Here is a 72,089-nt window from a genome sequence, read left to right on the forward strand (position 1 = left end):
TTCTCCACTTTCCAGGAAGTCCCACCTTCCAATTCCTGTCCTTCTGCCCTGCTGATTGGCTAACCAGTGCTTTGTTGACAGTTGTTACATCCACTAAAGACAGTGATTCACAAAAAATTCTAATTTTTTACTTTACCTCCCTCTCCCTTCTACCACCCCCTCATGATCTAGATGTCTATTATATAATTAAGAAGCTTGCTTTCATGGTAATGATTGGCAGCCAGAGAGAAGGTATCTTATTGGCTAGGCAGAGAGGAAAGATCTAGGCAGTCTGTGAAAGCTATGGCACCATGATAGAAGTTTCTCCAAACCTTGTGTCCTAGTTAGTATTAGCTGTCAAATTGACACAGCCTAGAATTAACTGAAAAAGAATCTCAGTGGAGTAATTGTGTTTTTATAAAGTTGTTCTATGCACATATCTGTGATATGGACATGTCTTTTTAAATTATTTATTCATATTACATCTCAATTGTTAGCCTTTCCCTTCTATCCTCCTATTCCTCCCCCCTCCCGCTTCCACCTTCTCCTCTCCCCTATGTCTGTGACTGAGGGAGACCTCCTCCCCCTGTATATGTTCTTAGGGTATCGAGTCTCTTCTTGGTAACTTGCTATCCTTCCTCTGAGTGCCACCAGGCTTCTCCATCCATGGGATATGGTCAGAAAAGGGGCACCAGAGTTCGTGTGAGAGTCAGATCTCACTCTCCACTCAACGGTGGGAATATCCTGTTGATTGGCTAGGTCTGGGTAGGGGTTCGAAGTTTACTGCCTATATTCTCCTTGGTTGGTGCCTTAGTTTGAGGAGGACCCCAGGACCCAGATCTGCCTGTCTTAAAGTTCTTCTTGTAGATCTCCAGGACCCTGTGGATCCTTCTATTTTCCCATTCTTCCAGGCTACTCTCACCTAAAGTCTCAATAGGATGGATATGGACATGTCTTTATTGATAATTTGGTAGGGCATTCCTGCCCACTATGGGCAGTACCATTCCCTAGGCAAGTGGTCATCAGTTGAATGAAGAAGCTAGCTTATCATCAGGCTGGCAAGAAAGTCAGCCTGAAGCATTCCTCCATATTTCTTGCTCTACTTTTAGCTGTGATTAATAATCCTGCCTTACCTTCTCCCAACAACAGGCCTCTGACCTAAAAGTGTAAATAGAAATATACTTTTTATTCCCCTAAATTGTTTTAGTCGTGATATTTTCCACTGCAACAGAAAAAACTAGGATACCTTGTTACATCACAAAATTCTAGGCCATTTGAAGAGAGAAGTATCTTCAAATAGCTGTCTCTACAATTATTTGAACCTATGTTGGGGTATAGAAAACTTAAGAAGTTCATAAAGATTTTAAATCTAGCCCAGAAAACACATTCATAATAATGTTGAGATTGTTTCACAATGACAGTGATTTTTTAAATTTACTCAAGAATCCACAGCTGAGAACTCTGGTATGATACTCTTTCCATTACATTTTTTTTCCTGAGGAGAACCCAAATGAGCAAAAGTAATTGGTTTTCATCAACTTTTAACATCATTCTGGGACACTAAGCAACCTAAATGCAATGTTTGGTACTTGTAGTCACTGTACAGAGGTTGTTTTCTGTAAACAAAATTTGCTTCTGTCAAAGAGTAGAACAGTAGGATGTTTGAGGAAAGACTACTAACTACTAAGTACACTATTCTGTAGTTGGAGCACAGAATAAAAACTAATCTGAACAAAGTCCAGGTTGAGACATAAAACCTGCCCAGATACAAAACAGCTTCTAAGCGCTGGTTCTTTATGAACTTATTTTGCATCAATATGAACTTAAAATAACCTTGTTTGTGAGTAACAGTTAAGGCCTTAAGTTGAGGAGTAGGTACAATAATCTACTTTCTTTTCTGTCATCCCTATCTATTTCTACATTCCCCCTTCTTTCTTTTCCACCCTTATTTCTAGATCTAAGAAAGAAGAATAAAGGAAAAAAATGAGAAATCCCTGAGTCCAACCTTGTTTTCTGTGCGAACAAGAGCAATAATAACATAAAGCGAACTCCCAATGAAGATAAACATCCATAACCCAAGAAAACTACCATTTATTATTATAGAGTTTTAATGTTTCATTTGAGTTTTGTTCACTCTATTCTCCATCCTTTCTAAGGGAGTCAATTTATTTTGGAGGAGGGGTACCTATTCATTACCATATCAAAATATATAGTGCATTCACTGCCCTAAACTGCTGGTGGATAGAAATAGAGCTCTGCTCAAGATAGCTTCCCTCGTTACGTCACGTTAAAGGACACATTGTGATGCATTCAAGTTATTATACTTGTGACAGAACTGAGAAGAACTTCTCACACAGTGATGTTTTCAGAGCAGGGTAAATGGTGGATGAGGTCTACATGCAGGGGTGGCTCATAAGTACACCTGTACCTAGTGATTGATAAAGGAAGTAGTAAGTAGATAATTTGGAAGTGATGAAAGCAGCAGGACTATTGGTCTTTTCCAAAGTGAGTAATAAAAAATTGTATTAGGTATAGACATCTTAGTGATCTCCAGACACAGATGTATCATAGAATAATATTCGGGGACACTTATAGCCAGGAAGAAGAGGTCCCCTCTTCTGGTTGTTTTTTGTTTGGAAAAGCATGGCCCACTGATTTTGTCTGTGTGTGTCTGCCATGGGCATTTTCTGACCTTCTCCCAATTCACCTCCCATGGCAACCTCTGATGCTGTTTTCATCAGCCAAAGTTGTTGTCACATGAAAAGTTTCCTGCCTCAAGTTTGTCCAAAACAGCCTAATAGGGAAATTGATCCCTGAGCTCTGATGTTTGTCTTCTTGGCTGAAATCATGATGCCTGTGGCTAAAGAAGAAAATACAAAATAGAGCTTCCCACTTATTCTTAAGCAGAAAACAGGGACGCAGATGTAGAGAGAGTCTAAGGGAAAAAAGTCTTTCAGAACTCACAATGGCAGTGGAAGAAGTATCAGGAAAAACTGTGTGCTGATTAGTGTGACAGCTGCACCCATCAACAAAGTTAGAAGCGCACATGCTCACAAACACTTGAGATCAATATATACCTGCTGGACGTCATTAGGTATGTATCTATCAGTCTTGTGCCTGAGCAGATGCACATGTTAATAGGATGTTCTGGATTTTCATCTTTGGGCTTCTGTATATTCCCAATTTTGTGTGTGATTCAACTAGCAGTCACTGCTATGCAAACATTGGTGAATATCTTTTCCATGAAGGAGATATGCAGATTTATGCATTTATTCCTCTTGCTGACATCCATGAAGAAAAATATATTAAACATGAATATGTGCCACATCACTTTCAGAACCTTAATGTATGGTAAGTACAATTATTCATCCTCAGAGTTGAAGATTCCTGAGACTAAAAGAATGTATGGATTAAAACTTTCTTGAATTTTTCACAATTTTTCTTTTCCATTCTCAAAGCACTTCAAACATATTTTCATGTGTACTTCTTTTCCTCTTTCAAGGAGAAGTAACAATTTTGATGCCTGGAGTGCCTAGAAAGTCTTGACTATGTTACATGTAGCTGAATTCAGAACAGGACTGTCACTATTAACATTAGGATGCACTTCACTTCTCTACACATGTCTTTGTGTATATCCTTTTGTAATATTTCAATGTTTCTTTGTTAAATGTGTTTATTCTCAAACAGACTTTATATATTTTTATTAATTTTTTACACATGTATTCATATTATTACATTTATATACAATAAATTAACTATAGTAAGAAGAACCATGACACAGTCAGGAATTATATAAATGTTACATTCTTAGTGTTTTGGTTATTTTATTTGGCACCCTTATAACTCAATTACAATACAAGGTTTACTTCCAATATTTTTAAAGTTCTATTGCAGGCTGTTTAAGATAAATGAGTTATACATATTTTAATGTATACCTGTTGGCCGTATATGTTTCCAGTGCTTCCCTCGTTTGTATGGATGTGATCACCAAAAAGATACTCTTGATGTGAGGGTGGCCACATAAGGCCTTTATTTTTAGATTTTCATAAATATGCAAGGTTAAGGAATAGTGTCAAGAGAAGTCTGATTTCCTTTAACAAATGACAAATATTCAAGTGTGTCTCTTTATAAGGGAAATATATTGTGGCTATCTTATATAGACATCCCAAATCTCAATGGATAAATATAAAAAAAAACATGAAATAGAGCAATTGAGCTTGTAAGATGTTTGAACACATGAGATAATTGTTATGAGGACAATAGGCAGAAATTTACAAGAAAAACTATCCTTCTTAAGGTAAATTGTTCTCAGTGTGACAGTGCTGTGTAATTCGTAACACCATGGTGGGGTGTTAAGTAAAACTACAGGAATGGTGGACGAAGGAATGTGTTCATATATAAAATTCATGGGATGTTTGGGGGTCTTGACACATTTCATTGGAAACTAACATAACAAAGATGGTCACGGTACCAAAATTTTCTGTGTAGATGAAAACATTTATATCTCAATGCAGTGATTAAAGTTAGATCCAAATTCTTAAGGATCATATCTCAAATAAGATCATAAATTTGTCTGATAAACTTAGCAGACTGAGGACTTTGGATGCTGGTTGGAGCCCCTTCTACTACATAATAATTAATGCCTCTTGTTACTCTCTTTTTTTCTGCTCTCTTTGTTTTCAGTAGCTCAGGCACGAATGTACATCTGTATGAATTTTTCTTTTGTCACCCTGCAATAAGCATATATATATATATATATATATATATATATATATATATATATATATATATATGAAAGGAATATACTTTCAGTTATGTGAGCCCCGAGTGTCTGGCTTGTTTCATTTGTTTTTTCAAGTCAAGTACACTTTACTTTCTAAATGTACTACTGTAATTACAGCCTTCCCTTGTGTGGGGTTGATCCCTAGTAGTGACAACAGTAAAGAAACTGAACATCTCTCCTCCAGTAACTATCGAATCTCATGAGCATGGCTGTTAGGGGTTAGACTTCATGTCCATTTCCTTTTCCATACTGGCATTTTGTCATGTTTAAGCATACATAATCTTGCTCATACTTTCATAATCATTCTGTGTTAAATGTGCAACTATGTGCACAGAACATATTCCTACCTTGAAGTTATTCTCAAAGCCTCTGGCTCTGACAATCTTCCCACTTCCCTTTAAGCATGATCCATCAGCCTTGTTTGTATGGGTGTGATATGTAAGCCACAATTATGGCTGAGAACATGATAGTCTTCTATTATCTGTACCATGATCAGTCCTCAGTTTCTGTATTATTTGCCGTGTACTGCAAAAGGAAGCTGCTCTGGTGAGGGCTGAGGGATGCACTAACTAATGGTAAAGCAATAAGACATTAGGAGTTGATTTCCAGGGTGTCCATTTAGAAGACTAACAGTCCTAAGTTCTCCCCTTGGGTCTATGACCTACTTAGTCACAGACTCTGGCCATTTCTATAGTGCCATGCATTGGTTCCATGTCATCTGGGGACTTTAACCAAATCAGACAAAGGTATTTCAACATACAGCATGTGTACCCAATTTAACTTCAGAGGGACTATCATATAAGGCCTGTTGTTCCTGGATCCCTCATGGTTTTATGATGGGTGACAGTGATGGTTACCTTTATTTTCTTTGGTGGCATGCATAGAACCTTTCAGCCAGGAAAGATAGGCATTCAGGTCAGTACCAGTTTTATTTCATCATGTTACCTAATTCAAATACCTAGTATTCTCTACAGGATCCAATCTGGTACCTTCCTAATATTCTACTTTCTTTTTAATGTTTTACTTTTATTTTATTTTTAATTTGTTCACTTTACATCTCAATTGTAGCCCCTTCTCCCTTTGATTCCCAGTCTCACACTCCCTCCCTCATGCTGCTCCCTCTTCCTCTCTCCTAGTCATCAAAAGGGGAAGCCCCCTCTCCTCTCATGTGACCTCAGCCTATCAAGTCTCATCTGGACTGCTTGTGATTACTTCCTCAGTATCTGGCATGGCTGCCTGCCACTGGGAGGTGTTCAATGAGTGGTCACCAGAGTCCATGTTGAAGTAACCCCTACTCCACCTTGGTAGAACCACAAGGTGACTCTGCTGCCTATGAACTACATCTGAGCAGAAGTCCTCAGCATGCATGGTCCTTGCTTGATGCATCACTCTCTGCAGCAGCCCCTACAACCCGCCCAAATTTGTTGGCTTCTTTGGACTCCTTATGGAGCACCTGTCTACTCCAGGTCCTTCTATCTCCCAAGTCTTCCCTAAGACTCCCTCCTCTCAACTCCAAAGTGTGGCTGTGAGTCACAGCATCTTCCTTGATCCCTTCCTGGGTGGAGTACTATATTAATGAGATATGGAGGGAGTGGGAATTGTTGCCTAGTTCTGATTTTACTGGAACTTGTTTGCATTTGTCTCCATTTAATTTGATGTTGGCTATCTGCTTGCAGTGTTTGGCCTTTATGATGCTTATGTATGTGCCTTGATCTCTCTGAAACATGAATGGGTATTGGATTTTGTCAAATGCGTTCTTGTCATCTAAGGAGATGATCATGTTTTTTCTTTCAGTTTGTTTATGTGGTAGATTACATTGATTGACTACTGTATATTGAATGATCCCTGCATGCCTGGTACAAAGATTACTTGGTCATGGTGCATGATATTTTTAACATGTTCTTGGATTAAGTTTGTTAATATTTTATTAAATGTACTTGAATTAACTTTCATAATAGAAATTTGCCTGGAATTCTCTTTCTTTCTTGGGCCTTTGTGTGGTTCAGGTATCAAGGTGACTGTGGCCTCATACACCGAGTTTGTTAATGTTCCTTCCATTTCTATTTTTTGAAATAGTTTGAAGAGAATTTGTATTAGCTCTTCTTTTCAGGTATGGGAGAATTCTGTGCTGAAGCCATCTGACTCTGGGAGTTTTATGGATTGGGGGCATTGGATGATTGCTTCTATTTCAACAGGAGATATAGGACTATTTATATTTGTTCACATGATCTTGATTCAACTTCAGGAAGTGGACTCTATCAAAATTATCACTTACATGTAGATTTCCAAATTTTGTGTCATGTAGCCTTTTGAAGTATGACTAAATGATTCTTTGGATTTTCATGGTGTCTGTTGTCATATCTTTCTTTTCAGTTCTGATTTTGTTGATTTGGGTAGTGTCTCTCTGCCTTTTAGTTTGGCTAAGAGTTTGTTTATCTTGTTGATTTTCTTAAAGAACCAGCTATTGGTTCCATTCATTCTCTGAATTGTTCACTTTGTTTCTAATTTTTAGATGTCCGCCCTGAATTTGATTTTTTTCAGCTTTCTAGCCCTTTCTGCTTCTTTTGCTAGATCTTCCAAATGTACCAAGGAGCCATTAAGTTGCTTGTATGAAAAGTTTCTCTTTATAAAGGCAATTAGTGCTATGAACTCTCCTCTTAACACTGCTTTCCTTGTGTCTTCATAAGGTGTATATGTTGTATAATCATTTTCATGGACTTGTAGGAAGTCCCTAATTTCTTATTTTATTCCTTCCCTGACCCAGTTGTCATTGAGTGAACAGTTGTTCCGTTTCCATGTATGTGTGGGCTTTTTTGTTATTTCTGTTGTTATTGAGGTCCAGCTTTAGGCTATGGAGGCCAAAGGTATAAGGTGTTATGTAAATCTTCTTGTTTCTGTTGAGGCTTGTTTTATGACCTACAATATGCTCAATATTGGAGAAGGTTCTTTGAAGTACTGAGAAGAAGTTACAACCTTTTGTGTTTGTGTAAAAAGTTCCGTAAATATCTATTAGGTCCATTTGATTTTTGACATCTATTATTATCATTATTTCTCAGTTTATCTTCTGTTCTGTTGACCTTTCCTTTGTTGAGAGGGGGTGGTGGAAGTCTCCCATTATTAATGTGTGGAAATCAACGTGTGGTTTAAACTTTATTAATTTTTCTATAGCAAATATGTGCACTTGTATTTGGGGCATAGATGTTCAGAATTGTGATGTCACCTAGGTTGACTTATCCTATGTGAGTATGTCCTTCCTCGTCTCTTTTGATTAAGTTTGGATAAAAGTCTATTTATTAGATATTAAACTGGTTCCTCTAGCTTGTTTTTGTCAGTTTGCTTGGAAGACATTCTAGCCCATGACTCTCAGGTAATGTCTATCTTTGTTGCTGAGGTGTTTTTCCTGTATGAACCAAAATGTTGGGTCCTCTTTATGCATCCATTCTGTTATTCTCTGTCTTTATTGGAGAGTAGAGACAGGTGATGTTGAGAAAGATTAATGACCAGTGACTGCTAAGTTCTTTTATTATTATATTGGTTGTAGTACTGTATATATGTGCTTATCTAATTTCTGTTTGCTAAAGTGAAGTTACCTATGTCCAGTGTTTTACTAGTTGTAGTTAACCTCCTTAGGCTGGAGTTTCCCTCATAGTATCTCCTGTAGGGCTGAGTTTGTGGATAGGTACTGTTTAAATTTGTTTTTGCTGTGGAATATCTTGCTTTTTCCATCTATGGTTATTGAATATTTGCTTCATATACTAGTCTGGACTCTCATATGTGTTCTCTTAGAGTTTGTAAGACATCTGGCCAGGCCCTTCGGATTTTACAGTTTCTGCTGAAAAATATTTAACCTTCTTAATGTGACTCAGAATGTTTACTCTAGTTATGTACAATTCACCAAGATTACAGACCTCTAGTTTGTTTAAATTGGTACCTTGTATTTTAATTTTGAGAGTTATTCTAATAGATTTTAATTAAAATATTTTAATTTTTATGGTTTTCATTTCATCTTGGTAAATACAATTGAATCCTTTGGATTCTTTTGTTTGTTTTGAGACAGTGTTTCTCTGCATAGCCTTGGATATCCTAGGCTTAAATTCTAGACTGGGCTAGCCTTGAACTCACAGTGATCCACCTGCCTCTGCATCCCAAGAGCTAGGATTGAAGGCATGTGACTCCATGTCTGGCTACAGTTCAATCTTTTATTATTCATTTTTAATTATAATATATACTAAGTGTTTTGTTGCATTTCATTTTGTGTGAAACTTCTAGAGAAATCTATTAATTTCAAAAGAAACATACCTCATTGCATGCAATCTGTAAATTTCAGCAACATCCCTGAAAAAAACTCTACAGATGGAAATAAAATGTATAATTTCTTTTTTTTAAATGAAACGTATAATTTCTAGAGCCAGCATGTGTGTCAGATATGTAGCAGACCAGTAACAATCAAAAGGGGGAAGCGGTTGAAAAAGAAGAAGGGAAACACAAGAATCAGAGATGCAATAATTTGTTGAAGCAAGTAAGCAAACAAGCAAAGGAACACGAACTTAAAACAAGAACAATGCAAAACCCAAAAGAAATAAAAACAAATATATGTGACTAAAAGGACAGGATTTTGCAGAATTAAAAAATTATATCTAGAGGTACTCTGTCACTTTCTTTTTCAGGTATGTTTAATGAAGGTTTAACATCTTATTCTATATATCTTTCCAAAATACAAAGATAAATTGCTTTTCTGTGAAACCCTACAATATTTTAATATTGAGTATTTCTACCTCCAACTGAAGAAGAATTAACAAAATATAACCTTAAAGACACTATTTTGTGAACAGAACATTTTGACAGCAATGAAATTGCCATTCCTTTGTGTGTGGGGTTTTGGCATCATAAAATGTGTAAAGTTTTTCCCTCACCATGTTATTATTGAACAGATCAAAACTTGAGTAATAACATAAAATGCTCTAGGTGCATGTGTGAGGACCTGTATATATATCTCCCTGAAAGCATGCATGTCCTCTTGTAATCTAATTATTATATGGAGGAGAGAGACAGGGAGAGATGACTCACTACAAGTTTGCTGGCCAGAGTGCCAGGCTTATGCACTGAAAGCAATAAAGAAAATGTGGTGTCAGTTGATGCGCTATTCTCTCTTTATCACAGCACTGAAGAAGGGGAAGCAGAAATAATCTTAGTAACTTCAAGTCCAGATTGGTTACAGAGTGTTGACTACATGGTCAAACTCTGTCTAAATCAATCAAATGAGTCAGTCAGTCAGGCAGTCAATATTTAATACAACTGGTCAAGAGACACTTTGTGAAATAGTGTGGACAGCTTGGACTGACACTAAAGGTCCTCTGTCTTGCACTCTTAGTTGTTGATGTTTATGTAGTTTTCTATGTACATAGTCACAGAATCAATTCACACAACTCACAAATATATGCAAAAGAAAATAAATTTGGATGGGTGTTTACCTGAATTAATTAAGCCAAAGAAGAATCAGAGGCAGGAATGTCTCCATGAATTCAAGACCAGAACTCTCTACATATTATATTCTAGGACACACTACTAAAAAACAAATCATAGAGATGAAAACTATGGACATAAATTATTTGAATTAACTTTGTGTTATTTTTAAATAGGAGATTGTCACAGAAAACAAGATGATTAGATGAAGATAAACTGAATTTTTTTTAATTGTAGAAGCTGAAGGTCTTAGATCCAGACATCAAAGTTCTGATATTTTGTCAGACTCTTATTTCTTATTCATGGACAGGTTTTTATCCATAAAAGACTAAGAAAGCCATATAATAATAAATTAAAATCCCAGAGCTCATAATTAATGAGTGCTAATACTGTAGAATTTTACTTAATCCTATTTAATTATGCATTCTTCTAATTTTAGCCATTCATGAAAAGATATTAAAAACTGGATTTTAAAAAGATATTGGGATTTGAATTAGAAAAGCAATTGCACTAAATAGGAAAGTTCGATGATCTATGCCTTTATACTGTGTATTTTATGGAATTTGTGCAGGTATAATTTTAAGAACTACCAGGTGTTTCTGGCCCTGATATTTGCCATTGAGGAGGTCAACAGGAACCCCTATCTTCTACCCAACACAACTCTGGGCTTTGACCTTTATTCTACTTTACATTCTGAAAGGGATAGTTTTGGTTTTGTCATGTTCTGGTTAACACGGCTCATCAGTCCCATTGTTAATTACAACTGTGGAGAGAAGAAAACATCACTTGCTGCATTCACAGGAACACCAATGTCAACATCTTCCTATATTGTTTCACTGCTACAACTCTACAACATACCTCAGGTGGGTGAGGCGCCAATGTCTGTCTTTGCTCTGGCAAGTCCAGGGTTGGATTTCTGGTACTGGATGCAGAATCTCCATTGACTTTATCTCAGGCAACTAATTAGGATTTAAAGAAGAATGATAGGAGGGAGCCCAGAGTTCCTTCTCTAGTCACTGTCTGTACTGTAGCTTAGGAGGAGAACTCAAATTGACCACAAGTTTCCTATATCCGGGGGTGCAAATGCAGATTCTAGCAAAAAACAAAAACAAAAAAAAAGCAAAAACAAAAACACGAAAAAAATCAAAAAGACCCCACAAACCTGAGAGGGTCATTAAAGGAGGCTCCTTGTTCTATAGATAGGCTCTTTTGTGGAGATCTCTGGAAAGCTAAAGTATGCCTGTTTGTATGTGAGGGCTGTTGGGGAACCGTGAGCCTATTCTCTTATTTCTGAATCCATGGTGAAATAATAAGAAAGAAATAGAAAATAGACAACACACACACACAAATAAACACATAAACACACACACAAACACACACATTCAAGAGAAAATGTGGATAAAGTTAAACATCTTAATTTCAATTCCATTTATTGTTGGTCACCATATTTATACTTCTATGAAAAAGAATTGCCTCATAGTAAAAAGATACAATTACTGACAAAAACAGATTAATGCTAAAATACAACAGGTTACATGTCTTAAAATTAAATTTTTCTTCTCTATGTGTCCATTAAATAAGCTCTTGGTGAGTGCAGAATGACAATGTTTGACAAAGAATAAAGCTTAACAGGGTCTAAGTTACAAGATTATATGTCTTTTCCATTAGGACCAACCCGGTTACACAGTGTCCACCTTTCTCTTAGTTTATAGTAAATTCGGGACAATAATTTTATCTTTCTTTCATTTCAAGAAAGAAAGTAAATTTAAAATGACAGCATGTAATACCATAAGGTGACAGGATGTAAGGGATTATAACTGAACAGTTTGTACATTCAGACATTAGAGTTTATACTTAATTTAGACATATTTAGGTAGCTCCATCATATGGGTTCATGAGAAGGTTAAGCCAACTAGTGAATATTTATGGTGTATACCAAGATACATGGTGTCATCTGGAGTGAAAGCTTATCTGAGGCCACAATTCTGCTTCAAGGCTGTTCCCTAGTGTGGTGTATAGAGGTCCTCAAAGGTGTTTATTGATGTTATAGTTTTGGAAGATCTAAAACAATTTAGCTTTTAAAATTGTTTGAATTAAACCAGAAATTCTATTATCTGGAATTAGTTCGTCTGAACAGCAGTAAATCTTTCAGTAAGATAGTGTACTCAGTTTGGTCAAGCATAGTTTATCAATACCCAGGAAAGGAAGATGCAGCAGTGCACAACTGACAGAAGTGTCAGACATTGGAAGCAATTCTGGGGTGCATAAAGGTACAGACTTGCAGAATACCAGATCCCTTCCAGAGAGTTCTCATGTCTACTGGACATCAACGAATGGCTGTTGACATCACATCTGAGGCTGGAAGGATTTTTGAGGTGCATCATGGTACTGAGCTTGCAAATTGATAGATCCTTTCCAGAAAGCTCATATGCCCATTTAACTCATTTAACAGATTGGCTCAGAGGCTGGAAGCAATTCTTTGGGTGCATCACAGTACAGACCTTGTAAAAGACCAGATTGCCTCCTAGAAAACTCACATGCCTAACTATCTCCTTTAAGAGGATGGCTCTTGCAAGTGACCCGTGGGACTAGGAGTCAAGGATCCTATGTTGACGTTATAAATATCTTGAAATGTAAAATAGGTACATTTGAATTAATCACGTTGTTGCAGGCTCTTTGCTTACAATGTGAAACCCAAGATTTTGTACTGGAAAAATCTGCTCTTAGTGTAGTGTCGCTCACCCCTTTCACACATTCTTTAATCCAAGAGTTTTCTGGAAACAAGATTAAATAATGTCAACAACAGGTCAGGAGGCAGAGCTAGCAACCAGTTGACAGAGAGTGAACATAGGAAAAAATGTATAGAGAATGGGTCAGGTTTAAATATGCTCAATTCTTCCAAGGAAAAGAGGACTTGAGGAATCAGGGCACAGAGAGATGGGGGAGCAGATTGATCTGGATATTTTACAGAGACACATTGAGAAGAGGACAAGATAGACACAGGTGAAGATAAATAGAGCCAGAGAATGAGCATGAAGACTACAAGAGATTGCTAGAGTCAGTTTGAGGAAAAGCAGAGCAATTCAGTGAGAGGACAAGACAGAAGCTAGACTGAATCAGTCATCATGGAAAGGAGTTTGAGCCAGAACACCTGATAGAATTCAGAAAGAGCCAGAGAGAATTCAGAATGAAGAATAAAAGTGAGCGTATTCAGCGGGAAGACTCAGAGGTTGAAATCATTCTAGGCCTAACTAAGATAGTGTGAAGTCTAGAGGTTTTAAGGACTAGGACTAGGTTACTAGAACTACAATTACTTCAGATGAACAACAAAATACTTTGATGTCATGTACCAAAGAAAGTGTAAGGGTACTTGATATATCCACATGTCCAGGAATGAGAGGTGGATGAGTCCTGCTAGAGTATTTAACCTGAACACTTGTCTGCAATTTTTGTGGAAAACACTGTATTGGATTTGTATTTTAAAAATTACAATTCCATTCTCATTATGACTGTTTCCATGTGTTGATTCATGACTGAGCTTGTATTTGATGCCAGTGTTCTTTCTCTGGTTTCCCATGTGTTTCTCTTCAGCTCACTTTTGGGCCTTTCGATTCTACCTTGAATGACCAAGGTCAGTTTCCTTCTCTCTATCAGATGGCTCCCAAGGACACCTATCTCTCACTTGCCATAGTCTCTTTGCTGCTTCATTTCAGCTGGTCCTGGGTTGGTCTGATCCTCCAAGATGACAGCAAAGGGACTCAGTTTCTGTCAGAATTGAGAGAAAATATGGACAATGGTAACATCTGTATTGAGTTTGTGAATATTATCCCTGCCACTTCATCTATAGGCTCCAATAACTTGGGTGAAAATCTGGAGAGCATTCTGAAATCATCAACAAATGTCATAGTTATTTATGGGAACATTGTTTCTTCACAAGGCTTAATGTTTCACATTGCAAAACTCTTAGTGACATGGAAAGTCTGGGTCTTGAACTTTCCATGGGATGTTGACAACCATTATGATTATTTCATGGTAGGCTCACTTCATGGGAGTCTCATATTTTCACACCACCATGAAGAGATGGTTGGATTTACCAATTTTCTTCACACACTTACTCCCTACAAATATCCAGAAGACACTTTTCTTCCTAAGCTTTGGGCTTTATTCTTCAACTGCTCATTTCATGGGTTTCGTTGTCAAATTTTGGAGAACTGCCAACCAAATGCTTCTTTGGAGTTACTGCCCAGACATATTTTTGACACAGCCATGAGTGAAGAGAGTTATAACATATACAATGCAGTGTATGCTGTGGCCTACAGTCTGCATGAGATGAGACTTCAACAAATACAGACACAGCAATATGCTAATGGAGAAGAAATGGTATTCTTCCACTGGCAGGTAATATCCCTTCCTGTGTGTTGTAATATCAGCACTGTGACTTTTTTTTATTATTTTCTATGGCACTCCAATAGGGCAGCACAAATTTTAGATCAGAAACATACTATATTCCCTGTCTGGAGGTTAATGCAAAACCACGTGTAAATGTCCTTTATAAAATGCATGACAAGAATAGGGGAAAACCAACATTAAATTATCATTCTTTCTTATAACATTTTGCCCTCAGAGTTCTCTTCATAATCTTTTTAATATGAAAAGTTGAGATTTTTCATATGTTTACAAATAGCTTGGCCATACAGTTAGTCTCTTCTCTTACTAGCTCATAACTTAAAATAATCTATTCATACTGATCTACATTCTGCTTCATGGCTGGTTACCTCTGTTCAAGTGCCATACATCTCTCCTCCCCACATCTTCACCAAAAATCCCTCACGCCAGAATATCTCAGAATACTTTCTGTCTGACAATGTCCCACCTTCTATTCTATACTTTCCCACAGTCCCTAGGCTTTTATCTAAAGTTATTGTATCCATGCAATACACAAGAACTTCTCTCCATATGCCCACTTTAAATCCAATACAAGTTTGTTTTTCTTCTAATAATCAACTATATACATAAAAACAACTATGAGACAACCAGGGAAGTTTTACATTCACAGGGTCAAGTCCATATGTCCTTACAGAAAGTGCTCTACTATATTCTATCTTTATGGGTTTTATATCCAAATCAGTTTTATTATAGCTTTTATTTAACAGCCTAAAATTTTTGACCTTAAAATTTCTTCTTAAATCCTAAATAATTTAAGCTTACTTTTAAGTCTGTAACTGTCAAGTCTTCAACCTCATCAAGGCTTGAGAACAAAATAATCTCTTAGTATGTAAGAAGTATAAGGAAGTAGTTTAAAACATAGAGAATTGACAGAGAGCTGACTGCCTCAATAGTCACCCAGATTTAATTATAGTGTTGAAACGTCATCTTCAGCCTCCTTGCCCAGAATATCTGACAGACATGTGAAAATGTGTGCTGCCAGCACCTGACATGTCTCATTATCAGAAAATCCTTAAAACAATAAAACATCTTCAAACGCAATTTATGGCTGGTCTCTGAGGCCTTGAAGACCACCTATATTATTGTACACATTTATATCGTGCTTACTAATTATCTGTCTTTCTATAGTATATGTGAATAGACAAATGTTGATTTTTTTCTAGCTATTTACTATGTGTTTAACCTAGGATATATATTTATGTGATAAGGCAGGCTGGTATCTCAGATGACCCTGAATTTGATTAACTATTGACTTGTATTACTTAATTATGCTAAACAGTTTGTAATAGCAGGTTTTAAAAGGACTGGAAGTAAACCTCCTCTTCATGAATGAATTGTATAGGTCCAATATGTTATACAAGAGCTGTAGCAGATGTACATATGTCTATCAAAATACTTTAAAATTTATCAATACACAATAATCTATACCAAAGTATCAAAAGTAACCTTAATTCTGTATCAAGGTACAAAAACCCGTACTATTGTAAGCAAAAATAACCTTATTTTTATGTAAATGTACACAGTATTAAAGCGGTGTAAGATTAATGGTTTATAAAATGATTTTTGGTTTAAGAGCAGATTCAATAATCTACCCTTTTCCCCTATTAATCCTATACTCTTCCTAAATCTTATGCCCTGTCTACCGCCAATTTCTTCTGAATATCTTTACCAATATCTAAGAAAAAATGATGGAGTAAGGAAAGGAAAGAGAAAGCCATGAGTCGGCTTCCCTATGAGTCTTTCCCTAATCAAGATCATTAACAACCTGTAAGCAAGCCCTTTTAATGATAAGCATCCATAGCACCCAAACACACGTTTAACTGTTTAGTTTTTTTTTTGTTTTGTTTTTGTTTCTTTTTAAGCTGGTTGACTAAGTCTGGATTTTTTTGGTGTCTTCCTGTGTATGCACTTGGCTCCTCCTTCCTGTGCTGTGCTGTGTTGTGTTGTGCTGGCTGTGCTGTGCTTAGTCATGCACAGCTGTTTTTCTCTGTGCCAGAATTAAAGCTTTAAAGGGCTAAGCCATCTGCCATTATCTACTAGACAGGAAGGAGTGGTCCTGCAATGTTTCAGCTGTTTGTGGCTTCTCAGTGGTATCCCTGCTGCTGCACTGGATGCTCCATATAATGTGGACTCTGCAGGGTGTGAGTGGACTTGCTGGAGAGACTGTTGCACAGCTCTGACCAACTTCCAGGGAGCCATCTGTTCACAGGCACCTTTCTCTTAGGTGGCAGAACATTTTTTTAATATATTTAGATATTTTGTTTATTTTTGAAATTATAATATAATTACAAAAATTCTCCCTTCTCTTCCTTCCTTCAAAATCATCCTATACCCCTTTGTGCTCTCTTTTAAATTCATTACCTATTTTTTAAATCAATTGATTTTGTATGCATATATGTATTTGTTTTTTTCCTTTTTTATTTGATTTTTTAATTTTCATGGTTTGCTAATTTTCTTTTTTTCTTTCTTTTATATTAATTTATTCATAATACATATAGATTGTTAGCCCTTCCCTTGTTTCCTCCTATTCCTCCCTCCCTCCCACTTCCCCCCTTCTCCCCTCCCCTATGTCTGTGATCGAGGGAAGCCTCCTCCCACTATATATGCTCTTACGGTACCAAGTCTCCTCTTGATAACTTGCTATCCTTCCTATGAGTGCCGCCAGGCCTCCCCATCCAGGAGATGTGGTCAGAAAAGGGGCACCAGAGTTCATGTGAGAGTCAGATCTCACTCTCCACTCAACAGTGGAGAATATCCTGTTCATCAGCTAGGTCTTGGTAGGGGTTTGAAGGTTACTGCTTATATTCTCCTTGGCTGGTGCCTTAGTTTGAAGAGGACCCCAGGACCCAGATCTGCCTGTCATAAAGTTCTTCTTGTAGGTTTCCAGGAACCTGTGGAACCTACTATTTACCCATTCTTTCATCCTACTCTCACCTAAAGTCTCAATAGGATGTCCTCTTCTCTGACCCACTTTCCTGGTAAGTAAAGTTTGTTTTTTGGTTTTCTTAAATTTATTTATTTTTCATTTTTTCTCCTTTATTAATTTATTCTTGTACATCTCAATGGTTATCCCATCCCTTTTATCCACCCATTCTTCCCTCCCTCCCATTTTCCCCTTATTCCCCTCTCCTATGACTATTTCTGAGGGGGATTACCTCCCCCTGTATATGATCATAGGGTATCAAGTCTCTTCTTGGTAACCTGCTCTCCTTCCTCTGAGTGCCCCCATGTCTCCCCCTCCAGGGGACATGGTCAAAGGTGAGGCACCAGAGTATGTGAGAAAGTAATATCCCACTCTCCACTCTACTGTGGAGAGTGTTCTTGTCTAGATCTGGGTAGGGATTTAAGGTTTACCGCCTGTATTGTCCTTGGCTGGTTCCTTGGTTTGAGCGGGACCCCTGTGCCCAAATCTGCCTATCATAATGTTCTACTTGTAGGCTTCTAGGACCCTCTGGATCCTTCTACTTTGCCATTCTCCCATGATTCTCTCATCTAGGGTCCCACTAGAATGTCCTCCCCTCTGTCGCAGTTCCCTGGTAAGTGAAGGCTTTCGTGGGACATGCCCCTTGGGCTAATATGCAGATATAAGTGAGTATATACAATTTGAGTCTTTCTGCTTCTGGGTTAACTCACTCATTATGATCATTTCTAGCTCAATCCATTTATCCACAGATTTCAGGAATTCCTTGTTTTTAATAGCTGAATAGTATTCCATAGTGTATATGTACCACAGTTTCTTTATCCATTCTTCTATTGAGGGACACTTAGGCTGTTTCCATGTTCTGGCTATTATGAATAAGGCTGCTATGAACATGGCTGAGCAAATTTTCTTGTTGTGTGCTGGAGCATCTTCTGGGTATATTCCAAGGAATGGAATAGCTGGGTCTTGAGGAAGCCCTAGTCCTATTTTTCTGAGATAGCACCAGATAGATTTCCAAAGTGGTTGTACTAGTTTGCATTCCCACCAGCAATGAAGGAGTGTTCCTCTCTCCCCACATCCTTGCCAGCATGTGGTGTCACTTGAATTTTTGATCTTAGCCATTCAGATGCGTGTAAGATGGAATCTCAGAGTTGTTTTGATTTGCTTTTCCCTGATGATTAAGGAGGTTGAACATTTCTTTAAGTGTCTCAGCCATTTGATATTCCTGTATTGAGAATTCTCTGTTTAGTTCCAAGCCCCATTTCTCAATTGGGTTATTTGGTTTGGTGGTGTTTAATTTCTTGAGTTCTTTATATATTTTGAATATTAGACCTTTGTCAGATGAACGGTTGGTGAAGATCTTTTCCCAGTTTGTAGGCTGTCGCTTTGTTCTCTTGACAGTGTCTACTGCCTTACAGAAGCTTCTCAGACTCATGAGGTCCCATTTATTAATTGTTGACATTAATGTCTGGGCTGTTGGTGTTCTGTTCAGGAAGTTGTCTCCTGTGCCAATATGTTCCAGGCTCTTCCCCCTTTTTCTTCTAAGTGACTTAGTGTCTCTGGTTTTATGTTGAAGTCTTTAATCCACTTGGATTTGAGTTTTGTACAAGGTGACAAATATGGGTCCAGTTGCATTTTTTTACACATAGACATCCAGTTAGACCAGCACCATTTGTTGAAGATGCTATCCCTTTTCCATTGAATGGATTTGGCTTCTTTGTCAAAAATCAAGTGACCATATATGTGTGGATTCATATCTGGGTCTTCGATTCGATTCCACTGATCAACCAGCCTGTTGCTGTGCCCGTACCATGCTGTTTTAATTACTCTTGCTTTATAGTACAGTTTGAGATCAGGTATGGAGACTCCTCCGGATCAGCTTTTATTGTACAAGACTGTTTTAGCTATTCTGGGTTTTTTGTTTTTCCATATGAAGTTCAGAATTGAACTTTCAATGTATTTAAAAAATTGTGTAGGTATTTTGATAGGGATTGCATTGAATATATAGATTGCTTTTGGTAGGATGGCCATTTTTATTATGTTAATTCTCCCGATCCATGAGCAAGGAAGATCATTCCATCTTCTCATGTCATCTTCAATCTCTTTCTTTAGAGTTTTGAAATTTTTTTCAAAAAAGTCCTTCACTTGCTTAGTTAGAGTAACTCCTAAGTACTTTATATTGCTTGTGGCTAATGTGAAGGGTGTAGTTTTCCTAATTTCTTCCTCTGCAAGCTTGTCATTTGTGTATAGGAAGGCTACAGACTTTTTTGAGTTAATTTTGTATCCAGCCAATTTGCTGAAGGTGTTTATCAGCTGTAGGAGTTCTCTGGTGGAATTTTGAGGGTCACTTATGTAGACTATCATATCATCTGCAAATAGGGATAATTTGACTTCCTCCTTTCCCATTTGAATACCCTTGATCTCCTTATGTTGTCTTATTGCTCTGGCTAAAACTTCGAGTACTATATATTGGAGAGATATGGAGAGAGTGGGCAGCCTTGCCTTGTTCCTGATTTTAGAGAAATTTCCTTGAGTATCTCACCATTTACTTTGATTTTGGCTATTGGCTTCCTATATATAGCCTTTATTATGTTGAGGAAAGTGCCTTGTATTCCCGATCTCTCTAAAACTTTAAACATGAATGGGTGTTGGATTTTATCAAATGCTTTTTCTGCATCCAAAGAGATGATCATGTGGTTTTTTATTTTCATTTTGTTTATGTGGTGGATTACATTGATGGATTTCCGTATATTAAACCATCCCTGCATGCCTGGAATGAAGCCTACTTGGTCATGATGAATGATATCTCTGATGTGCTCTTGTATTCGTTTTGCAAGTATTTTATTTAGTATTTTTGCATCGATGTTCATCAGAGAAATTGGTCTGAAATTCTCTTTCTTTGTTGAGTCTTTGTGAGGTTTAGGTATCAATGAGACTATGGCCTCATAGAATGAGTTTGGTAATGTTCCATCCCTTTCTATCTTTTGAAGTAGCTTGAAGAGTATCGGTATTAGCTCGCCCTTGAAGGTCTGGTAGAATTCTGCACTGAAGCCATCTGGCCCTGGGCTTTTTTTGGTTGGGAGACTATGAATGATTACTTCAATTTCTGTAGGGGAAATGGGACTATTTAGCTTGTTTATCTGTTCTTCACTCAACTTTGGCAAGTGAAATTGATCAAGAAAATCGTCCATTTCCCTTAGATTTTCAAATTTTGTTGCATATATACCTTCAAAGTAGGATCTTATGATTCTTTGTATTTCTTCAGTGTCTGTTGTTATGTCTCCCTTTTCATTTCTGATTTTGTTGATTTCAATACTGTCTCTCTGCCTTTTAGTTAGTTTGGCTAATGGTCTGTCTATCTTGTTGACTTTCTCAAAGAACCAGCTCTTGGATTTGTTGATTCTTTGGACTGTTTTCTTAGTTTCTAATTTGTTAATTTCACTCCTAAGTTTGGTTATTTCCAGACGTCTCCTCCTTTTGGGTGTTTCTGCTTCTTTTTTTCCCTAGGGCTTCTAGTTGTGTCGTTAAGGTGTTTATGTGTGATGTTTCCAATTTCTTTTTAAAGGCACTTAGTGCTATGAATTTTCCTCTTAGCACTGCTTTCAATGTATCCCACAAATTTGGGTATGTTGTTCCTTCATTTTCATTGAATTTCAGAAACTCCTTGATTTCTTTCTTTATTTCTTCCCTGACCCAGGTGTCATTTAGCAGAGAGTTGTTTAGTTTCCACATACGTGTAGGCTTTTTGTTATTTCTGTTATTGTTGAATTGCAGCCTAAGCCCATGATGATCTGATAGGATATTTCAATCCTCTTGTATCTGTTGAGGCTTTCTTTGTGAACTACGATGTGATCAATTTTGGAGAAGGTTCCATGGGGTGCAGAGAAGAAGGTATATTCTTTCTTGTTTGGGTGAAAGGTTCTATAGATATCTGTTAGATCCATTTGACCCATGGCATTGGTTAATGATGTTATTTCTTGGCTTAGTTTCTGTTTCAATGACTTGTCCTTCAGAAAGAGTGGGGTGTTGAAGTCTCCCACTATTATTGTGTGGGGATCGATATGTGGTTTAAGCCTTTTTAGCAGATCTTTTACAAATGTGGGTACCCTTGTATTGGGAGCATAGATGTTCAGAATTGTGATGTCATCTTGGTTGACTTTACCTTTGATGAGTATGAAGTGTCCATCCTCATCCTTTTTGATTAATCTTGGTTGAAAGTCTATTTTGCTCGATATTAAAATGGCTACGCCTGCTTGCTTCTTGTAACCATTTGCTTGGAATATTTTTTCCAACCTTTTATTCTGAGGTAATACCTATCATTATGGGTGAGATGTGTTTCTTGAATGCAGAAGAATGTTGGATCCTGTTTATGCACCCATTCAGTTAGTCTGTGTCTTTTTATTGGAGAATTGAGACCATTGATGTTGAAAGATATTAATGACCAGTTACTATTAAGAGTCTTAATTTTGATGTTGGTTCCAGTCGAGCATTTGTGTAGCTGTGTTTTTGCCATGGTATAGTTATCTATTTCCTGAGTAGTTTTGGTTGTAGCTTGACCCTTTGGGATGGAGTTTTCCTTCTAGTACCTTCTGTAAAGCTGGATTTGTGGATAGGTACTGTTTGAATTTGGTTTTGTCATGGAATGTTTTGTTTTCTCCATCAATGGTTATTGATAGTTTTGCTGGGTAAAGTAGTCTGGCCTGGCATCTGTGGTCTCTTAGGGTTTGCAGGATCTCTGTCCAGGCCCTTCTGGCTTTGATGGTCTCTACTGAGAAGTCGGGTGTAATTCTGATATGTTTGCCATTAAATGTTATTTGGCCCTTTTCCCTTGCAACTTTTAATATTTTTCTTTGTTCTGTATGTTTTGTGTTTTGATTATTATGTGATGGGCAGTTTTTCTTTTCTGGTCAATTCTATTTGGTGTTCTGTATGCCTCTTGTATGTTTATAGGCATCTCTTTCTTTAGATTGGGGAAATTTTCTTCTATGATTTTGTTGAGAAGAGTTTCTGGGCCTTGGAGTCTGATATCTTCTCTTTCTTCAATGCCTATTATCCTCAGATTTCTTCTTTTCATGGTGTCCTTAATTTCTTGGATGTTTTGTGTCAGGAGTTTTCCAGATTTGGCATTTTCTTTAATGGTTGCTTCAAGATCTGTTATTGTATCTTCTAGACTTGAGATTCGTTCTTCCATCTCTTGGATTCTGTCAGAAAAGCTCAGGACTGTGTCATTCGCCTTCTTCTCTGAGGCCTCACGTTCTCATTTTTCTTCTGTCTGTGTGTTTATCATTGAATCCATTTTCATCTTCATATCTTGAACGGATTTTTTTATTTCTTTCATCTGGTTGTTTACATTTTCCTGAACATTTCCCAGTTCCACTCTATGTGCTTCCTTTATGTCTCGCACCTGCTTGGCTGCGTCTTCCTGCATCTGATTTCGAATTTTATTTGTTTCCTTCGGTATCATCCTCATTACCAAGGATTTGAGGTCATTTTCTTGTGTTTCCGTTGTATTTGAGTTCTCCGGGTTGTTTTCTTTGGGATAGCTGGGAACTGGAGACACCATGTTGTTTTGGGGTTTTTTTGCATATGCTTTTACACTGTCCTTTAGACATCTTGCCATCTCTATTTTTGTTGGGTAACTTCCAGAGTTGGGTGGAGGGTGTCTGATGATAGATTCACTTGTTTTCTCACGATTTCCGTAGGCTGGAAGCCCTGATACTTCACTGGTGTGGATGGCAGGAGGTTAGCCCTGTAGTTTTGGGCTCTCACAGCCAGTGATCCTCAGCTCCCCTTTGCTGGGGGTCCTGCAATTGTTCTGGGTCTCTGAATGAGCATTGGATCAGGCCAAGGTATCCACAGCCTTTTGGGTCCCCTGCCAAGTCCAGCCAGGGATACTGGGCCCGAACCACGTTTCGAGCTCAGCTAGTTTCTCAGGGCCTGAACCGTCTGCCACAGCAGTAAAACTGCGTCTGCGCTGAGCAAGCGCCTAGGGTGGAACTGAGCACTCCTCCCAGCTTGCGTCACAGCAGGAAAACTACGACTGCAATGAGCAAGCACCTAGGGTGGAAGTGAGCACTCCGCCCAGCTTGCATCACAGCAGGAAAACTGCTACTGCACTGAGCAAGCACCTAGGGTGGAAGTGAGTGTTCCGCCCAGCTTGCGTCACAGCAGGGAAACTCCGACTGCGCTGAGCAAGCACCTAGGGTAGAAGTGAGCGCTCTGCCCATCTTGTGTCACAGCAGGAAAACTGCAGTTGCGCTGAGCTGGAGCCTAGGCTGGAAGTGAGCACTCGGCCCAGCCTGTGTCACAGCAGGGGAGCTGTGCCTTGGGCAGAATTGCTTGCTGAGCTGATCCAGCTTCTCCACGGCACAGCTCACTGAGCAAACCCAGGACTCTGGGGCTGAACTGTCTGCTGAGTCCAGTTTGGGTCACAAGGCACCACGCGACCCAAAATCTGTCCAGAGTCCCCTCTCCTGCAGCAACTCCCACCGTCCACCACACCAATCGCCTCAACTGGAAGGCTCTGAGCTGCAAACCTCAGACACCGCCGCTGGTGCCGCTGGAGCCGCTGATGCCGCTGGTGCTGCTGGTGGCACTGTTGTCTCTGCCACTGCTGTTCTGATCCAAGAAAGTCCACGCTCCTCCCATGTGCAGGGGCAAGCAGGTCCTCCGCATCCTGGTCCCTCCGAACCGTGGAGCACTTCTGCTGCTGTGCTGTGGGAACCTTGGTGTTCCTGGCTCAGAAATCTGTGCAATTCCCTGAATTGTTCGCTGGAGCTTTCAAACATGGTCCACACTGCTCTCCGCCATCTTAGATCTAAGTAAAGTTTTTCATGGGACTTATCCCTTGGACTAGTGCCTCGATATCAGTGAGTATATACCGTTTGTCTCTTTTTGCTTCTGGGTGAACTCACTCATGATAATTTCAGGATCAATCTGATTGTCCACAAATTTCGGGAATTCCTTGTTTTTAATAGCTGACTAGTATTCCATAGTGTAAATATACCACAGTTTCTCAGTCCATTCTTCCACTGAGGGACACTTAGGCTGTTTCCATGTTCTGGCTATTATGTATAAAGCAGCTATGAAGATGGTTGAGCATATGTCACTGTTGTGTGGTAGGGCATTTTCTGGGTATATTCCAAGGAGTGGGTTAGCTGGGTTTTGAGGAAGCCCTATTCCCACTTTTCTGAGAAAGTGCCAGATAGCTTTCCAAAGTGATTGTACTAGTTTGCATTCTCACCAGCAATGAAGGAGTGTCCCTCTCTCTCCAGATCCTCACCAACATGTGATGTCATTTGAGTTTTTGATCTTAGCCATTCTGATGGGCGTAAGGTGGAATCTCAATGTTGTCTTGATTTGCATTTCCCTGATGATTAAGGAGGTTGAGCATTTCTTTAAGTGTTTCTCAGCCATATGATATTCTTCTGTTGAGAATTCTCTGCTAAGTTCCAAGCCCCATTTTGCAATTGGGTTGTTTGGTTTTGTGGTGTTTAATTTCTTGAGTTCTTTATATATTTTGGATGTTAGACCTTTGTCAGATGAACAGTTGGTGAAGATCTTTTCCCAGTCTGAAGGCTGTCAATTTGTTCTACTGACAGTGTCTCCTGCCTTACAGAAGCTTCTCAGCCTCGAGAGGTCACATTTATTAATTGTTGACATTAAGGCCTGGGCTGTTGGTGTACTGTTCAGGAAGTTGTCTCCTGTGCCTATGTGTCCCAGACTCTTCCCCACTTTTTCCTCTAACTGAATTAATGTCTCTGGTTTTAAGTTGAAGTCTTTAGTCCACTTGGACCTGAGTTTTATGCATGGTGACAAATAGGGGTCTAACTGCATTTTTCTACAGGTAGGCATCCAGTTAGACCAGCACCATTTGTTGAAGATGCTATCATTTTTTCACTGAATAGATTTGTCTTCTTTGTCAAAAATCAAGTGAGCAAATGTGTGTGGATTCATCTCTGGGTCTTCAATTTGATTCCATTGATCTATCAGCCTATAGCTTTGCCAGTACCATGTCGATTTAATTACTGTTGCTCTGTAGTACAGCTTGAGATCAGGTATGGAGATTCCTCCGGAGGATGGTTTATTGTATAGGATTGTTTTGGCTATTTTGGGATTTTTTTTCTCCATATGATGTTGGGAATTGATCTTTCAATATCTTCAAAATATTTTGTAGGTATTTGTAGGTTGAATCTGTAATTTTCTTTTGGTAAGATGGCCATTTTTACTATGGTAATTCTCTCAATCCATGAACAAGGTAAATCCCTCCACCTTCGGATGTCATCTTCAATCTCTTCTTCAGAGGTTTAAAATTTTTTTCAAATAAGTCCTTCACTTGCTTGGTTAGAGTTACTCCTAGATATTTTATATTGTTTGTGGGTATCGTGATGGGTGTAATTTTCCTAATTTCTTTCTCTGCCTGTTTGTCATTTGTATATAGGAAAGTTACTGACTTTTTTAGTTAATTTTGTATCCTACCAATTTGCTGAAGGTGTTTATCAGCTGTAGGAGTTCTCTGGTGGAACTTGGGGGTCAATTATATACACTATCATATTTTCTGCAAATAGGGATAATTTGACTTATTCCTTTCCCATTTGGATCCCCTTGATCTCCTTTTGATGTCTTATTGCTCTGGCTAGAACTTCAAGAACTATATTGAAGAGATACAGGGACAGAGGACAGCCTTGTCTGGTCCCCGATTTTAGAGGGATTTCCTTGAGTATCTCTCCATTTAGTTTAATGTTGGCTATTGGTTTGCTGTCTATAGCCTTTATTATGTTTAGATAAGTGCCTTGTATTCCTGATCTCTCCAGAACTTTAAACATGAATAGGTGTTGGATTTTGTCAAATGTTTTTCTGCATCTAAGGAGATGATCATGTGGTTTTTCTCATTCAGTTTGTTTATATGGTGGATTACATTGATGGATTTCCATAGGTTAAACCATCCCTGCATTCCTGGAATGAAGCCTACCTGGTCATAGTGAATGATGTTTTTGATATGCTGTTGTACTCGTTTTGCGAGTATTTTATTGAGTATTTTTGCATCAATGTTCATAAGAGAAATTTGTCTGAGATTCTCGTTTTTTCTTGGGTCTTTGTGGGGTTTAGGTATCAACGTGACTATGGCCTCATAGAAGGAATTTGGTAATGCTCCATCCATTTCTATCTTTTGGAATAGCATGAATAGTATCATGACCAGTCCGGCTGGTCAGTTATTGGGGGGCCGAGGAGGGTCGCAACCTGTGAATAAAGACGGGCAAGAGAAAAGGCAGGGCTCAAGGAAACCATAGCATGTCAAGAGCCGTTTATTGAAGGTGAAGGCAGGCTTTTTAAAATGTGCTTTAGGGAGGGCAGGGGTAGGCAAGGAGGGTAAAGGAAATGTACAGAATCTTCTGCGGTTGAGCCCCGGGAACATCTGCAAGGGGAGGAGGTTTCCTAGTTCGGGGCAGAACAGGATGTCTCTGTGGTTATCTCAGGGTCAGATCGTTCTCTTCTCAGGGCTAAGCCGGATGCCTTGTGGGTCTAGTGGGCAGCCAAGCAGGATATTTGCTGTAGGTGCTGAATGGGTGAGGGTCGGCCACGGGCCGTTTGGTTCCTGGCATCTCCCCCCACTTTATTTATTTTGGCCTGAGGGAGAACCTACAGCCCAGCGAGTGACCTTTAGGAGGTCACCAGTCATTGTTACAGGATGGCAGTATGTTTGAGAATCACTAGTGTCCAAGTGTTTCAGGACAACAGTTATTCTGGATCAGCAAAATTCCCAAGGAAAGGGGGCCTTGCGATGGCCTGAGCCTGCTAGAGGATCCATACTCAATCTTACCATGCCTATGGTCTGTCCTCCCACCAAGGACCGACCGATGTCTGATAACCGTGACTTATCCGATCGCTCCATCTTTGACTTACCAGGCATTATCGCGGGTCAGGTCAAGGTGGGCTCAAGCCAAAAGATAAGGGGGAGGACTTGCACAGGTTTACCAAAGGCGCCGAGGGCACAACCAGGCTCACCATCCAGCGTTCTGCATCCTTGGGAACTGTAAAGGTCGCCCATAGGTAACCAACTGAGGCGTAGGTGATATCTCCTGGATGGTAATAGAAGTCTCATTTGGGTCCTCAGTCTCCAGGCGGTGTTAGTGAACCTGGATATTCTTGGTGGCAGCTTCAACCTGACTTTTAACGAACACTGTAAGACGGTTGAAAGCCCATGGGCCAAAGGATAATAGAAGGAGAACACCAATGAGGGGCCCGAGCAGGGTGGGGAGAAGAGTAGTAAGCCAGGGGGAGGCAGCGAACCAATTTTGGTACCAAGACTCTTGTTTTTCGCGAGCCTTTTGGCGTTCTTCTAGGGCCTTGGTGACCTTATCAAGGCTATTTTGGGCCAGTCCAGTTTTACTAACATAAAAACAACATTCTTCTTTAAGGGCTGCACAGAGGCCACCTTCCTTAAGAAAAAAGAGGTCAAGACCACGGCGGTTTTGGAGAACCACCTCTGCCAGGGAGTCAATGGAATATTTAAGTTCATGAATGCTATCTCTCATGTGGGAGATGTCTTTATCAATCAAATACTGCAGTTCTGCGAAACCCTGCTTAGAAGTTATCAATGAGGCAATGCCTGTGCCAGCGCCAATTGTGCCAATACCAAAAATGGTGGCAATGGTTAATGCTATAATGGGTTCCCTTTTATGTCTATCTGCCAGGGAAATTCCCCCCTGCAGAAAATTTAAAAATGAGTCGGGGTCATGAATAGTAAAACGGGGAAGAAGAATAACAAGGACACACCAGTCTTTGGAGGAAAGAAAGGTAGGGGCATAGACGATCGGGGTTAAACCAGAGGAACAAGCAAAACGGGTGTTATTTGGTGCAAGAATGTAGGGGAGGGAGAGGTTGGGGATGACGGTCTGGGCGCAAGTGCCACTGAGGGGAAGAGGAGGGAGCATATGGGGACCCAGGGGGCAAGTACCTATGCCAGAAATGGACTGGAGGGTAATGTGATTGTTGGGATCTGGGCCGGTGAGGGTGGGGGTAACATTGGTAAAGAGCAAGGTGGAAAGAAGAGCAATACCCTCGTAAAAGGGCGGGGAGGGGGAGAAACACATCCAACATTCAGGAAATTACAAGAAGGAGTCATTTTTTAAGGCCCATATGGAGGCATTAGCCAACTGGAGAATGACATCAGCCGAGCGGGGGGGGGGCCCACGGGGAGGGTAGGTCGGAGGAGAGGGGGCGAAATGGACCGAAGGAAGTTGTCCAAGGGGGTGGGCGGGGAGGGAGGCATGGGGGAGGCGGGCTTAGGCAGGGGGCCAGGAGCAGGATGATGGAAAATGTGATTAGGCCCAACCACTGCAGCGCCCTTATTGGGTATGTCTTTTAGGAGGCGCAACTTGAAGGTAAGTCCAAAATCGTACTCTGATTTATAAACACGGAGGCCCCATTCAAATCCGTGACACATCCAAATGGCTCGTTTATCGGGCTCAGTGAAGTGGATGGTTAGGGGGTTACACCATCAATTGGTGACTGAACGGGCCGCATTGCAAAGGTCCCTAATGGCCCCGCCGTTAGGATCGGGATGAAGCCAGGAGTCAACAATGATGTAGTCCCAAGAAGAGGATGGCTTCCAGTATGTGTCGCCAGTGGTCTCACACCCCCAAGAGGCACATTAAAAATCTTGGGCCCCACCACAGCGGTGGTTATCATGATGGGGCCAGTGAGAGAAACCTGGGCAAACATAGATGCCTCCACCATAGACCTTTCCCTCTTTAGAAAAAATTTTGTGAAGCATGACCCGGTCTAAATCATTGCAGCAGCCTGGGTCGGCGCCTCCGACATCACGGGAAAAGGACTTGAGCTCGGGTGCCTTGGACTGTGTTGTAAGCCAAAAAATATCCTCCATGCCCCAATAGGAACTAGCTCCTAGGGCAAGTGCACAAAGATCGACATGCAGGATGGGCCAATGGGGTTCGGCATCCAGGGACGAGGAGGAATTAACAACGTCACCAGCCTGCTTAACAACCTCCCAGGTAAAATTATAAATGGCATAAGGCTGGTGGTCATATGAAGGGACGGTGGAGGCAGGTGGGAAGAGGCAGAGGCAATGTAAAAAGACGACCAGCACACCAAAGATCATGGTCCTGAAAAAGAGCACAATTACATCTTTTCCTCAAGGGTGTTCCCTGGGGGAGGGGGGTTAAAAGGTTTGATTAGGTGCTCAGGTAACCAGCACACATTTTGTTCTTTCTGATCATAAATTTAGGCATGACCTTTGCCCCAAATAAGGACTGGGTCGGGTCCATGCCATTGGTGGGTCAGTGGATCCTTCCACAAAGCCTTGGCATAGGTGGAGGAGGTGGAAGAGTGCCAAAGGCGATCGGCCGCCGAGTGGCCAAGGTCATCTCTTTGTAGAAAATTTAGGACGAACAATGCATGATTGAGAAGTAGGCGGCGTCCCACTGTGGAGGGATATAGGATTCCTTTGGAAGATTGTAACTTATTAAGCATTGCTTTGAGTGTTTGGTGGGCCCTTTCAACAATTCCTTGTCCTTGGGGATTGTAAGCTATCCCTGTAACATGTTTAATCTGCAGTTGGGCACAGAAGGACTTGAAGGCAGAGCTTGTATATCCAGGGTCGTTATCAGTCTTTAAGGTAGAGGGTTTGGGGGCAACAGTAAGGCAATACAGAACATGATCAATGACATCTCTAGTAGCCTCTCCAGCATGCAGAGAGGTGCAAATAAATCCACTAAAAGTATCTATAGACACATGAATATACTTGAGTTTCTTGAAAGAGGAGAAATGAGTAACATCCATTTGCCAGACCTGTGCAGGCATGAGGCCACGAGGGTTGACCCCCGTATGTGGCTTGGGAAGAAAGGTGACACATGCCTGGCATTCTTTAACAATAGCCCGGGCTTGTTCCCGAGTGATGGAGAACATGTGGAGAAGGCTTGGGAATTAAGGTGGTGGAGGGCTTGAGCCTCCCTGGCCATAGCAACGGGGTTGCTGGTGGATGGAATGGCCAGCCCTGAAAGCAGGGGGCGCGTGGCTGAGTCCACCTGGGCATTAAGTGTAGTCAGAGGCCCAGGCAGGATGGAGTGAGCACAAATATGGCCAACGAAAAAGGGCTGAGAGCACAAAAGAATAAGCTGTTGGATATGGGAGAAGAGAGGGGAAGCATTAGTAGCAGGCTTAATATGAGGAACCGTCTAAAGGAGCGGAACAGAGGACGTGACATAGGCACTATCAGTATATAGATTAAAGGGAGTATGGGGAAGCAATGTAAAGGCATGTGCGACAGCTTCCAGCTCAACAAACTGAGCAGAGGTATGGGGGGTTTGTTTTGTAGGATAGCTCCGTCCACAGAGAGGGCAGCGACCCCAGTAGAGGAACCATCAGTAAAAACCAGGGAAGCTTTGGGGAGAGGTCTGGAGCGGGTGACCCTTGGGAAGATGACAGGTTGTCGCTGCAGGAATTGAATTAGTTTGTCTGGGGGATAATGATTATCTAATAGGCCACAAAAAGAAATACAGGAAACTGCCTAATCCTCTGAATTTTGAAAAAGCCACCTTATTTGTGTGGCCGAGTAAGGCGTGATAATAGAGTGAGGGTCCCTTCTGAAGAGCCTGGTGGCCGCTTCCCATCCCTGCGGAATGAGGGACACAACCAGAGTGGGATAAGCAGGAAGGACCTTCGTGGAGGAGGAGGGGAGGAGATGAAGCCAAAAAAGAGGGACCCATTGCCAGAGCAGTCCCATGGGGACAAAGGGGGAGGGAAAAATTATGAGCACGAAAGGCTGGATGGGGTCATAGCAGGAGATGGACTGGTGGAAGATGGCGTCTTCGACCTTTTGTAGGGCCATGGAAGCTTCAGCAGTGAGACTGTGTGGTGAAGAAGGGTCAGAGTTGCCTTTTAAAATATCAAAAAGGGGTTTAAGCTCTCCGGTAGTGAGCTTAAGGTAGGGACGCAGCCAGTTAATATCCCCCAAAAGCTTCTGAAAGTCATTAAGTGTGTTAAGGGTGTCTTGGCGGAGCTGGACCTTTTGGGTCCTGACCGAAGAGGTCCCAAGTTCAAAGACCAGAAAAAGAAAAGGGGGATGTTGTTGTATTTTGTCTGGGGCAATTTTAAGTCCCAGATGACCCAAACTCTTAACAAGTTCCTGGGTGACTAGAGAGAGCTCAGCCGTGTTAGGGCCAGCAAGTAAGATGTCATCCATGTAATGAATAATATATAAATGTGGGTACCTAAGGTGTAGCGGGTCGATGGCCTGGGCTACATATTTTTGACAAAGGGTGGGACTGTTGGCCATGCCCTGGGGAAGCACCCCTGTCCCAGCTTGCTGAGGCCCTGGTCTGGCAGATAGTCTTGGTCCAAAAGTTGATGCGTGACTGGAAAGGAAGGGCTATAGATAAAGACCCCCATCTGGGAGAGTATGTCCCAGCCCCACAGATTAAGGGGTAACCTGGGGACAATGAACGGTTGCACTGTCCCTGTCTGGCCATCAGGGTCAGTCCAGCGAAGGACCTTAGAACTTTGAAGGGTGTTGGTAGATATTCTGATGCCCTGGAGGTGAGTAAGGGAGGGCTGACAGGGCCAAGACGAGGGCCAAGAAGATTGGGACAGAACCGTCGAATCTGCCCCGGAATCAATGATGCCTTTAAAGGGGTGGCCATCAAGCCTTAGCATAAGATGGGGTCTATCGGAAGTTAAGCGTTGGACCCAAAAAGCGGAGGGGGGCAGGGAGGGAGTCTGGGCAGCGGGAGGAGAGACAACAGCGTCAGCCAGGGTTAAAGGAAGGGCCCAGGCCAAAATCTGACCAGGAGAGATGGAGAGGGGGCCTTGGGTAGCGGCGGCAAGGAGGAGCGCGAGAGAAGGGAGTGGGTGTTTAAGAACGAGGGGATAGATAAGTAGCCCGATAAGGGCAGAAGAGGCATGGCTGAGGACCACGAGGGGAAGAGGGGGGGTTTCCATAGAGGGCAACAGGCAAGGACAAGGTTCCATCCTTGGGTGTCAGTATTGTGGAGAAGGTGGCACGGAAGTCCAATCCTGTGGGGAAGTGTGAGGGGCCACCGCTGGAATGGGAGGAGGTTGGGTTTGGGAGGTGGGGTAGGGGGTCTGTGGATGGAGGCGGGTCTGTAGATTTGGGGGAGCCTGTGACACCGGTCCTGATGCAGGCTGGAATTGGATAGGGCGAGGGGCCCGGGACTGGCCCCCAGAGAAGTTTCCCGAACGCAGGGGGAGAGGGTTACCCATGGCATCTGTCAAGGAACGACAGGTGTTAGCCCAATGGCGACCTCTATGACAGCAGGGGCAAAGGGTGTTAGAAGGGGGCCTGCCTACAGGTTCCCAGGGCCCCTCGATAGCCATAGAAGTTGTTTGACCTGTTTGCAATGAAGGACGAGCGGGCCCATTGGGGGCAGGCTCGGGCAAAGTGGCCAGAATGCCCACATCGAAAACAGGTGGTATTGTTGGAGAGAGCGCCGACGGCCATGATAGCTTTAGTAAACTTATCAGTAAGAGGGTCGACCTCACGACATAGTTGAATCATCTCATCAAGGACTTTACCTTTATATTTAAGTCTAAGGACTGACTTGCAGGTGGCGATAGCATTTTCAAATGCCAATTGCATCAGGAATTTATTATCAGTTTGGCCGGGTCCCAAGGATCACTCGGATGCCTCTAAAAGGTGTGCAGCGAAGTCGCTGAATGGTTCCTGGGGGTCCCTGGAGTATTTTAGTAATGGGCAACAGGGCAGTACTTGAGGAGGCGATAGTCCTCCAGGCTGCAAGAGGGGAGGAGCTAGAATGGGAAAGTAAAGAAAAAGGGAGTGCATGTTGTTTTTCATCTGTGGCATACTTGCCCTGGCTGAGGAGTTTGTCAAGGGACCATTTACATGTCCCTCGGCGGCCCTGTTGAAAATTTTTCCTGATAAGGTCGCGGCAACGGTCAGCCCAATCAGCTCTCCATGAGAGGAATTGTCCGCGGGTGAGGACGGATTGAGCAGTAGTAATCCACTCATTGGGCGTTAAGTGCCCACCATCGGCCAAGTCATCAAGAAGTGACAAGGTAAATGGGGCGTTGGGTCCATAGCTACGGACTGCCGTATTTAACTTCTCTAATTTTTTGAATTTAAGTTTGTGAAAAACTGTGGCAGTGGCTTTGATGTCATCTTTGTGTTCCTCCTCTGAATCGGAGGTGTGGTGGCCCTTGCGATCACTATCAGAGTCCGTGGGGGCAGCGTGGATGTGAGGGGAGGAGGGGCGGCCAGCAGAGTCACTGGTTGAGGGGTCAGCCATGCTTCCTGACACCTCGTTAGAGTCAGACTGGGCCTGGGAGCGGGTAACAGGAAAGGCAAGGGGGTGGGGAGTGTGAAGCGGGCTGTTAAAAGTGAAAGCTGTTTTTGAAGCCAAAGAATTTGAGTTGTGTGAGAAATTTGATGTTGAAGGTGGGCTTCAGTCTGGCAAAAGCAATTAGGGAGGGTGCAAGAGCGGGATCGAGGCTGTACTGCAGGAGAAGGGAGAATTGGCAGGGGGGGAAGAGAGAGCAATGAGGGGGTAGGGGGTGAAGGTGCAGAAGTAAGAAGGAGGTCATCGCCATGACGATAGCGAGCTGCCTTTTCCTCCAGAGTGGCGGCATCACCAGGATCCAGAGGCTCGTCAGCAGTTTCAGAGAGAAGAATGGCGGGGAGTTCCTTGAGTTGAGTTGGGGGAAATAATGACGGAGCAGGGGACGGAGGTTCAAAGGATGAGGGTTTAGACAGGGGGACGACAGGGGCACAGAATGGTGAACACCCGCGTTCCATGGTTGAGATAGGATCCTCATAGGCGGGAGGAAGCGAAGGGTAAAGACGGCAGGTGGCCGTGGAAGAATCAGAAACGGGAGCAGGGGAAAGGATTTTCTGAAGATTTTGAGGATGCAGGAGGAACAGAGTAGGGGGGCATGTTAATGAGCATAAAAGAGGAACCCTACAAAGAGGAACAAGAAGGAGCACGAGAAAGAGGAAGAGATTCGCGCAGGCAGAGTTCAGCCACGGATAGGAGTTGCCTCTGTCCGCTTTCATTTTCGCTGGACTCAATTATTTCCCATATAAGGCCCCAATAAGAAAAAATACTGTCCGCCACTGCTGCATTACCATCCTTTTCGATAATTGCATTAAGTTCACACCCCACCTTTTGCCACTTTTTAGAATGAATAGTAGGTCCACCAATCATGAACCAGGGACAGGTCTGGTCAATAAAAACAAAAAACTCAATCAAATGTTTCTTCTTTACCCTAATACCCCTCTCTCTGAGTATGTCCTTTAAGCCTTTTATGAACTGAGCTTCTTTGGACAGTGAATGGCCCATTCTTGAGATTTGCGAATGGATGACTCACCTAATGATGAGGCCGGCCAGGTAAGCTCGGCTGGTCATGAAAAGTCCAGTGGACTGGTCCCTTAATCCGTTCAGGGAGGAACCCATGCCTCGAGCCTCATGTGTAGGCGCCACTTGACCAGTCCGGCTGGTCAATTATTGGGGGGCCGAGGAGGGTCGCAAACTGAATAAAGAATAGGCAAGAGAAAAGGCAGGGCTCAAGGAAACTGTAGCTTGTCAAGAGCCGTTTATTGAAGGTGAGGGCAGGCTTTTTAAAATGTGCTTTAGGGAGGGTGGGGGTAGGCAAGGAGGGTAATGGAAAAGTACAGAATCTTCTGGGGTTGAGCCCCGGGAACATCTGCCGGGGGAGGGGGTTTCCTAGTTTGGGGCAAAACAGGATGTCTCTGTGGTTATCTCAGGGTCAGATCGTTCTCTCCTCAAGGCTAAGCCGGATGCCTTGCGGGCCTAGTGGGCGGCCAATCAGGATGTTTGCTGTAGGTGCTGAATGGGTGGGGGTCAGCCACGGGCCGTTTGGTTCCTGGCAGTATCAGTATTAGCTCCTCTTTGAAGGACTGGTAGAATTCTGCCCTGAAGCCATCTGGCCCTGGGCTTTTTTTAGTTGGGAGACTATCAATGGTTGCTTCTATTTCTATAGGCGAAATATGGCTATTTAGTTTGTTTATCTGGTCTTGATTAAATTTTGGCAAATGGAATCAGTTGAGAAATTTGTCCCTTTCCCTTCGATTTTCAAATTTTGTGGCATAAATGCCTTTAAAGTAGGTTCTTATGATTCTTTATATTTCTTTGGTGTCTGTTGTTATGGCTCCCTTTTCATTTCTGATTTTGTTTATTTGGATAATGTTTCTCTGTCTATTAGTTAGATTGGCTAAAGTTTTGTCTATCTTGTTAATTTTCTCAAAGAACCAGCTCTTGGTTTTGTTGATTCTTTGGATTGTTCTCTTTGTTTTTAATTTATTGATTTTAGCCCTGAGTTTGATTATTCATAGGCGTCCACTCCTCTTGGGTGTTTCTGCTTCTTTTTTTTCTAGAGCTTCCAGATGTGTTGTTAAGTTGTTTATATGGGATGTTTCCATTTTCTTTTTAAAGGCACTTAAGGCTATGAATTTTCCTTTTAGCACTGCTTTCAATATGTCCCACAAATTTCGGTATGTTGTTCCATCATTTTCATTGAATTTCAGGAAGACTTTTATTTCTTCCCTTATTTCTTCCATGACCCACATGTCATTAAGTAGAAAGTTGTTTAGTTTCCACATGTTAGTATGCTTTTTGCTATTTTTTTTTGTTGTTGAAGTTCAGCCTTAGACCATGGTGATCTGAAAAGATACAAGGTATTATTTCAGTCCTCTTGTATCTGTTGATGTTTACTTCATGACCAACTATGTGATCAATTTTAGAGAACGTTCCATGGGGTGCTGAGAAAAAGGTATAATCCTTTATGTTTGGGTGGAAAGTTCTGTAGATATCTGTTAGATCCATTTGATTCATGACATTGGTTAATGAAATTATTTCCTGACTTAGTTTTTTATTCAAAGACCTATCCTTGAATGAAAGTGGGGTGTTGAAGTCTCCCACTATTAATGTGTGGATACTGATGAGTGGTTCTAGCTTTGTTAATAACTCTTTTACAAATGTGGGAGCCCTTGTATTAGGAGCATAGATGTTCAAAATTGTGATGTCTTCTTGGTTGACTTTACCTTTGACGAGTATGAAGTGTCCATCCTCATCCCTTTTGATTAATTTTGGTTGAAGTTCTATTTTATTAGATAATAGAATGGTTACCCCAGCTTGTTTCTTGTATCCATTTTCTTGGAATATTTTTCCCCAACCTTTTACTCTGAGGCAATGTCTGTCCTTGTGGTTGAGGTGTGTTTCTTGAATGCAGAAGAACGTTGGGCCATGTTTATGCATCCACTCAGTTAGTCTGTGTCTTTATATTAGAGAATTGAGACCACTGACGTTGAGAGAAATTAATGACCAGTGATTGCTAAGCCTCTTCATTTTTGGTATTTGTAACAGTCGAGATTTTGTCAGGTTGTGATTTTGCGATGGTATAGTTATCTATTTCCTATATAGTTTGCTTGTAGTTTGACCTTTTAGGATGGAGTTTTCCTTCTAGTAACTTCTGTAAGCTGGATTTGTGGATAGGTACTGTTTAAATTTGTTTTTGTCATGAAATATCTTTTCTCCGTCAATGGTTATTGATAATTTCACTGGATAAAGTAATCTTGCCTGGTGTCTGTGTTCTCTTAGGGTTTGCAGAACCTCTATCCAGGCCCTTCTGGCTTTCATGGTCTCTGCTGAGAAGTCAGGAGTAATTCTGATAGGTTTGCCTTCATATGTTACTCGGCCTTTTTCTCTTGCAGCTTTTAATATTTTTTCTTTGTTCTCTATGTTTTGTGTTGTTATTATTATGTGGAGGGAAGATTTTCTTTTCAGGTCTATTCTATTTGGTGTTCTGTAGGCCTCTTGTATGCTCATATGCATCTCCTTCTTCAAAGTGGGGAACTTTTCTTCTATTATTCTATTAAAGATATTTTCTGGGCTGTGGAGTTGGTTGCCTTTTCTTTCCTCATTCCCTATCATTCTCAGGTTTTGTCTTTTCATGGTGTCTTTGATTTCTTGAATGTTCTGTGTCAGTAATTTTTTAGATTTAGCATTTCCCTTGATGGTTGTTTCCAGTTCTGCGATTGTATCTTCAAGTCCCGATATTCATTCTTCCATTTCTTGTAATCTGTTAGATAAGGCCACCTTTGGGATGCTTGCTTTCTTCTCTGATGCCTCTCAATCACATTTTTCTTCTGTGTGTTCCTTTATCACAGCTTCCATTTTTATCTTCAGGTCTTGGGCTGTTTTACTGATTTCCTTCATCTGGTTATTTATATTTTTCTGAAATTTTTCAAGTGACTCTTTATATGACTCTTTTAAATCTTCAGCCCTCTTGTTTGCCTCCTCCTGCATTTGTTTGCAGATTTTATTTGTTTCTTCTGTTATCTTCCTCTTTACTAAGGACTTGAGGTCATATTCTTGACTATCAATTGCTGTTAGGTTCTCCTGGTTGTTTTCATTGAGATTGCTGGTATCTGGAGATGCCAAACTGTTTTGTTTTTGTCTTTTAGCTCTGTCTCTATACCCTGTACAAGTGTCCAGCCTCTCCCAGAGGGTCTAGGATCACTCTAGGTCAGTAATTAGACACTATAAGCACGGCCCTTAATGGGTCTCATCTCTCGATACACTGTGAGTTCCTGCCTTGCCTGCGCCAGTGGACACAGCTAGGATCTCTCCTTTGGGGAGTGCAGGGTCAGTGCCCTGCAGCTGGCAGCCAGAGACAATAGGATTTCTGAGCTCTGGAGGTCGCAGGAGGTGCATGCTCTTCCCACAGTTCTGGGAGACTCCAATAACCGCTCTAGGTCAGCAATTAGACACTGCAGGCATGACCCATGTCTCCTAATAGGCCTGTGGAAGCAGTCCAAGCTGGTTTCTAATTGCCCCTGTTTGTAGGCTCAATCTGTTGTGTCCGGCATTAGGTTTGGCCCAGGATGGCTCGCGAGCTGCAGGCACACTTTAGCTGTCTTTGGTGGGTCCCGCCGCCTGTGTTTCCACTTGGCCTGGGCGGGTGATCTCCAAGTTTGGGGTGGTGTGGATGGAGGGATCCAAGGGCAGATTCACTTTGTTTCCTGAAGCTCCTCTGGCTGGGGGCTCCAGAAAGTCCCCTCCCCAGACAGCGAGTTTGTGTTTTATATGCCGGCTGCAGTTTGCGTGTGGATTCCATTCCAGAGTTTGGGGAGTGTGTTTAGCACCTTCGGGACGTTGTTTGACCCGGTGGTAGGCCCATTGGTGGTCTGTTGAGTTTGGGACCCTGCTCACCTACAGTTCTCAAGGTCCAACAGTCTGTGGCTCCATTCATGTGTCTGGCTTCCTCTGCATATGTGTATTTGTATATACATATATTCCCATATTTTTTTATTTTCACAGACATATGTTGTTTAGCTAATTTGAATGTTTGATACATCAGATATCTCTAGCACTATAATTTTCCTATTATTTCGAGAGAAAATTTCTAGAAGTTTAATTTTTTTTGTCTTTAAAATTTTTTTAAATTAATTCATTCAATTGTTATCCCATCCCTTGAATAATCCCATTCATTCTTCCCTTCCTCCAGGCAGCTTTTTAAAAATGGAGGACCAGGAGCTTTGTTTTAAAAGGCTGAGATCTGCTGTATCTCTCTACAATTTCCTGCTCCTTTCTAGCTTTTTAGTTAGAAAAATCTTGTGTCCAGTTGCTTTTTTTTTTTTTTTTAGTTATTTGTGCCACTATTTTCAGAAGTTTTTGTCTTCAGGCTTCTTTTCTTTAAAAAAAAAACCACAAGTTTGAGGTTTTATTTGAAGGGGGTGAGGTTTCTCTGTCTGTCCCACTTTAAACAGTTAGTTTGGATTTTATGCTCCATGAATGGTATGTCATTATTTTGTGGGGTTTTTCCACCAGGGCCGATATTGTGGGAATAACCACTCAAACTCAAAATGTATTTACAAATTCCTAAACCATATAGCTAGGCTCTTCTTTGACTAGCTCATAACTTTAAATACTCTATTTATACTAATCTACATTCTGCCACATGTCTGCTTACCTCTGGTCAGGTATCTTGCATCTGTCCTCACATCTTCATTAATGAATCTTTCACACCTAGATATCCCAGAATCCTTTCTGGCTTCCAGATGTCCACTTTCGATTCTATCCTTTCCTGTGGGCCACACATGTTTTAGTGACAGGTGTTAAACTGTACAAAACACAAGGTATTCTTTCTACATTTAGGAATTTTATAGAAACATCCCAGAAATAATTTTCTCAGGAAAACACATAACATGTGTCACAATGCTGAATGTCCTCAATAATGCAACATGCAGAGGCTAAAACTTGAACAACTCAGCATGACAGTGATCACAGCATTGGGCTCTGCTTTGTGAAAATGGTGACAGACAGATTAAGTAAACAGAATGAGCTAATTGGCCAGAAAGCTATAATACAAGTACAGGTGTTTTGCAAGTGGCACTGGATGGGGGAGGCAAGGAGAGAGGGTACAGAGATAGGAAAAAAGGGTGACCTGGAAACAGACTGACTGTTTTATAACGTGAATCCATGAAAAAGAGGAACCTCTGCCCCTATGTAGAGGGATGGCCCCGCCAGCCGCACCCTGCAGCAGGATCTAACAATGACAAACAGCTGTGCTGGCTTCATGACTTTCACCATTTCCAGTGGATATAGTTGTGCCAACTGAGATTATTTTTACAACATCAGAAAATTACTATAGTCCCTCAGATGTACTTCAACATATGTTCCTGCATCTCTTCTAGCTCCTCCATTTCCTAAAGAAGACCCTACAGAAAGATCGTGTGAGAGGTCACATCGTAATGGATGGGAAAAGAGACTTAAATTCAGAGTATGACATTTTCAACATTTGGAATTTTCCAAAGGGCATGGGATTAAAGGTCAAAGTAGGAACCTTCTCTCCAAAGACTCCTCAGGGTCAGCAGTTCTCTTTAACTGAGCAGAAGATTCAATGGCCAATACAATTTACAAAGGTGTGTTGTGACATATCTCACCGCTTTGACCTTTCATAAAAGTAAAAATAATTCTCAGGAAAATAATACTTGGACATTTATTTCATACCAACCCATATATAACTAACAATAAGAATTTACTCATAGGATATCCAACATAGACTAATTTCTCATTCCCTGACGCTGATCAATGGAAAAGTTTTTCCTAAATTTTATTCATGCTTATACAGTTCTTATGAATAGAGTGTCTGTTAGATTTCTGTTACTGTCTCAAACAATGAGGTTTATATTTGTCAGCAGATGAGTATATTTCAGTGAAGGATAAAATGACATTTTTATTTTGTATGCTTTTAAAATGAGGGTAGCTTGACGTGTGTGTGTGTGTATGTGTGTGTATGTGTGTGTGTGTGTGTATGTGTGTGTGTGTGTTATACTTGCTTTGCTACATCTGATAAATAGTAACAAAAGCAAGTAAAGGAATACAGGCTTGAAATAGATGACACTGTGAGCATGTATTTATATGTTAGTGCAGAGAGAATATTTTAGGAGTCAGAGGAGGTGATTGCATCACAGGCAGGGACCAAAGAATATGGCTCCTCCCCTTCTATCTCCTTTTCATTTTCTCGGTCACAGTAGACAGTGAAATGATTATGCCCATTTTGTGGTGGCTCATTCCACCTCAAGTAAATATCTCATAAAACTCCTCACAGATGCCTAAGATATATTCCCATGATGAACCCAAACAATGCAAAGATGTCAATCAACATTGCCAACCATATAGAATATAAAAGTCCCCACTAGGAGCCAGTAAGTACAGAGACAGGTTAACCAAAAAACATACTAGGACCTTGTAGAACACTACTTTAATGACATACTCTTAACAACAGTTTTTGGCATTGGACCAAGATTTAAGTATGTGGACTAATCAGAATCAAAGCTGCTGCCAAAATTAATAATACCAAAACATATTACCTTCATTTGTCAGTGTAAGCATTTGCAAATTTACTGTTGATGATACTCATAAATTCTCTATTTACTCTAAATGTTCTAAAAAGTCCAGAGCATTTTCTAATAGCTGTTATTTCTCTCAGACCCCTCAGTCTGTGTGCAGTGAGAGCTGTAGGCCTGGATTCAGGAAAGCTGCCCAGGAAGGCAAGGCTGCCTGCTGCTTTGATTGCATTCCTTGTGCAGACAATGAGATTTCCAATGAGACAGGTAAAATCTTGTTTACAGAGAACTCTCAGGCTTGATCACAGGAGTCTGCAATACTTAAGCAAAAGGAGAGAGATGGGAGAGAAGTAAGAGATAAACTTTGGTTCCATGACTATAAAATTTGAGCACTGTTGTTACTTTTCCTTCCTTTGAAGAGACACAACCTAGACACTGAAATCATCTTGACTTACATTGTTGCTCCATTGCAGACACTGTTCCCTCAGGTGACCTGTTTTGCACTAAACTTAGCAGCCTGCTTTATTTCACCAAGAATACAGTGTTTATCACAACATTTCTTTATGTTTTCACACCATGCTCAATCACATGTAGTATTCTTTTAAGGTTTGGATTTCTCACATTCTCTTTCTGATTATTCCCTGTACAGGTTTAAATTTTTACACAGTAGGTGACTGAAGAGTTGTACTTATTTCCCTATTACATATAATTTATTTCATCATGACTAAGTTTCATTTGTTTAACTGAAGATAGATTTCCTGTAGTATGTTCTTTTTAAATCTGTCTCCCTTTTATTAACCATAGACTTTTCTCTAATACAACATAATCTGCATATATTTTCATCTCCATTCACTTCTCCTAGTTCCTTCCCATCTCATTTTTATCAGACAGGCACACCTTATCTGTCTCTCAGGACAGAATAGGCTTTTGAAAAATTTGTCATAGTTTATTCAGATTACATCCTTATTGTTATCCTCTCTCTTGCATCTTCCCATTCCCACTCTCCCTCCCCCTTCTCTCCTATTCCCCTCCCATAGACTTCTGACAGAAGATAGGATATAGGGAAAACTAGAGAGTAGAAGATTTGCAGACATTCTACCTGGTTTTCTGGCAAGAATGGCATACATTTGGTTTATTTTTGTCAAGTTCTTTATTTTATAATTTCCATATATATTCAATGTAACCAATGTATGATTCCCCCTATTAACCCTTGTCAACTCATCTTATCCATAATTGTTCCTTTCTGTGTTTTGTGATTTTCTTCATTTTTGTGTGTGATTTATTTTATTTATTTATCATCATCTTCATGACCCTTGGATTCTGAGTGTACCTCGGGGCCTGATTTGGTCATCAGTTGTTACACAAGTGTAATAACTAACTTCTCCTTTTTTTGAATATCTTTGCAGGAGATAGTTTAGTAGGCAAGATTAGTGAGATAGTTTACTCTTTCTTATTCATGAACCAGGGAACTTGTGTGTAATTGTACAGAGTTCCTTAGTGCACTGCATATGTTGCCTATAAGCAGACATTTTGCAGTTCTCATCTTATAATTGTTTACACCTTCATTTACATTACATTTCTTGAACATTATAATGGATGGTATACAAATACTTGTTTATGAATGGGCATTAAATCATTAGTTATTCTCAGGATCTTCAAATCATATTTCTTGGCCTTCATCACAGATCATTGTAAGGAGAGGCTTCTTTGTGTAAGAATGAGAGTGTTGCATGTCAGTGTGCATAAACACAAAGATTTAAAAAGGTGTTTCACAATAATATCATTAAGCTAAATGGCATCATCAAGTTCTTCCTTGTGTGATATGCTCTCTCTCCTCTTGACATTGAATGTGGGTTCATAATGCCAGGTACAAAATACTGTTTTGATAAATATTTATCCTTTGCACATTAGCTATAATGTGTGTCCATGAATATTGTCAATATGCACAGATAGTAGCACTTTAGTCATGGATACAAAATCCTACAGGGTTTTGTGTTATTGACTATATTACTTATACATGTAAGACAAAGTAGGGTGAAAACATGCATGATAAAACTTTGAAATTCAAAATATACTGATGCAATATTGTAGAATAAGGAATTTATATAAATTAGTTAATGAGACATATAGCATGTATGTAAATTAAGTCAAAATCTATACTTGAAGCATACATTCTACTACAGAAAAGAAAACAAAGTATTCATAATAAAAGAATAAGTTGTGAAAGTATGATAAGCTTGAGAAAATATCTGAAGAAAAATTCATTAGAGTTCCATGATTAATAAACAAAAATCACCCAAGTTATTAAAGGAGAATTTGATTCTCATAAAAACACATTTAATAAATGTTTTGCTCAAACAAGAAAATAGACAGATGTATTGATATGGTGATAAGATTTAAAAACACACAAAGATTTAATCGAAATGTGGCATTAAAATCCAAGGTGTATAAGTTTTTGGTTTGGTTTGTTTTTTTATTTACATCTATCCTCTGTTCCAGTCATACATTCCTCCTTCCTCTCCTATCCTGCCTCCCCAAAGGGACCAAGCCACCAAAATGAGCACAGGGCTGCATATCAAGTCACATCAGGACTGAATGTATCCTCTTCCGCTGAGGCTGGGCAAGTTAGCCACACCAGAGGGAAGTTATCAGAAAGCAGGTGAGATAGTACATCAGAGACAGCTCGTGCTTGCCATTCTAGGGAGCTCAAAAGAATACTAAGGTGCCAATTAGGTACATGTGTGTAGGTGGCCTAGGTCCATTCCAGACATGGCCCTTGGTTGGGACTTTAATCTCCATATGCCCCCTTGACCTAGGTTAGTTGACACTTTGTATTCTTGGGGAGTTCTTATCCCCCAGGTCCTTCTGTCCTAACCCCACCTGTTCCATGAAACTGGCCATGCTCTGCTAGATGTTTGGTGGTGAGTCTCAGCATCCATTTAGAGCTGCTGTTGTGTGGAGCTTCTCCAAGGACAGTTATACTAGGCTCCCATCTACAAACTTAGCAGAGTCTCATTTATACTTTAGGGGTAGGTTTCCTCTCATCAGGTGAGTTGTGCCAGGCATTGGTTAGACATTCCTTCAATCTCTGCTCCAACTTTGTCTCTGACTATCTTATAGGCAGGGAAATTTTTTGGTAAAGTTTTGGTGGTGAGTTGGTGCTCCTCTCCCTCCATCAGAAGTCCTGTCTGGATAGAAGGTGGCCTTTTCAGACTCCATGACTCGTGATACTAGGAGTCTTAGCTACAGTCCCTCCCGTACCCTCTCAGGAGCCTACGCTATCACAGGGCTCTAGGTTGTTTCAGTGATGCCCACCGCAGGTTCTCCTCCCTCTAAGACTTGTGGCCTCCCACCCTCACCTCCCCACATCTAATCCCCACCCTCAGTTTCCACCAAACTCACCCTTCTACCCTGTTCCTTTTTTTTAACCAGTTTTGTGTTATATTCTGTTTCTCCTTCTGAATGAGGTTCAAGCACCCTGCCTTGGAGGCTCCTTCTTTCTTAGCTTCTTATGGTCTGTGAATTGTAGTGTGTCTGTCCTGTACTCTATGGCTAGAATCTGTTTATAAGTGCGGACATGCCATGTGAATCTCTGGGTCTAGGTTACCTCACTAAGGATGATCTTTTCTAGTTTCACCCATTTGCCTGCAAATTCTATCATTTCCTTTCTTTAAATAGCTGAGTAATATTTCATTGTGTAAATGTACCACATTTTCTTTCATCATTCTTCAGTAGAGGGCTATAGGGATTATTTCCAGTTTCTTCCTATTATGAATAAAATTTCTATAAACATAGCTGATCAAACATCCTTGTTGTGTGGTGGGGCATCTTTTGGGTATATGCACAATTGTGGTATAGCTGTGTCTTGAGGTAGGGATATTCCTACGTTTTTGATAAAGCACAAGATTGACTTCAAAAGTGGCTGGACAAGTTGAACCTCCACCATCAATGGATGAGTGTTCTCGTTGTTCAATATTATGGTCACCATGCAGTGTCTCTTGAGTTTTATATTTTAGCATTCTGACAGGTGTAAGATGAAACTTAGAGTAGTTTTGATTTGCATTTCTATACTGACTAACTATGCTGAGCATTCCTTTAATCTTTTCAGGGATTCAAGATTCCTCTGTTGAGAATTCTGTCTAATTCTGTGTCCCATTTTTAATTGGGTTATTTCATTTGTTCCTTTTTTGTTTTTAGAGTTCTTTGTATATTTTGGATATTAGGCCATTGTCAGGGGCAGGATTGGTGAATATCCTTTCTAATCTGCACCCTACCATTTTGTTCAAGATAAAAGTGGTTGCAGTCAACATACAAGTCAAAATATTAGGAACAGAGTATACAAAATTTGATTTGAATAACTAGAAATATTTCAAAAGTTCTCTCCCTATATATTGAAAATTATAATGCTATAGTTAAATGTAACAACATATTATTAGTGAAGGATTTAAGGTTCAAAAATATAAGGGTATTTTTTATTTCAAAATCATTCAGAGTATAACCTAAATTAGAGAAACAAGGTATTTTATGAAAATAAGTAAATATGGATCCCAAATCTGCACCTTTTGAGAAAGGAATCTCAAAAAAATTATAGCCATAATGTACAAAATACATATCCAGAGTTGTCATCATTTCATAATATTATATCTTAATAAAATGATAATTATACAATGTACTTTTAAATTATATTTATGAACTATAAAATAGATGCAAAAAAGTCACAAATTCATTCCACGCACAAAGCATCCATCAGTTGTACTGAGATGTTATCTCTCCTCTCCTTTGAAAGTTCTGACAACTATTTATAACCGACCTTCTTCTTAAGAACTGTACTTGACGGTGTTAGATCAAGCTTGTAATTTAAAATCTACAACAAGAAAAAAAAAGTCACAAATTCAGGGAAAGTACACACAAAAAAAGGAAAAGCAGTGAGCTTCTTTGATTTTATCACCATAGGCAAATAGGGCTGTATTAATTTGAAATGATTCATAGAATACATAAAATTTGATACTAAAAAAAATAAAGCAAGCCATTCAAGAAGTATTTCAGGGCTGGAGAGATGGCTAAGAGGTTAAGAGCCTCATCTGCTCTTCCAGAGGTCCTGAGTTCAATTCCCAGCAACTACATGGTGGCTGACAGCCATCTATTATGTCATCTGACGCCTGCTTCTGCAGATAAAGCACTCATATGCAAAAAATAAATAAATAAATCTTTTTTTTTTAAAAAAAGAAGCATCTCAATGACCTGAAGCTGAATAACAGCTTAAGCAGAAAAACACCTGAGGATTAATTCAAAATAACTCTCCTTTCTGAACAGATATGGATCAATGTGTGAAGTGTCCAGAAAGTCATTATGCTAACTCAGAAAAGAACTATTGCCTCCAGAAATCTGTGAGCTTTTTGGCCTATGAACACCCCATAGGGATGGCTCTCACCACCACAGCACTGTTCTTCACTGTACTCACAGCTGTGGTAATTTTCATCTTTGTGAAGCACAGAGGCACACCCATTGTCAAGGCCAACAATCGGGGTCTCAGCTACACTCTGTTATTGACACTCATCGCCTGTTTCCTCAGTTCCCTGCTCTTCATTGGACAGCCCAACACAGCCACCTGCATCATGCAGCAGACAGCATTTGGAATTTTGTTCACTGTGGCTCTCTCCACAGTCTTAGCCAAAGCTATCACAGTGGTTCTTGCATTCAAGGTCACTGTTCCAGCTAGAATGGTGAGGTGGTTAATGGTATCAAGGGCCCCTAACTTCATCATTCCCATCTGCACACTGATCCAAACTGTTCTCTGTGCAGCTTGGCTGTTTACCTCTCCACCCTTCATTGATCAAGATGCTCATGCTGAACATGGTCACATCATCCTTGTGTGCAACAAGGGTTCAGAGGTTGCCTTCCACTGTGTCCTGGGATACCTCTGCTCCTTGGCACTTGGGACCTACACCATGGCCTTCTTGTCCAGGAATCTTCCTGACACTTTCAACGAAGCCAAGTTCCTGTCATTCAGCATGCAGGTATTCTTCTGTGTCTGGGTCACCTTCCTCCCTGTCTACCACAGCACAAAGGGGAAGGTCATGGTGGCTATGGAAGCCTTCTCTATCTTGGCTTCCAGTACAGCTCTCCTTGGCTTGATCTTTGCCCCAAAATGTTACATCATTTTGTTAAGGCCACATAAGAACTCTTGTGACATTAGACACAAAACACACTCAGGAAGGAATAGACATATAAAATTCATTTTACAATGAACTTAATCTATGTTAGTAAATGCAACATAATGATTTGAACTAGTGCCATACTGTGACACTTTTAATGTTCAGGTATAATGTGATTTGATTATGTGGGTCCATAAGTCTTCATCCATTGTACTGAAGTATCTTTGTACTGGAACCATTAACTTTATCTTATGCTTGAGATTCATGTTATACTTTCTTAATGCAATAAGAATTCACTTTGTATCCTTCCTTGTCTTGAAGGCCCATTAGCAGACCAGTGTGGCATAAACTCATGGAAATCTGCCTTCCTCTGTCTACCAAGTGCTTATGGTGAAGATGTGTCACTGTGTTCAGCCATGCTATACTCATTTTGTCCTTCTATGATAAAAGATTAAATGTCATGTGATTGCTTCTATTGATTTTTGACTCAAGAAGATTTTATCTTATTCTACTGTATAAATTGAACATTACTAGAGCTGATTGTTTTTAAAGCATTAGTTTGACAGGTTCTCATTTTCAGTTATTTCAGGTGAGTATTCAAAGTTTGAAATTATAGTAAAACGTTCTATTTTCATCTCTCATTATTTTAGTACATGAAAGAAAATGAATCCTCCTCTTTGGGGGACATACATATAAATACCTGATTGATAACTAGTAATTGCTTAGAAACCTAGAGCCCAGGAATAGGATGTGCAGGACTGATCTGGTAGTTCATAGGCTATAATTAAGACAAGGCTTTGCCCATTTGCCCAGAAATTTAGGGATTCCTTGTTTTTAATAGCTGAATAGCATTCCATAGTGTGAATTAGAAATGATCATAATGAGTGAGTTAACTCAGAAGCAGAAGGAGTCAATTGGTATATACAAATTTATATCTGGACACTAGCCAAAGAACTTGTCCCATGAAAGGCTTCACTTACCAGAAAAGTGGAACACAGGGGAGGACATCCTATTGGTACTCTAGATGAGAGAGACAAGAGAGAATGGGGAAATAGAAGGATGCAGAGGGTCCTAGAAACCTACAAGAAGAACATTATGATGGGCGGATCTGGGCCCAGGGGGTCCTGCTCAAACTATGGCACCAGCCAAGGACAATACATGTAGTAACTTTGAACCCCTTCTCAGATATAGCCAATGGACAGGACATTCTCCACCTTTGAGCTAAGAGTGGGGACTGACTTTCACATGAACTCTAGAGGCCCATATTTGACCACGTCCCCTGGATATGGAGGCCGGTTGGCACTCAAATGAAGGATAGCAGGTTACCAAGAAGAGACTTGACATCTATGAGCATATACAGGGGAAGTTGGTCCACCTCAGTCACAGTCATAGGGGAGGGGAGGGGGAAAAAGTGGGAGGGATGGAGAAATGGGAGGATATAAGGGATGCGATAACAAGTGAGATGTAATATGAGTAAATTTTATATATATATATATATATATATATATATATATATATATATATATATGTGCAAAGCTTTGTGTAAAAGTATCTTTTTTTTTTTGAATCAGGGTCTCTCTGTGTTAGCCTTAGCTGTCCTGGACTATCTTTGTAGACCAGTCTGGCCTCGAACTCACAGCGATCCACCTGCCTCTGTGTCCCGAGTGCTGGGATTAAAGGTGTGCACCACAACACCCGAAATTTGCCTGATGAAATTGTTTTCTTGGAAGCTTATTGCCTCTGCCTTCTAACCTAGGCCTAGCCCGGGAAGCTCCTAGCTTCAGTACAAACTAATAGACATAATTTTTTCAGCCTGTAGGACTAACTTCTGGATAAGCTCACCCTTTCTTGATCCTTCTGAACTCTTACTGGCTGGTTCAACTCAGTTGTTCTGGTTCAAAATCCACTCCAAGCTGGTTAATTCAATTTGGCTTTTTTCAGCATCTGACTAAACTGCTCACTTGGCCTCAAACTAACTCCAGCAATCTGTTCTAATTTTCTGGTTCCCTCACATTCATTCCATCCTCACCTGTGTCTAAAATGTACTCTCAACAACCTGTCTCTGTAAATCTTTCCTGGTAAAATTGCCTCTGAATTCCACTAACTAAAATCCCACAAACTCGATTCCACTGCACTACCTGTCCACTCACTGACTGAACCATGCTGAGCTCAGTTAGCAACAAGCTTTGCTGGATGCATGGAGTAATTAAGGCAATTAATTCATAATCCTAGGTAATATGAACATTATATACATAATTACAAATTAAATTTCTTTCCTAGAGAATTAGAAGCAATGGATGTTCAAATGGAATCTCCAGTTGCCCTCCTCTTCCCCACATGGTCCAGTTCCCTTTGAAAGAAAGCATCCATATTCCTGGCATTCCTAAGGACAGCCTCACCCCTTCACCTGCAGCCACCATCTCTTCAAGCCCAGCAGGAGGCAGACACATCATGTTCCTTCACCTGCAATTCTTAAAAACCCTACCTACCATAGTTGAGGTGTGACTTCTTCTGGCCCTGACCTGTGAGGGTGCTGAATTCACACAGGAGCCTCAGTTATCCAATAAACCTGCCGTTTTTATGCTTTTAATCTGGCTTTGATTAGCATATAACATTGGCAGAGACAACCCATAGATGGATAATTCACAATGGAAGTGAAAATATAATTTTAAATGATCTCAGGGAACGATCTTGAACCTGATCATAGAAACCATGTTTGGATAGTGAGTATCCCAGAAGAAAACTTATGGCTGCATGAAAACAGGGGATTTTAGAGTCTCTTATTTTAATAACATCCTAAATGCCATCTGTAAGAGTCAGCAATAGCTGATGTAGTTTGGACAGGTGCATTCCATTATTGGTTTTGTTATCTTTCTGATGTGATTGAAAAGCTGGGCTTTTCAGAAGTGGGATAGAAGGTTTTTAATACCATGGACCCATTTCTGAGGTAATGAAGACAGAGATAAGGCAGAAAGATATTGGTCTGCCCTCAGAAGTAGAGATTTTTTTATTCCTAATCCCTAATAAGAGAAAGATATTCTACAGTGAGAAAATGAGTATTGTGGGACTCTGCTAGATAAGGTTGAAGTCTGACTTCTCCAGGTAGCTGTTTCATGCTTGGTCTGTGAAGACAGACTCTCTTTTCTTAACAAGTTTCTCACTCCATTTTGTCTGGTATCCCCAGAACTTAGAAGGACAGTTGCATAGCCCTCAGGGAAGATTAGAAGCCAAACCTTTTTCTAATAAGGAACTTCACCAGAAAGCACAGGAGATTCCTGAGCATACTCCAGTCCATACTGAGAAGATCCTACCCTCCAGAAACTGAGATTTAATTATACCTAGAAATCACTCCACAGACAATAGATAATTAAGTATTATTTTCTCCTTCTTGTGATAGAGTCCAGGCTACTGATTATAAATGAGAGAGCATAACACTTTATGTAGATTAAGTATCCTGGCACCCTTACCCATAACAAACCAGACACTTTGACTCTTGAAACACCTTGCCAACAGCCCAAGGTTTATAAACAAAGACTGGCTTGCTTGCTAGAGGTGGAAGGCACTTGCTGTTTTGGTCACCATTCCTGCACCATGACCATCTGAGACCTCATTTATTCTGGAGAGAACACAAGAAATGAAGCCAACTGGAAGGACATCTGTATCCAGCACCTGAGACCCTACTCTGGACCTCTTCAGAACAGCAGCCAGGCATTAACAACTGGCACCCGGACAGAGACCTTGGATAGATAAGTTGACATGGATGAACTCATCCTGAGAGCTTAAAAAGATAGATGGAACAACAGAGAATCGTGAGTCTTGATATAGAGAAAGAAATGTCAATGCCAGTCTTACTGGTCCCACAAAAGAAAGAATCGTCAGTCGCTAGTCTAATGGGCTCCAGAAAAGACAAGGAAACAGAGAAAGAATCGTCAGTCTAAGTTCTTCAGATACCCATAAAACACCAGTCACCAGTCTAAGTGGCTCTAGAAATGAGAAAAAAGAAACAGAAAAAATCATCAGTCTTAGTCGTGCAGGTATAGAGAACTAAGCGTCAGTTGCCAGTCTAACTGGACCCGAAGAACAGAGAAAGTAACAGAGAAACAAAAGCTAGTCTCAGTTGCCAGTCTTAGAGTTGAATTCACGTGCTGCCATCAGCACAGGTTGATAATGTACATGCCATCAGCACCTAGCTGCATTTGTGGTACCAGCAGTACCAGATTTGTGTCAGGTGCCATTAGCTCTCATTTTGTTGTGTATACCCCTTACATATCCCTCAAGATGGGACAAGGTAAATCCAGAGATAGATGGATTTTCACCCATATTATCAAACGTACTCTTAAGAAAAACGATAATTTAGAAACAGACATTTCAATCCAATTCAAGGGGACTGGAGGTAAGGCCTGCCAATGACATTGTTTACTAGATGGAATGTGCTTACACAGGCATTAGCAGATGAAGGAGAACCCCCACATAAATCAGAATCTCTAGCCTCTTTTCCTCATGAAGGAACTCCATTTGTTGAAATCCCACACAGGATCTAGGAACACTGTTGATCATTTAGTAGAAGAGCCCCAGCAAAGCAGTTCAGAAAAAGATATTGATGAATCAGGACAGGAAAATTTGGCCTCAGAGGAAGAACTTGATTTAGAAAGGGGAAAAAAATATACCATGAACCAAAGTGGCCTTCTGTGCAGCACTTGGCCATAAGCCAAACTCCCAGCATCCCCTAAAATATGTAAAAGGAAGACAAAATGTCCGGTGAGCTTTGCTGATGCTGTTAAGCAGTCCCAACAATAGAGTGAACCTCTAAGATGCTTTCCTGTGGTTATGGGAGATGATGAACGGAATGAGGAGCCTTCCTGGGATCCTCTGCCATTTAAACATCTTAAGGAGCTAAAACAGGCTACATCTGCCTATGGACCCACATCTCCATACACTCTCATTCATGTGGAAAGTTAACCTCTCAATGGATGACAACTTTTGATTGGTTCCAGATGGCTAAAGCCTGCTTAGGAGGAGGCAGTATTTTACTTTGGAAAGTTGAATATGAGGACCCAGTTCATGACAAATTATCTAAGATGACTAAAATTGCCTAGAGAAGCTTTACTGATAGTTATGGTGGCTGCTATAGGAACATGTAAACGCATATCTGTGGGAGATACAAATACCAGACGTCTCTCTAGTATAACACATAAGACAGAGGAACATTTTGAAGAATTCATTGCTGGATTACGAGAAACAGTGGAGAGAATGGTTCCTACCCCTGAGACAAAAATATCCTTTAAAACAATTGGTCTTTGGAAATGCTAGGCCTGCATGTCAGTCATTGGGGAGGCCAATAAAAACTCTGAAATATTTCTGACTTTATTAAAGCCTGTACCCAGATGTCCACCAAGGGACTCCAGGAATTGAGGTGCTGGTGGTCCCTCTGGCCACCTGGCATTGGGGAATGATGTCCTGTAGATGGAGGGTACAGGAGCTGGGTGGAGCTCACTGTTCCTGTGTTTGCACAGTGGCTTGATGCAACCAGGAGGCTGGTTCATAGGGATCTTGCTTGTCTTTGCCATGTAGCCACCTAGGTCATTCAGGGCAGGGATGGGTACGTGCATAAGGTTAGAGTGTGGCTTAAAATCTGTATAATTGTTGTGTAAAATCTGCTTCTCAATTTTCCCTCTGTTATGTCAATAAAACAGAGCATGAGAGAGAATAAAGCTGGACTTCCTGCCAGCCAGGATAGGAAGAGTTAGAGAAGGAGCCATGGGGAGAGGGCAAGGGAAGATGAGGAAGGAGCTGGAGCCTGGGAAAGCTACAAAACTGCCAGTATCTCTGGGATGTTTGCTGGGAGTAAGACAAAATGGCTTAGAGGTTAAGAACAGACTTAAACTTCTCAGATTGTGTTGTGAAGCCTTGTATTACATGTATAAAAAAAAGTCTGTCCTAGAAGTAGGAGCAAGACACAGACTGAAAAGCTTTCAGTTTCTTAACTGGGAAGGTCTAGAAGGGAAGCTGGGTCTAAGAAAGTGAAATCCTATAGGAAGGTGTTTTGAGATTAAAGATGATTATTTTCTGTGTTAAAAAGTTGGGAGAAATATTGACACAGTGTTTCTGGATTCCAGTTGAACTTGTTTCTCTTAGCCTACAAATATTTTTAATAAACAATTGCAGTTTTGTATGTTCCCTTTAAGAGAAAGCAGAATAAGGCAGAGTTGAAGAAGTAAGAGAGAAATCAAGACCAATGAGAACTCTTCCTGATAAAGAATGGAAAATAGAGAGCAGATGGAGCTCAAGGTTCTGTAGCTACAAGATGCTTGTCAGCTACTTCTGCAAAGGGTCTGCCTGTAAGGCTTAACAATTAAATTCCAATATATATATATATATATATATATATATATATATATATATATATATATTGAACAGGAATTCATATCTAAAGCCTAAATTGGCACACTTACCCAAAACTTTTGCTTGACCTTTGTCTGATAGGTTTAAGTTACAATGATATGAACTTGAGAGGCAAATCTCTGTGAGTTTAAGGCCAGCCTGGTTTACACAGTAAGCTGTGGCATGACCCACTGCTGATACGATACACATCTTACAAAGACAGCCTAGGATTCAAAATGACAAATTTTTCCTTAAAATTACTTTGTAAATTCCTTTTTCTTAATATTTCCTTACTTATCTAAAAGATGGATACATATCAATCTTAGGTTTGTGTAAGGAGAGATGATGTCACACTGCTCTAAAATGGCCAGTCAATCGCCTTGAAAGGTGTCCTTCCATGGGAGAGATGGCGCCAAAGTGTAACTGGCATAATAGATGTGTTCTGTTGGTCAATATAAGGGCCAAGTTTCCGTAGGGACACAGACATGCAAGCTGCATGCCTCCCAAGACAAAAAGCTTTTGTATGCTGACTAAGTTGAGGTGTCACTGCTCTAGAAGCTGGCTTATCCCTCTAAAAGTGAGTCACCTCCGTGGAGGACAGGTAGCAGTTGTGCCTGTTGCAAAGTGATCTTGGGGACTATACAAGTGGCAAAGTACACACTAGCCTAGTTAGGTCCCCCCAAAACTGAAAGGCTACAATTCATATGTTTAAAAGGCAGAACCATCCATCCCATATTAAGAAAACGGGTGAGAAAAAAATAGCCACAACAAATGTATAAACCCAGGTACAGGTGCCTATGGTATGCTTAAACTCAAAAACTGAAAAAGTTTATATAAAGTTCATTTAAAACAAAATGTGTTTTCTTTTGCTCAGGGCAACTAGCCTGTCTCAAAACAGGCATGTGTTTTCTTGGGAAACAGGTAGTGGCCTGACCTATATATCAGGCACCATAGTCTTAAGAAAACTAGACAACATCCTAAATTTCTTGTGGCCCCGAAATGAAAACTTTGTGCCATATTCATGGGGGAACTGGTGGATGGCTTTGGGTCATACTATGGGTGATAGATGTTTGCTAGTGTTTAGAGATTGGTTATAAGAATGATAAGTAAAAGGATATATTATTGAATCTGATTATATACCAAAGAACATTTATAAAAAGTCTTACATTGGTGTAGATCTTTGTATTATATTTTGTTGCAACATGCTAAAGTATTGTACCTATGTAATTCTTAAAACTGTATGTTAAGTTCTAGTCATTTTGATAGCTATTATTATGAACTGTTTAAGATAAGTATGAAATGTATGTTAGTCTGAAGATAACTCTTAAGTTCAAGTTAGATACTATTCCAATTAATTACAAAAATATATTTTCTAGATTGACTGATAAGAGATAGCTAGAAACAAACAATTCAGATAAAACAGATACATAGATGGTCTTCAAAAACCTCAGAGGTCTACAGAATATGGTATTTAAAGATTGCAGTAACTTAAGGCTTTTTTGACATGACACAGGTCTACCCCTGACAGCATCCCATTCTACTTCACACAGCACCAAAGGCTTCTCCATATGTGGCAAGATGGCCACTGGGTGAGAAAATTCCACTGTATCAACTAGGCAGAATACAGTCCAAACTGCCTAACTGACTGCCGAGCTTTGCAAGGACAAGGTAGATAAGTCCTTTTTAATTCCTGTTTCACAGAAAAGTCTGTCAATAGTATGGGCCAGAAGGCTGACAATGATGCTTCAACATTATAGAAAAAATTTGAGGGACTGTCTAGGCAGCTAAATATCTCTGTCCTTTATATACTTGTTGGAGATGCTTGCCTGTATTTCCTATATAACTAAATAATATCTATTCCTTCTTGAGTCTCAGATGGGGTTAAAAAATAGATAGTTATAGTCACATACTTAAACTAAAGCTGTTTAGGAGATAGAAATAAATAGGTAGTAAAATACATTTATTTTACACAAATGTAAGTCTTACCTAATAATTTTCATAATTGGTATGTTATAATTTGTTATTGTAAGAAAAGAAGCCTTTTATTAGACGAAAAGGAGGAAATGTAAGCATAAAATTATTATGTCGTTTAAATTCTGAATTTTCTGTCTCACTGTGTGAACTCTGTCTCCCAATTGTCCCCCTGATATGGCAATAAAGCACCTTACATCCAATCATTGAGCAGGGGAAAAATGGGGCTAGGCTTCCAGCCAGACAGGGGGAGGAATTAGGAAAGGATGAAAAAGAGAGTGTGAGGTTGAGGAGGAAGGCGTTGGAGTAGAGGAAAACTACAAAAGAACAAGTATCTCTGGGATATTGGCTGGAAGTAAGACAGAAAACCTTAGAGGGTTAAGTGTACAGACTTAAATGGTTCAGATTGTGCTGAGAAGTCTGGTATTACTATTTTCTTAAATATTTATTTAGTTATTTATTTATTACATTTGCAGTGTTCTGCTTGCCTTCCAGCAGAGGGCACCAGATCTCATTATAGATGGTTCAGAGCCACCATGTGTTTGCTGGAAATTGAACTCAGGACCTTTGGTAGAGCAGACAATATTCTTAACCTCTGAGCCATCTCGCCAGATGAAGCCTTGTATTATAAAAGAGGCTCAAGTACTTGTGTTATAGCTTGGTAAAGAAATAAGCTAAGAGAAACAAACACAGTTCCATAAAATAAATTCAACAGATGAGGCACTGGATCTGGAATTTATTACCAGTGATTTTAAATCACAGGACATTTTAACACTAAGAGATGCCCTAAATGATCAATTGAATTCCAGAAATAACCTTTGTTACCTCCATTGTGGAAATGAAATGCAGTTTACTAACAGTAAGATAGGTCAGTAACCCTCCTAACACTTTTTTCCTTAGTGTATCAACTTACAGCATCACTAAATCACTCTGGCCTTTGATGAAGTGTGAAATTCAAGTTCATTGGAATATTTGTTGTGTCTCTTAGCAGAAACACTTCCTGCTCTGGAACCAAGATTTTTAGGCTAGAAGGACTCAAGATTATGGGCACAGGAAACATAATTTTGCAATTGGTCACTAGAGGAGATATTGGAACTGTTTCCCTTTTCTAACCCTTTATTCCTACACTAGTGAATCCTTGTATAAACTGAATATATTGGACACTGATTCAAAGCACATACCACCCTTCTATAGAACCAGTCCCCAACCTCCAGGCTACTGCTACCTAAGGGTGCTGTAACTGTGTTTTCAAAAAGCCGTTTCAACTCCCTAACAAGGCACCTGCGTCAGAACCACAGGTAATTTGATAAGACCAGTGAATTACATGTTGTGGGCCTACTGTCTTACTACTCTGTAATTTTGCTGCAACATCAAAACAAATAAACAAAAAACAAAACTCAAATCAAACCCCTGAGGAACTCATGACTACAATTTGGAGCCAGAATATCAGGAATCTCAAGGATTCCCAGTTAATATTAGCCCTATTATAAATCAGGACCCAGACAATCCCCATGGGAACTTGATAAACTTTTTAGCCAGGAACAATTTTCCACAGAACAGCAGAGGACATTACTAGCAGTTATTCTGACCAGATAGATCTCTATGTATTCAAGTAGAGGATAGAGTAATCCCTTTCTCTGACTCAAAAGACAGAATAAAATTGTGAGACACTTATAGTCAGTAAGAAGAGGGGACTTCACTGGTTGTCTTTGGTTTAGAAAAGCATGGCCCACTGATTTTGTTTGTGTGTGTCATCCATGGACATTTTCTGACATTCTCCCAATTCACCTAGCATGGCAACCTCTGATGCTGTTTTCATCAGCCAAAGTTGTTGTCACATGAAAAGTTTCCTGCTTCAGTTTGGCCAAAACAGCCCAATAGGGAAATTGATCCCTGAGCTCTGATGTTTGTCTTCTTGGCTGAAATCATGATGCCTGTTGCTAAAGAAGAAAATACAAAATAGAGCTTCCAACTTATTCTTAAGCAGAAAACAAGGACTCAGATGTAGAGAGAGCCTAAGGGAAAAAGTGTTTCCAAACTCTCAATGGCAGTGGAAGAAGTATCACAAAAAACTGTGTGCTGATTAGTGTGACAGCTGCACTCATTAACAAAGTGAGAAGCTCACATGCTCACAAACACTAGAGATCAATATATACCTGATGGACATCATTAGGTATGCATCTATCAGTCTTGTGCCTGGGCAGATGCATATGTTAATAGGATGTTCTTGATTTTCATCTTTGGGCTTCTGTATATTCCCAATTTTGTGTGTGATTCAACTGACAATCTCTGCTATGCAACCGATGATTATCTTTTCCATGAAGGAGATATGATGATTGGTGCATTTCTTCCTCTTGCTGACTTCCATGTAGAAAAGTATATTAGAAATGAATATGTGCCACACCGCTTGCAGAACCTTAATGTATGGTAAGTACAATTATATATTCTCAGAGTTGGGGATTTCTAAAACTTAAACAATGTATGGATTAAGACTTTCTTGAGTTTTTCACAATTACTCTCTCTGAGTTTCAGATCGCTTCAAGCATATTTTCATCTGTACTTTTTTTCCTCTTTCAAGGAAACGTGACAACTTTGATGCTACTCATTGTGCTTTCCACATATGAATTGAAAACTTGTGATCTTTTGTCATGCTTGAGAATGTCAAATGATGTGACTGTTATCAATGTTAAGGTTTCAAAGTGTGGATAATTTAATCTAGTATAACCTGATACTTCTAGGCTTTTATTCCATCCAGATGTGCTCTTGAGAGAAGAGATGATGTCATTGAATGCAGAGACTCCTGAGTGCCTGGAATGTTGCTAGAGTGACAAGTCTTGACTATGTTACATGCAGCATATTTCAGAACAGTACTGTTATCGTTAACATTTGGAAGCACTTTGCTTCTCTACCCACATCATTGTCTATATTATTTTTTATTTTTTAAAGATTTATTCATTACATATACAGTGTTCTGCTTGCATGTACACCTGCACACCAAAACCAGATCTCATTATAGATGCTTGTGAGCCACCATGTCATTGCTGGGAATTGAACTCAGGATCTCTGGAAGAGCAGCCAGTGCTCTTAACTGCTGAGCCATCTCTACAGCCCCCCATTTTTAACATTTCAATGTTGCCTGTTAAATATTTTTATTAAATTTTATTATATATATTTATATTATTACACATATATACAATATACTACCTATAGCAAGAAGAACCATGACACAATCATGAATTTTATAAATGTTACATTCTTAGTGTTTTGGTTATTTGTATTTGGCATCCTTGAAGAAAACATCTTTCCTATCTTGGTGAGTCTACAACTCTGAATGTAAACCAATATCTGTCATATCTCATCATTATCAAATTAAAACATCTATCTAGACATGAAAACATGTTAATCCCTAAACACCTAAGCTTAATTGTAAAACTAAACTGTCTGGTCTTCAATCCCATCAGAGACTAGAGAAGGAATAAAATTGATTACCTGAGTATACCAGGAGTGCAGGTTAGTAGCTTTCCAAATGAGAACATGACAGATAGTGTTTGTAAGATTATTCTTTACATACTATATATGTGTGTGTGTGTGTATGAATAAATTTTAATGTATACCTGTTTGTCATATATCTTTCCAGTGCTTTTCTTCATTTACATGGATATGATCACAAAGATACTCTTGATGTGAGGGTGGCAACTTAAGGCTTTTTTTTTAGCTTTTTTGAAATATGCGCATAAAGGAATAATGTCAAGAGAACGCTGATTCCTATAATAAATAATGACAAATATTCAAGTGTGTCTCTTTATAGAGAAAATATATTGTGGCTATCTTTTATACACATCCCAAATCTCTAGGGATAAATGTAAAAAAATGAAATAGAGCAATACAGCTTGAATATGTCTTTAAATACATAAGAAAATTGGTAGAAACACAATAGGTAAAATTTTACAAGAAAAATATCCTCCTTAAGGTAAATTGTGCTCGGTGTGACAGTAATGTTTAATTCTTACCACCATGGTGATGTGTTAAGTAAAACTACAAGATGGTGGAGGAAGAAATGTGTTCATATATAAAATTCATGGGATGTTTGGTGGTCTTGACACATTACATTGGAAACTAACATAACAAAGATGCTCACAGTACCAAAATTTTACATCTAGATAAATAATTTGTATCTCAATGCAATAATTAAAATTAGATCCAAATTCTTAAGGATCATATCTCAAATAAGATCACAAATTTGTCTGATAAACCTAGCAGGCTGAGGACTTTGGATGCTGGTTGGAGCCTCTTCTATACATTATAATTAATGTCTCTTGTTACTCTCTTTTTTCATCTGCTCTGTCTGTTTTCAGTAGCTCAGTCACAAATGTACATCTGTATGATTTTTTCTTTAGGTCATCCTGCAACAGGCCTATATAAGAAAAGAATATACTTTCAGTTATGTGATCCATGAGTGTCTGGCTTATCCATGATCAGTATAGAATTGTATCAAAAATTCACCTTTGTATTTTAAAGTATTTGTTTTATTTATTAAGTCTTCAAATATTCCATACATTATGCTTTGATCATATTCATGCCCCTCTCCCATCTCCTTCCAGATTCACCCCCATTCCTTGCCCACCCAACTGTGTATCACTATTTTCTGTTCTGTTTTGTTTTAAATGCATCCATTGAGCCCAGTTAGCACTGCCAGAAAACACTGTTGATGTGTGATCATCCACTGAAGTGTGCTAGAACTGTCAAGGATCACACCCTTAAAGGAAAATGATTCTGTCCTTCTCATCAGCAATGGGTGGCCAAAAGCTCCCCAGCTGTGGGTGGAACTTCACTCCAGACCACCTGCCAACTTTCCCTCTTCATCATGGGATTCTGTCAGGTTTCATGTTTTTCAGGTCACAACGAATTCATATGAGTAACTGTTTTGTTGTTCCTGAAAACACTCTCTCCTTTTAGTCATTCTGGCTTCTGCTTCTTACAGCCTTTCTGACCCAACTTTTCCAATCATTTTAAGCATTGGGATTGGAGGATGTGATATGACAGCCCCATTTAGGGCTGAACACTCTGCAGCCATTTATTTCCAATACCTTGACCAGACCCAGAGAGTCAGGAGGCTGAGATAGGAAGACTGCTTGAATCCAGGAGTTCTTGCCTGTAGTTCACTATTCAGATCAGGTGACCACACTAAGTTCAGCATGGATATGGTGACCTCTCTGAAGTGGGGGACTACAAGGTTGCCTATGAGGTGTGAACTGGCCCAGGTCATAAAAATTCAACTTTTTATACCGTCAAAAATATAATCAAAATAGATCATGAAAGGAAAATGGTATTTTTGTTATAAAAGATTAAAAATCTTTTCTTATAGAATGCAATTCCCAAACATATTTTCTGCATACTATTAAACAAATTTTTATTACATTTTCCCCCAGAATTAAAAAAAAAAAGATTGAACGGAGCAACTACAAGTTTTCTAGGACATTTGCTCCAGTGTCTAAAAATCATCCTGGATTGATTTCTCCATTTTTAATCCTTCTGTGTACCAGCAATGACAATGGCTCCATCCCCAAATCTATCTTGATCCTGAGCACATTTCTCCACTCTTTCCTGTGGCCTTATAATTTAAGTCTCTATTTCTATGAATTGTAGCCCTGTGGTCATTTCTTGGTGTACAGTCAGAATGGCTATTGAGTGTCCTCTAAATATTTAATGGAGGGCTATCATGTATCTGTCCTGTATTTACTTCAGTAGTATGACTTTGGTGTTTGTCTTTGTTGTTATTGTTACTGCTGCTATTGTTTGTTTTGTTTTGTTTTTCTTTTTGTATCAACTGATCTTCCTTCATCTCCAGGTTGTTCTTTAATTGGAATTCTGGTTGTGGTTTTAACTCCCCTTTTCTCAGGTCAATTAACAAAGAAGCAGTAATGTGTAGAGGTGTTTTTTCAGCATAGCCAGAAACAAACACAAGCATCCCATCACCTGTACACCAACCTCTCTGATGTAAGAGATTTTTGTCAGAGTCTGGCTGAGGACAGACCAAAGGCAGTCATTGTCAGCACTATGCAATTTTTTCTACCATTTATCCAAACACATTTAAAGAAATAGTCATGAACTCAAGTCTTTATATATTAATTTCCTGTTAAATTAATTCAATGAGAAATTATTTATTTTCATGGTGTTCTAACTTTATCTACTCTAATTGAATAAATACATTAGTCATAAAATACTTTCTGGTTTTCAATGTAAGTTATCTGATGCAGGTACATTTACAAATAATACAAAAATTTTCTCAGATTTATGCCCTTTCCTACTAATTTCTCTGCATGTTATTACTACTATTATCCTTACAAGAATATTGTATATGACCACATAAGATTAAATTTTAGGAAATCATTATTTTTACTTTAAACTAGTATTATTAATTTCTTTTTTTAAATACATTTTTATTAATTTATACATATTACATCTCAGTTGTTAGCCCATCCCATGTATCCTCCCATTCCTCCCTTCCTCCCACTTCCCCCCTACTCCCCTCCCCTCCCCTAAGTCTGTGTCTGAGGGGGACCTCCTCCCCCTGAATATGCTCATACAGTATCAAGTCTCTCCTTGGTGACCTATTATCTTTCCTCTGAGTGCCACCAGGCATCTCCGTCCAAGGGACATGTTCAAATATGGGGCACCAGAGTTTGTGTGAAAGTTAGATCTCCTTCTCCACTCAACAGTGGAGAATGTCCATCGGCTAGTCCGGGTAGGGGTTCAAGGTTTTTACTGCATTTTTTTCCCTTGGCTGTTGCCACAGTTTGCAGAGGACCCCAGGGCCCAGACTCGCCTGTAGTTTTCCAGGACCCACGGGATCCTTCCATTTCCTCTTTCTCCCAGGCTTCTCACACCTAAAGTTTCAATAGGATGTCCTCCCCTCTTACCCACTATTCTGGTAGGTACAGTTTTTCATGGGGACGTACACCTTGGACTAGTGTCTCGATATAAGCGAGTATATACCACTTAGCTCTTTTTGCTTCTGTGTGAACTCACTCATTATGACAATTTCTAGTTCAAACCATTTGTCCACAAATTTTGGAAATTCCTTATTTTTAATAGCTGAGTAGTATTCCATAGTGTATATGTACCACAGTTTCTTTATCCATTCTTCTATAGAGGGACACGTAGGTTGTTTCCAAGTTCTGGCTATTATGAATAAGGCAGCTATGAACATGTTTGTGCATATGTCCCTGTTGTGTAGTAGTACATCCTCTGGGTATATTCCAAGGAGTGGAATAGCTGGGTCTTGAGGAAGCCCTATTCCCATTTTTCTGAGAAAGCACCAGATAGCTTTCCAAAGTGGTTGTACTAGTTTGCATTCCCACCAGCAATGCAGGAGTGTTCCTCTTTCTCCACACCCTCGCCAGCATGAGGTGTCAGTTGAGTTATTGATCTTAGCCATTCTGATGGGTGTAAGAAGGAATCTCAGTGTCGTTTTGATTTGCATTTCTCTGATGACTAAGGAGGTCGAGCATTTCTTTAAGTGTTTCTCAGCCATTTGATATTCCTCTGTTGAGAATTCTCTGTTTAGCTCTGCGCCCCATTTCTCTATTGGGTTATTTGGTTTGGTGGTGTTTAATTTCTTAAGTTCTTTATATATTTTGGATATTAGACCTTTGTCAGATGAAGAGTCGGTGAAGATCTTTTCCCAGTCTGTAGGCTGTCGCTTTGTTCTCTTGACAGTGTCACCTGCCTTACAGAAGCTTCTCAGCCTCATGAGGTCCCATTTATTAATTGTTGATGTTAAGGCCTGGGCTGTTAGTGTTCTGTTCAGGAAGTTGTCTCCTGTGCCTATGAGTTCCAGACTCTTCCCCACTTTTTCCTCTAACTGGGTTAATGTCTGTGGTTTTAGGTAGAAGTCTTTAATCCACTTGAACTTGAGTTTTGTGCATGGTGACAAATATGGGTCTAATTTCATTTTTCTACATGTAGACATCCAGTTAGACCAGCACCATTTGTTGAAGATGCTGTCGTTTTTCCATTGAATGGATTTGGCTTCTTTGTCGAAAATCAGGTGAGCAAATGTGTGTGGATTCATCTCTGGGTCTTCAGTTCGATTCCATTGATCCACTAGCCTATTGCTGTGCCAGTACCATGCTGTTTTAATTACTGTTGCTCTATAGTACAACTTGAGATCAGGTATGGAGATTCCTCCAGCAGATCTTTTATTGTATAGGATTGATTTTGCTATTCTGGGCTTTTTGTTTCTCCATATGAAGTTGAGAATTGTTTTTTCAATATCTTCAAAATATTTAGTAGGTATTCTGATAGGGATTGCATTGAATCTGCAAATTGCTTTTGGTAAGATGGCCATTTTTACTATGTTGATTCTTCCAATCCACGAACAAGGTAGATCCCGCCATTTTCTGATGTCATTTTCAATCTCTTTCTTCAGAGGTTTAAAGTTTTTTTCAAATAAATCCTTCACTTGCTTGGTTAGGGTTATTCCTAGATATTTTATATTGCTTGTGGCTATCGTGAAGGGAGTAATTTTTCTAATTTCTTCCTCTGCCTGTTTGTCATTTGTATATAGGAAAGCTACTGACTTTTTTGAGTTTATTTTGTATCCTGCCAATTTGCTGAAGGTGTTTATCAGCTGTAGGAGTTCTCTGGTGGAATTTTGGGGGTCACTTATATACACTATCATATCATCTGCAAATAGGGATAATTTTACTTCTTCCTTTCCCATTTGGATCCCCTTGATCTCCTTTTGATGTCTTATTGCTCTGGCTAGAACTTCAAGAACTATATTAAAGAGATATGGGGAAAGTGGCCAGCCTTGTCTGGTCCCTGATTTTAGAGGGATTTCCTTGAGTATATCTCCATTTAATTTAATGTTGGCTATTGGTTTGCTGTCTATAGCCTTTATTATGTTTAGAAAAGTGCCTTGTATTCCCGATCTCTCCAGAACTTTAAACATAAATGGGTGTTGGATTTTGTCAAATGCTTTTTCTGCATCTAAAGAGATGATCATATGGTTTTTCTCTTTCAGTTTGTTTATATGGTGGATTACATTGATGGATTTCCGTATGTTAAACCATCCCTGCATTCCTGGAATGAAGCCTACCTGGTCATGGTGAATGATGTCTTTGATATGCTGTTGTATTCGCTTTGCGAGTATTTTGTTGAGTATTTTTGCATCAATGTTCATAAGAGAAATTGGTCTGAAATTCTCTTTTTTTGTTGGGTCTTTGTGGGGTTTAGGTATCAATGTGACTGTGGCTTCATAGAAGGAGTTTGGTAATATTCCGTCCATTTCTATCTTTCGGAATAGCTTGAATAGTATCGGTATTAGCTCCTCTTTGAAGGACTGGTAGAAATCTGCGCTGAAACCATCTGGCCCTGGGCTTTTTTTGGTTGGAAGACTATCAATGGTTGCTTCTATTTCTATAGGCGAAATATGGCTATTTAATTTTTTTTATCTGGTCTTGGTTCAATTTTGGTAAATGGAATCGGTCGAGAAATTTGTCCATTTCCCTTAAATTTTCAAATTTTGTGGCATAAATGTCTTTGAAGTAGGTCCTTACGATTCTTTGTATTTCTTCGGTGTCTGTTGTTATGTCTCCCTTTTCATTTCTGATTTTGTTAATTTGGATAGCGTTTCTTTGTCTTTTAGTTAGATTGGCTAATGGTTTGTCTATCTTGTTAATTTTCTCAAAGAACCAGCTCTTGGTTTTGTTGATTCTTTGGATTGTTCTCTTTGTTTCTAATTTATTGATTTCAGCCCTGAGTTTGATTATTTCCAGGCGTCTACTCCTCTTGGGTGTTTCTGCTTCTTTTTTTTCTAGGGCTTCCAGATGTGTTGTTAGGTTGTTTATGTGGGATGATTCCATTTTCTTTTTAAAGGCATTTAGTGCTATGAATTTTCCTTTTAGCACTGCTTTCAATGTGTCCCACAAATTTGGGTATGTTGTTACATCATTTTCATTGAATTTCAGGAAGTCTTTTATTTCTTCCCTTATTTCTTCCGTGACCCATGTGTCATTAAGTAGAAAGTTGTTTAGTTTCCACGTGTTGGTATGCTTTTTGTTATTTCTATTGTTGTTGAAGTCCAACCTTAGACCATGGTGATCTGATAAGATACAAGGTATTATTTCAATCTTCTTGTATCTGTTGAGGTTTGCTTCGTGACCAACTATGTGATCAATTTTAGAGAACGTTCCATGGGGTGCTGAGAAAAAGGTATACTCCTTTGCGTTTGGGTGGAAAGTTCTGTAGATATCTGTTAGATCCATTTGATTCATGACATTGGTTAATGAGGTTATTTCCCGGCTTAGTTTTGAAATCAAAGTCCTATCCTTGAGTGAAAGTGGGGTGTTGAAGTCTCCCACTATTAATGTGTGGGTATCGATGAATGGGGCAAGCTTTGTTAATAACTCTTTTACAAATGTCGGAGCCCTTGTATTCGGGGCATAGATGTTCAAAATTGTGATGTCTGGTTGACTTTACCTTTGACAAGTATGAAGTGACCATCCTTGTCTCTTTTGACTAATTTTGGTTGAAAGTCTATTTTATTAGATATTAAAATAGCTACCCCAGCTTGTTTCTTGTGACCATTTGCTTGGAATATTTCCCCCAACCTTTTACTCTGAGGCAATGTCTGTCCTTGTGGTTGAGATGTGTTTCTTGAATGCAGAAGAATGTTGGGTCGTGTTTATGCATCCACTCTGTTAGTCTGTGTCTTTTTATTGGAGAGTTGAGACCATTAATGTTGAGAGATATTAATGACCAGTGATTGGTAAGTCCCTTCATTTTTGGTATTTGTAACAATCGAGTTTTTGTGAAGTTGTGATTTTGCAATGGTGTAGTTATTTATTTCTTATGTATTTTTGGTTGTAGTTTGACCAGTTGGGGTGGAGTTTTCCTTCTAGTAACTTCTGTAAAGCCGGATTTGTTGCTAGGTACTGTGTGAATTTGTTTTTGTCATGGAATATCTTGTCTTCACCTCCAATGGTTATTGATAATTTTGCTGGATATAGTAGTCTTGCCTGGAATCTGTGTTCTCTTAACTTTTGCAGAACCTCTGTCCAGGCCCTTCTGGCTTTCATGGTCTCTGCTGAGAAGTCAGGAGTGATTCTGATAGGTTTGCCTTCATATGTTATTCGTCCTTTTTCTCTTGCCACTTTTAATATTTTTTCCTTGTTCTGTATATTTTGTGTTGTTATTATTATGTGGTGAGAAGATTTTCTTTTTGGGTCTATTCTATTTGGTGTTCTGTAGGCCTCTTGTATGTTCGTATGCATCTCCTTCTTCAAATTGGGGAAATTTTCTTCTATTATTCGGTTAAAGATATTTTCTGGGCTGTGGAGTCGGTTGCCTTCTCTTTCCTCTATCCCTATTATTCTCAAGTTTCATCTTTTCATATTGTCTTTTATTTCATGAACGCTTTGTGTCAGGAACTTTTCAGATTTAGCATTATCCTGGATGATTGTTTCCAATTGTGCGATTGTATCTTCAAGTCCTGATATTCGTTCTTCCATTTCTTGCAATCTGTTAGATAAGGCCACCTCTGAGATGTTTGCTTTCTTTTCTGATGCTTCTCGATCACGTTTTTCTTCCATGCATTCTTTTATGATATCTTCCATTTTTATCTTCAGGTCTTGAACTGTTTTAATAATTTCCTTCATCTGGTTATTTGTGTTTTTCTGAAATTCTTCAAATGCCTCTTTATATGACTCTTTTAAGTCATCAGCCCTCTTGTTTGCTTCCTCCTGCATTTGTTTACAAAATTTATTTGTTTCTTCCATTATCATCTTACTTACTAAGGATTTGAGGTGGTTTTCATGTATATCCATTGTTGTTGGGTTCTCCAGGTTGTTTTCATTAGGATTGCTGGGATCTGGAGATGCCATCCTGTTTTGGTTTTTGTTAGCATTCTTTCGTTGTCCCCTTGTCATTTTGGTGACTCTAATGTTGGTAGGTGGTTTGTAGTGACCTTCCCTGATTGGGAGTGGATAGTTGATGTCTGATTATAGGAAGGGTGCCCTTACCTGTGGGGAACAGGGAGTACTTCCCTGGACCAGGATGGTGATTCAGATTCTACTCCTGTAGATTTTTCTCAACACCTTAGGCTCCAGGCTGAGTCATGCGAAGTAGGTTTCTGTTTGGGCGTTTTCCCCTTACTGCTGTATCTCAAGTCAGCAGTATTGGGATCTAGAGTAAGGTCAGCACACAAGCTCTCTGGTTGTGTAGGTTGATCCTAGCTGTCTGTCTTTCCTGTTGCTTTGTAGCCAAGACCCCAGGTGGATCAGATCTTCTGGATTGTAGCTGTCTTTTAGCTCTGCCTCTACACTCTGTAGGAGTGTCCAGCCTTTCCCATGAATTTGGGAGTTCTTGCTGGGTCTGCAGGAGCTGACACAGCTAGGATCTGCCTGTTGGAGATTACAGGATCTGTGCCTGTAACCATATGGTTTCAGGGCACTGGCAGTATCTGAGGAGGTAGCAGTTTCCACGCCCCTGTATGCCAGGCCACTCCCAGCTTGCTATAAATTACCCTGCACGCATGAGCCACAGCTCCCTATATTGTGGGATACAGCTAGGGAGAGCCCAGTCAGAGCCAGCAGATCGTCCCCGTGGCTGGCGACCAAAGCCGCTTAGACCGCTCCCAGACGCTTTAAGGCAGCAGTTATTCCCTGCCAGCAAGGCCCACAGCTCCGGATAACGTGGGCGGTCCTAACGAGGGCACGCAAGAATGCCTCCTGCTAGGTCTGTTGTTCGGGGAGAGCCCAGTCAGAGCCAGCAGCTTGTCCCGTCGGCTGGCGACAAATCTCCTGTATTTTCCCTTTCTGCTAGAGAAAGGTAGAGTGCGTCGCCTTAGGACAGCATTTATTCCCTGCCAGTAAGACCCACGGCTCCCGATAACCTGGATGGATCTGTCGCGGGCCCACAGAGATGAACCCAGTTAGTTCAGTTGTTTGGGGATTGCCGGCCGCCGGGCCACGCAGCTGGCGCCAAAGGCGGTTCAGACCGCTGGCGTGAATCTCCTGCCAGAGTACTGCCAGTTCCCTTTAGGGCCGTAGTTAGTCCCTGCAAGCATGACCCTCGGCTCCCTATAACGTGGGCGGACCCACTGGGCTGTGGGAGCAGACCACGCCGGTTTCTAACTGCCCCAGTTTGCAGGGTCAATCCTTTGTGTCTGGCTTCAGCTTGAGCGCAGGACACGGACGCGGTCCCCAGTTCTAGTTGTTTTTGGTGAGACTCGCCACCTGTGTTTCCACCCGGGTTAGGCAGGAGCCATCCGCAGTTTGGCGTGGTGTGGATGTAGAGGATCAATGGTATTTTCACCCTATTCGCTGAGACTCCTCAGGCTTGGGGCTCCGGAAAATCTCCTCCCCAAATGGCGAATTTGGGTTTTTTGTGCTGGCTACAGCTTGATTGTGGATTCCTTTTCAGAGTTTGGGGAGTGCATTTAGCCCTCGGGGCTGTCGCTTGTCCCGGGGTTGGACCCCCTGGTGGTCTGCGGAGTTTGGGGCCCCACTCACCTACAGTTCTCAAAATCCAGCAGTCTGTGGTTCCATTCAAGTCCCTGGTCTCCTCGGAGAAGATCAGCTATGGTGCCTACTGGTCGACACCATCTTGGAATCTATTAATTTCTTAACATTTGTGTTTTTGTCTAATATTTCTCTCTGTGCTGGATAGTTTTATCTCAAATTGACACAAACTAGAGTCAGTAGAGAGAAGGAAGACTCAATTGAACAAATGCCTCAATAAAATCAGGATATAGACAGTCCTTTATGGTATTTCTTTAATCATTGATTTAGTGGAAGGGCCTAGCCAATAGTGTGTGGTGCCACCTCTGAGCAGGTAGTCCTGGGTTTCATTTTTAAAAGCAGGCTGAGCAGCCACAGTGAGCTAGCCAATAAACTGCATTCCTCCATGGCTTCTGGGTCAGAGCTCCTGCCTACAAGTCTTGCCCAGCATGAGTTCCTATTCTAACTTCCTCCAACAAAGGACAGTGGTGAAGTATTATCCAAATGCACTGCATAGATGCATATCACCTTGAGACTTGCTAAAGCTATCTGAGAGAAAGGAATATCACTTAAGAAAACTCTTCCATAAGATTGGGTTAGAGCCAAGCCTATGGGGCATTTTGTCAATTAGTGATTGATGGGGGGTGGCCCAGAACATTGTGGGTGGGGCCACTCCTTTGCTAGTAGTCTTCAGTTCTACAAGGAAGCGGCCTAAGAAATCCATTAGGAACAAGCCAGTAACTATAAACATTCCATAGCCTCTGTGTCATCCCCTACTTCTACATTTTGGTTTGAGTTCCTGTCATGATGTCTTTCAGTGATGGAGAAACTGTGGAATAAAGGCTTTCCTCTCTATCTTGCATTTGGATGTGGTTATTACATTACAGCAATAGTTAATATAAATAAAATGTCCTATAAATTATTTCCTCGGCAATTTGCTTTGGGTATGATGTTTTATTTAACTAAACTAAGTAAAACACTTTGTGTGTGTGTGTGTGTGTGTGTGTGTGTGTGTGTGTGTGTTGTCTGTTATGCGCTCCTTCACTGCTTTTATTTTTATTTTTCTGAAACAGGGTCTCTCTCAGTCACATAGCCTGGCAGTCCTGGGTTTACTATGTAGTTTGGCTGACCTAGACCATACAGAGATCTGCCTCCCTCTGCCTTCTGAGTTCCTGGACTACAGGCAATACCATATTAACTAAACATTTATATCCTCCACTCTCTCTTCTCTCTCTCTTCCCTCTCCCTCTCCTATTTCTCTTTCTTTTTCCTTTCTTTCATCCTTCTTTTCTTTTTCTTTCTTTTCTTGAGACAGGGTTTCCCCTTGTAGCCTTGACTATCTTAACACTGTATGTACAACAAGCTGTGCTGGAGTTTTAGAATTTGAGAGAGAGAGAGAGAGAGAGAGAGAGAGAGAGAGAGAGAGAGACAGACAGACAGAGAGAGAGAGAGACAGAGAGAGAGACACACACACAAAGACAGAGACAGAGAGAGACAGAGAGAAAAGCATGAATCTGAATAGATGAAAATATGGATACTAAACAGAAATGAGGGGAAAAATTCTATCATAAAAGAAAAGTGATATTACATGTGTTCACAAACATGTAGATACTTAAAACTTATTAATCAAGACAAAGATTTAAGCAATGTATAGAATGCAAATTTCAAACTTACTGTAAGAATGAGAAGTATCAAATAAAATTTTGTTGAATTTTAAACAAAGTTTTAATTATCATATGTGAATCATACAACTTTATTACACACAATGTGTTCTGAAACATGTCTCTAAAACAGGAATGAAATCTTGGTTATAAAGATTCCATTTTCTTATTGTTGCTTTGGATGCTTGTAGCTTCTCTTCTGCTTTATCATGAAATATGCAGTACAGATTGCACTCTGTACTGTCGTTGCAAGCCTTTGCTCACATGCATGAAATTGTCAAACAATACATTTTATTAATATTTTTATTAATATATATTAGTAATTTATTCATAATACATCTCAATTGTTATCACATCCCTGTATCCTCCAATTCCTCTCTACCTCTCACTTTCCCCCTACTCCCCTCCCCTATGACTGTGGCTGAGGGGGACCTCCTCCCCCTGTATATGTTCAATATTATATATAAATATTTTATATATGTATACATTTTTAAATATACCATCCATTAGCAAAAACTATACTTATTTCTGTTGTTTCTCATTATTATGACAAATGTCCCTCCACTAGACATAATTGTATTTTATTTTGGCCTATAAAAGTATTTATTAATCCTTAATAATTTCACACAAAACATTTTGAACATATTCACCCATACCATCACACCTTCCATATTCACTGTCTCTAACTTTAGCCTCTACCCAACCAAGTGCTTCACTTGTTTTTTGAAGTCAAGTACACTTTGTTTTCTAAAAGTACTATTGTAGTTGGAGTCTTCCCTTATGTGGGGTTGATCTAGTGACAACAGTGAAGAACCTGACCATCTCTCCCCCAGTAACTATGGAATCTCAATAGCATCCTTGCTAGGGGTTAGATTTCATGTCCATCTCCTTCTCCATGCTGGCATTTTGTCATATTTAAGCATACATCATCTTGTACATACTTTCATAATCATTCTGAGTTA

General features: G+C 40.1%; 1 protein-coding gene across 1 annotated transcript; it reads left to right on the forward strand.

Moving 5' to 3' along the window:
- Nucleotides 1–3,121: 3,121 nt before the first annotated feature.
- On the forward strand, nt 3,122–47,702 carry LOC311588727 (vomeronasal type-2 receptor 116-like; the record flags this gene model as incomplete). Its single annotated transcript, XM_084766676.1, has 6 exons — nt 3,122–3,330; nt 10,797–11,088; nt 13,817–14,623; nt 40,300–40,527; nt 41,598–41,721; nt 46,768–47,702. 6 exons carry the CDS (start codon nt 3,122–3,124, stop codon nt 47,700–47,702), a joined length of 2,595 nt encoding a protein of 864 aa, XP_084622802.1.
- Nucleotides 47,703–72,089: the final 24,387 nt, after the last annotated feature.

Source organism: Acomys minous (assembly GCF_964271855.1).
Source record: "Acomys minous genome assembly, chromosome: 17".
NCBI lineage: Eukaryota > Metazoa > Chordata > Mammalia > Rodentia > Muridae > Acomys > Acomys minous.